Genomic DNA, 71,461 nt, shown 5'->3' on the forward strand with positions numbered 1-71,461 from the left:
TTGTCCTTCAATTTAGAAATGGAGACTAGGTGTTCACTACAAGCATCAACATTAAAATCTTTACACCTATTGCAAACCACAACATGTTCTACACAAGAGTTAGATCTATTTGCTACTTCTAGTTTAGCATTTAAATCATCATTAACACTTTTTAAACTAGAAATGGTCTCATGGCAAGTAGATAGTTCACAAGAAAGCATTTCATTCCTTTTAACTTCTAAAGCAAGAGATTTTTGTGCCTCTACAAATTTATCATGTTCTTCATACAAAAGATCCTCTTGCTTTTCTAACAATCTATTCTTATCATTCAAAGCATCAATCAATTCATTGATCTTGTCGATTTTAGTTCTATCTAAGCCCTTGAACAAACTAGCATAGTCTATTTCATCATCGCTAGATTCATCATCACTAGAAGAGGCATAAGTAATAGCATTTCGAGTACTTACCTTCTTCTCCTTTGCCATGAGGCAGGTGTGATGCTCGTTGGGGAAGAGAGTCGATTTGTTGAAGGCGGTGGTGGCGAGTCCTTCGTCGTCAGAGTCGGACGAAGAGCAATCCGAATCCCACTCCTTTCTAAGGTGTGCCTCGCCTTTAGCCTTCTTGTAAACCTTCTTGTTCTCTCTTTTCCCATTCTTTCCTTGTTCCTGGTCACTATCATTATCGGGACAGTTAGCAATAAAGTGACCAATCTTACCACACTTGAAGCAGGAGCGCTTTCCCTTCGTCTTGCTCTTTTTGGGATGCTCCTTGCGACCCTTTAGCGTTGTCTTGAAGCGCTTGATGATGAGGGCCATTTCTTCCTCATTGAGCCCCGCTGCCTAAACTTGTGCCACCTTGCTAGGTAGCGTCTCCTTGCTATTTGTTGCCTTGAGTGCAATGGCTTGAGGCTCATGAATTGGACCATTCAATGCCTCATCGACGTATCTTGCCTCCTTGATCATCATCCGCCCGCTTACGAACTTTCCAAGTATTTCTTCGGGTGACATCTTGGTGTACCTAGGATTTTCACGAATATTGTTTACAAGATGTGGATCAAGGACAGTGAAAGACCTTAGCATTAGGCGGACGATGTCGTGGTCCGTCCATCGCGTGCTTCCATAGCTCCTTATTTTGTTGACGAGGGTCTTGAGCCTGTTGTATGTTTGGGTTGGCTCCTCCCCCCTGATCATTGCGAACCTTCCTAGTTCACCTTCCACCAACTCCATCTTGGTGAGCATGGTGACATCGTTCCCCTCATGTGAGATCTTGAGGGTGTCCCAAATCTGCTTGGCGTTGTTCAAGCCGCTCACCTTATGGTACTCATCCCTGCACAATGAGGCTAACAACACAGTAGTAGCTTGTGCATTTTTATGAATATGTTCATTGATGAACATGGGACTATCCGTACTATCAAAGTGCATTCCATTTTCTACTATCTCCCATATACTTGGATGGAGGGAGAACAAGTGGCTACGCATTTTGTGACTCCAAAATCTGTAGTCCTCTCCATCAAAGTGAGGAGGTTTACCGAGGGGAATGGAAAGCAAATGAGCATTGGAATTTTGCGGAATACGAGAATAATCAAAGAAAAAGTTTGAATTAACCGTCTTCCTTTTCTCGTAGTCGTTGTCGTCGTGGTCCTTTTGGGAAGAAGAAGACTCGTCGTTGTCGTCGTAGTAGACGATCTTCCTGATACGCCTCTTCTTCTTCCCGTCCTTCTTCTTATGACTTGAGCCTGAGTCAGTGGGCTTGTCGTCTTTCGGCTCATTGATGAAGGACTCCTTCTCCTTGTCATTGATCACTATCCCCTTTCCCTTAGGATCCATCCCTTCGGGAGATTAGTCCCTTTCTTGAAGAGAACGGCTCTGATACCAATTGAGAGCACCTAGAGGGGGGTGAATAGGTGATCCTGTAAAAACTTGAGACTTAATGCCACAAAACTTGATTAGGAGTTAGCACAATAAAGCCAAGTGGCTAGAGAGGAGTTCTTGCAAAACACAATAACCACAAGGAGATCAACACAGAGAGGCACAGTGGTTTATCCCGTGGTTCGGCCAAGTCCAACACTTGCCTACTCCACGTTGTGGCGTCCCAACGGACGAGGGTTGCACTCAACCCCTCTCAAGCGGTCCAAAGACTCACTTGAATACCACGGTGTTTTGCTTTGTTTCACTATATCTCGCTTGCGAGGAATCTCCATAACTTGGAGCCTCTCGCCCTTACAATTTGATTAACACAAAGAATCACGGAAGTAAGGATGGGATGAGCAACACACACAAGACACAAAATCAGAGCAACAATACGCACATAAGTCACAACTTGAGCTCTCAACACAACTCAAAGAGTTCTCTACTCAAATGGAGCTCTAGTTGCTATCACAAAGAATCGAATGCGCGGAAATGAGGTCTTGGTGCTTAGGAATGCTCAAGGGATGCTTGGTATACTCCTCCATGCGCCTAGGGGTCCCTTTTATAGCCCCAAGGCAGCTAGGAGCCGTTGAGAGCATTCTAGGAAGGCAATTCTTGCCTTCTGTCGCCTGGCGCACCGGACAGTCCGGTGCACCACCGGACACTGTCCGGTGCGGATTTCTTTCCTGTTTTGGCGCAGCCGACCGTTGGAGATTTGGAGCCGTTGGCGCACTGGACACTGTCCAGTGCACACCGGACAGTCCAGTGCCCCCTTCAGACCGTTGGCCCGGCCACGCGTCACGCGCGGATTGCGCGGCCGACCGTTGGCTCGGCCGACCGTTGGCTCACCGGATAGTCCGGTGCACACCGGACAGTCCGGTGAATTTTAGCCGTACGCCGCCGACGAATTCCCGAGAGAGGCCTTTTCACCAGAGCCAGCCTGGCGCACCGGACACTGTCCGGTGCACCACCGGATAGTCCGGTGCTCCCAGACTGAACTGTCTTTGGCTGAACAAAGCCATCTCTTTTCCAAATTGATTTCTCCTGTTTCCAGTACTTAGACACAATACATTAGTCCTTAAAACAAAGTACTAAGACTTAGAAACATACCTTTATGTTGATTTTCACTTTGTCCATCATTTGGCATAGATTAACACATGACCACTTGTGTTGGCACTCAATCACCAAAATACTTAGAAATGGCCCAAGGGCACATTTCCCTTTCAGGCGCAACCTCTGTAGAGTGTAAAACTGACATATCAGCCATGCTCACGGTCAAGAGCGACTCAGGACTCTCGCATGATTAATTTATGGAACTAAACTAAACCTGTCATATGCATTGCATTGTGGGTGTTATTATTAATCTTGATCTCTTATTTATTTGGGTTGGTATCTACTTATACTTAGTAACTGCTAATAAAATTTTGACCAACTCTAAAAGCAATGCTCAGCTTTAACCATCTCCTTTGGTAAGCCTTACACTTCACATGAGCTCCCACCTTTGGTGAGTTCATGCGCATTATTCCCACAACTTGTTGAGCGATGAATGTATGTGAGGTCACCCTTGCTGTACTCACATCCCCTAGGTCATGAACAGGTACCACAGGATGAGGCGCATGAAGGATGTTGTGATGAGTTCGTGAGTGGTCTAGGCCGTCGTCTCCCAGTCACCTTTGGTTGATGGATCGTTGACTTCGTATGATGTAATTATTTAACTATTTTGTATAGAACTCTGTTATATATTAATGATATGACATTCGTTTCTGTACCATGAGTCATCATATGTGTGAGACTTGATCCCAGCACACATTTGATTATTCGCGCCCGGGTTTGGTGCCCCTAAAACTCGGGTGTGACAGAGGCAGAGGATGCTTTCATTATAGAGAGCAAGGCCACTGGACAATACATTGCCCGAATGAGATGACACAGCAACAGTTAGCTCCCAACACCGTAGCAAGACAAGGTTGACCCCAACAAGCAGTAGGCAATTGTGGTCGGGCATACCACCGTGGAAAGGTGAATCACTTGGAGGCTAAAGCAATTTAGGACACACCGAACGTGGTAGTAGGTATGTTCTTAGTTGAATCTTGTCCAGCAAGTGTGCTATTTGTTACTGGTGCAACACATTTATTTATCGCTACAAAATGGGTAGAAACATATAACCTTCCAACAAGACCCATGACAACCCCAATGCGAATTAATTCAGTTGGTGAGAAAGTCTAGATAGATAAGATATGTTTGAATGTAGGGGTGGAAATAAGAGGGATAGAGTTCCCCGCTAACTTAATAGTGATGGGTACGTATGAGCTAGATGTCATCCTTGGGATGAATTGGCTAAGGAAGTATCGAGCGAGTGTCAGTTGTGATAAGAGGACCATGAATTTGGTTTCCCCATCCGGTTAAGTAGTGACCAAATTAAGCATGCATGAGTCCGAAAAAGGAGATTCCACCAGATGACCATTGACAGCAAGGAGGCCAACCCATTTGAGGCCATTAAGGTCATGTTAGAGTTTCTGGATGTGTGCACTAAGGAGCTATCGGGCATGCCACCCAAGCGGAAGGTTGAGTTCGCTATAGAACTTGGCCCTAGTATAGCCCCCATTTCTTAAAGATCCTACCTAGTGTTTGGACTAAAATTAATGGAACTTAAGAAGCATATAGATGAGCTATTAGAGAAAGGTTACATCAGACCAAGTACCTCACCTTGGGCCACTTCAGTTCTGTCCATAGATAAGATGGATAGTACCAAGAGGATGTGCATAGATTACATAGCTTTGAATGAAGTTACCATCAAGATTAAGTACCCCCTCTCGAGAATAGAAGATATGTTCGACCAGCTTAGAGGAGCCAATGTGTTCTCAAAGATAGATCTCAGGTCAGGTTACCATAAGCTCAGGATCTGACCTTCAGACATACCGAAGGCGACATTCATCACCAAGTATGGGTTATATTAGTAGGCAGTGATATCCTTTGGTCTGATGAATGTGCCAGCTTTCTTCATGTACCTAATGAAAATGTGTTTCTAGATTATCTGGACAAGTTTGTGGTGGTGTTCATTGTTGATATTCTCATATATTCTCAAAGTGAGGAGGATATGTGGAACACTTGAAGATGGCATTGAAAAGGCTACGAGGGCACCAGTTATATGCTAAGTTGAGTAAATGTGAGTTTTGGATTCATGAAGTCATGTTCTTGGGTCACATCATAAACTGAGACGGGCTAGTTGTGGATCCAAATAAGGTAGCCGACATTCTAAACTAGAAAGTTTCAAAAGATGTTCATGAAATCAAGAGTTTAATCGGAATGGCAGGGTATTATTGATGTTTCATTGAAAGCTTTTCAAAGATTGTTAGACCGATGATAGCCTTGCTAGCAAAGAAGGTCGAGTTTAAGTGGACCCAAAAGTGCCAAGAGGCATTTGAAGAGCTAAAAGATAAGTTGACTACCACCCCACTTTTGATTCTGCTAGATGTTCACAAACCTTTCTCAGTGTACTGTGATGCTTCTTACACTGGATTGGGATGTGTGCTAATGCAAGAATGGAGATTTGTTGCATACTCATCTTAAGAGCTAAAGATCCATGAGAGGAATTATCCAACAGACAATCTAGAATTACAGCAGTGGTTCATGCTTTAAAGACATGGAGACATTACCCATATGGGCAGAAATGTGATGTCTACATAGGCCACAAGTGTCTTAAATACATATTCACCCAATCCGAGCTAAACATGAGGCAACGAAGATGGTTGGAATTGATCAAAGACTATGAGTTGGAGATACATTACCATCAGGGCAAAGCGAATGTGTTGCAGATGCTTTGAGTAGGAAGAGTCAAGTCAACATGAAGGCCGCTCACCCAATGCCATACGAGTTAGCCAAGGAGTTTGACAAGTTAAGAAGGCCATATGAGTTACCCAAAGCTTCATGAACATCATGCAAGGGAGGCGAGGACTTTCGAGAAGATGTAGATGACATAATATGGTTCAAGGATCAATTGTGTGTTCCTGACATCAAGTTCATTCAGGAGCTAATCCTCAAATATGTTCATGAGATAACCTACTCCATGCACCCTAGAAATGAGAAAAATGTACGAAGACCTAAAGAAGAGATTATAGTGGTATGGTATGAAAAGAGAGATCACAAAACACATTGCTATATGTGAGAGCACCTAGAGGGGGAGGTGAATAGGTGATCCTGTAAAAATCAAGTCTAAACAACACCAACTTGGTTTATAATAAATGTTAGTGAGATTAGAACCAAGGTGATATGAATAGAGAGAAAATAACTCTTCACTTGATTGTTCCTTTAGGATATGTATTGAACTTAGGAACAATAGCGCAAGTGATCAAGTGAGAACTCTATGGAAGAAAGCAATCACAATAGAAAGATGCATAAGAGACATGGTGATTTTATCCCGTGGTTCGACCAATGCCTACTCCACGTTGTGGTGACCTCCTTCGGTCAAGGATTGCAATCAATCCCTCTCAAGTGATCCAAAGATCAAACTTGAGTACCACGGCTTTCATCCGTTTCTCAAGTATTCCCTTTGTGAGGAATCTCCACAAGTTGGAGTCTCTCACCCTTACAAGATTGATCACAATAAAACCACAAGAGTAAGGGAGGGAATGAAACCACACACACGAGATAAACTTGCAGTGACTCAGACACACAAAATGAGAGAGAGAAGCACAAAGATAGCACATCCGAGTTATAGCTTAACACAAGTGCCCAAATCTCAATCTACGAAAGCAAACACGTGAATTCGATGTCTCGGCGTTGTTGGATGTTCAATGAGTGGTTGGTGTAGCGCTCCATGCACCTAGGGGTCCCTTTTATAGCCCCAATGCAGCTAGGATCCGTTTGAACTCCATTTGGAAGGCTCTGGTTGCCTTCTGTCCGTGGGCTCACCGGACAGTCCGGTGCACCACCGAACAGTGCACGATTCCCTTCCTTTTCTGGCGAAGACGACCGTTGCACCCACCCTCCCCCCCCCCCCCCCGTGGCACACCGGACAGTCCGGTGCGACCTTCTGACCGTTGGATGAGCCACATGTCACCCATTGATCGCGCGGTCGACCGTTGGCGGGCACGCGGCTGGCACACCGGACAGTCCGATACACACCGTACAGTCCGGTGAATTATAGTCGTGGAGCCCTCAGCATTTTTCCGAGAGCGGCCTGTTCGCTCGTGCGCCAGCCTAGGCACTGGACACTGACCGGTGCACACCTGACAGTCCGATGCACCACAGGCTGGTGCAAGTTTGGCTTGCCTTAGCTAAACTTCTCCAATTCGATTTCTCTCACTTTGAGAAGGTTCCTAGCACTTAGTAGAATAATGTTAGTACCAAAAACAATTTACTAAGTCTAGAATCGTACCTTGCTTTTGCATTTGCATCTTTTTAAGCCTTAGCTCAGATTTAGGCAAAACAAATATGTGTTGAGCATCTAATGACCAAAACATAATAAAAATGGCCCAATGTCACATTTCCCTTTCAATCTCCCCCATTTTGATGGTTTATGGCAACACATCAAAAACAACTCAAAATGTAACAACATTTTCAAATGCAAGCTAAAGAGTGCAACTTGATGTCAAATTTGAATACCAATTTATCTAACATATGATTTGACATATTTGGATCACTTTTGCCACCACTTGGTTTGATTTCATAAAACAAATTTATTTTCCTATCTCTATGTCAAAAACACTTGTTTTGAAAAATCAAAACATTTAGAAGATTAGATTTGATCAAGTACCAAAATTCCCCCTTTTTCCATAATCGAATTTCTCCCCCACAAGAGAGCGTTTTTTGTAATAAGAGGGTTTTGATCAAAAAATAAAGTATTCTTACACTACAAAATTTTTAAAAATACACAAGTGTTAGCTGATCCAGTTGCTTTGGCCTTAATTTCTCCCCTTTGGCATTAAGCACCAAAATAGAAGAACTTTTTGGCACTTTAACCCCATTGCCTTACACAAATCGCAAGTAAAACCAAAGGCAATGAGAAAACACGGATAGGGACTCTGGACAAGATACATTGTTACCGGAATGCGGTAGAAGCTTTTTCTTTGTCCAAGTCCACCTGTTCCCTTTCAATCCATCTTTGAGACTATCAAAATTACTCAAGCAAACACATTAGTCTTAGTGTTAGTGTTCCTTTTAAATAAATTGGTGGTGAATTATTTCACCATAATTATACCTATTGGGTTATATAATAATGTGAATTTCTCGTTTATGGGATGTCATAAATGAAAATAACTACATGAGCAAAGTAATAGAAAGGAATAAATACACATAAAATATATTTGCATCATGCTGGGATTTTTCTTTGTTTGTGAACTTAATTGGAAAGTTCAACCTTGGAGTTTTAGTTTGGTTGAATTTGAAATTTAAATTTGAAGAGTTAAATAGGAAAATAAAATCAAAAAAAGAGAACAAAACAAAACAACTGCTTGGGCTAGAATCCCTAAACCGGCCCATACCCACCTCCCGCTCGGTCCAGTGCTATTTTGGGGCGCCGACACGTGGGCCCCGCCCATCAGCCACTATCCCTTATGTGCGGACTCCTTTCCGGTCACTGCCTTGTCGGCCCTGATGGCAACCACTCCTCTACCAGCCGCTCCTGCGCTCATACACGCGAGTGCACTCACCGGTGCGCGGGCCCCACCCGAACGGTCTCTCATCCCGTGCACGGACTCGAGTTATGCTGCCTGCACGTGGCACCCAATCGTCAGCGTAGTCTTCTACCTCGTAACAGATCCCGCCTGAAGCTCAGATTTGCTGCCATAATCGCAACCAACCGGATCACTTGGATTCTTGGCCAATTGGGTTCTCCTACAGCTATATATGTCGAGCGCTCCTCTCAGCGTCTGCAATTAGGAGCCATGCCACAGCAAGAAGCTGGGTGCCGGGAGCACTCGTGTCAGAACCAGGAAAGAAGATCCAAGTCGCCATGAGGATTACGCGGATTCACCCTCGTCGGGGTCTCTCCGCTGGGTCTGGGAGCTTCAACTAGCTCCTTGGGAGGTGTTCGTGGACACACCGGGCGAGGTGGGTGTGCGGTGCGGCGGGAATTGCTCGCCGTGGTTTTGGCGATGCCGTGGGGCCCTGCATCGACGAGGTCTGGAGCTCCCCCGCCTTCACAGTCGGTGATAATATCCTTCTCTGACCCGCCATGGTTGTAGCATCGGGTAGTGGCTTTCGATTTGGGAATTAGGGCTCTGGCGCGCCGGTTGCATGCACTCCGGCGTGGTCACCTCCGCCTAGTGGGTGGCCTCGCCGTGGCTCGGCGGTGGGGTGGAAGAAGGCCCTCGGACCGTTGGATTTGCAAACGACGATCAGGATTAGATTGTGACCTCATTCAATCCGGGCCATCAACCTTAAGTGGACGGTTAGGATTAGCTTACAACATACCCCTTCATTCGGATTGATCTCATCCACCGGTTGTGTATCGAACAGCTAGTATGTGATTTGTGTAGCAATTCACCGCACTGAATCGTGCACGTTGATCTCTGGATCAACGGATTGCGAGACGTGGTCGAATTTGGACCATTGGATTAAGATCGGACAACCACAGTCGTGTACCGGTTCATAATAACGGCGATCTAATCGTGGCCTTTGGTTTTGATCAGACGGGCAGATCTGAGCGATACCCCTTCGGCCAGCGTATCTTGCAAAAGAAACCCTATGTTTTATAAAATCAACCCGCCGTCTAGGTTAATGTTAAAACCATTATAGTGTGGTCCTATAATTTACGCAGAACCCTCTGAACTCTTCTGAAATAGTGTGCCCAGTCCACAGTGCTTGAATTAAGTAAAATAATTCCGAGAAAATGATTTTTAGGGTAAAAATAAATCTAGAATCTTGATTAATTCATAAGTAATCAATTTTAACTCCAAATTGATCCATTCCAGTTGCATTAAATTCATAATAATATTGTTTATCTTATGGTAACCTCAGTTTTTTATGAAACTTAGATTAAAATTATTCACTTAATTTCTTTTATATTCAACACTTAAATCATCAGAAAATCATAACTCGCTAATCGTAACTCCAAATTTAGTGATTCTCGAACCTACGATCTCATTATGACGCATAGAATATTATTATGTAGTTTGTGCTTATGTTTGATGTGATTTTAATTTTTCCTATACCATGTTTGTTTGTATTGCTACGAACAGCAGTGAGGTCACGAGAATCTAAAGATCATCCTGTCACCTGGAATCTTGAGTCTCAGGCAAGTTGTGCCCTTGATTACTTATTTTTACCTAATAATGTTCGTTGTTAATCACTATGGCATGCTCAGGTTAATTTGATGGGACCTAATAGGTTTCCCTAGCATTGTTTATCCCCCACCTTGCAAACAGATGAACTATTGGGTAGATTTGCTATTGCTCTACCTGGTTTTGGGAAACTAATGTTTTATTATGATCATGTTCCAATTATGTCGTTGTTTAATTATTGTTCATGATAAGATCATATTGTTAATTGGAACATGGAGAACCATCCGGGAAAACAGTGCTACCACAAGGGTGGTATGGGACGCCCTTGGCTGACTAATTAGGAAAGCTAGTGGAGGACTACCTTACCAGAAAGGGGCAAGGGCATTAGGGGAGTGGTTGGTATAGGGAGGTTCTCAGGCTGATTTTGCTGCGATGGCTTTTCAGACGGGGGGTTCCTATGCTGCGCTCCCTAGAACTGTAGCGGGTTTTATGAAGCTAGTGGAACTTTGTAAATGCCTCGTAGTGGAACCCTGCCTCGCTTCCTTGGTAGAGGTGTATGGGGTCCAATCAACCCCATGGCAAATGGGTTACACGACTTGTGGGTAAAGATGTGCAACCTCTGCAGATTGTAAAACTAGTATATTAGCCGCGCTCACGGTCATGAGCAGCTCGAACCCTGACATGATTAACTTATGGAATTAAACTCAATTTGTCATTTGCATTGCAACGTGGGTGTTGTTATTAATCTTAATCTCTTACTTAATTAGGTTGGTATCTACTTATACCTAGTAATTGTTAATAAAATTTTGACCAACTTTAAAAGCAATGCTCAGCTTTAACCACCCTCTTTAGTAAGCCTTACACTTCACATGGGCTCCCACCTTTGGTGAGTTCATGCACATTATTCCCCATAACTTATTGAGTGATGAACGTATGTGAGCTCACCCTTACTGTACTCACATCCCCCAGGTCAAGGACAGGTACCCTAGGATGAGGAACATGAAGGATGGCGTGATGTGTTCGTGAGAGGTCTAGGTCGTCGTCTCCCAGTCAACTTTGGGTTGCTGGATTGTTGTCTTCGTATGATGTAATTATTTATTATTTTGTACAGAACTCCATTATATAGTAATGTTGTGACATTCGTTTTTGTACCATGAGTCATCATATGTGTAAGACTTGGTCCTAGCACACTTGGTGGTTATTTCACGCCCGGGTTTTGGTGCCCCAAGAACTCATGTGTGACAACTAATGAGACTGCTTGACCGCTATGCTGCATCGAGTAAGAAGTGAAATGAGGTTCTCATGATAACATTTGTTTCTTGCTATAAATGCTTGCCACCATGTGTGATTACAAGGATGCTCACCTAGATAAATCCTACTATACAACTTGGAATCTAAAATATGACTTCTATATAACTAGTGCTCGCTTTTGGCAAACCAAACCCCCCCAGCCAAAAAGCCTCATGGTCTGAGGTAGTGGAGTAGTTTCCAGACACTAGGTAAGTCTCGCTGAGTATTAGTATACTCAGCCTTGCTTGTGGCAAAAGTTTTCAGGTACTTCTATTGATGACATGATTGTTGATGTGGCTTGACTGAGTGGTCTACCACCTGAGGATGGTGGATTAAGCGCCGGTGGGCTTGGCCTTATCTCTAAGTATCTCATCTATGTTCTATATGAGGATTGTCACTAAGTTAGCAATGTATTGAAACTTATGGTTTTTAACCCTATTCCTCAAAAGTTATATTGCTTTCAAAACATATTTGTATCCACTTCCAAATTACTAATGGTAAATTACTGTAATATTATTTCCACTACAAAACTCTTGTATGTCATGTGTATTTACTTAATCTTGCGATATTGGTTGAGAGTTAATTTACCGAGGTCCTGCGGGATACTCAGCGGACTGCCGGGTTTATATGTGTTCAAGTACGTTAACAAATTGTGAGGCGGTTGTTTTTGTGATTAAGCTCTTATAAGTTGGGCGGTTCTGTCATACCTAGTATCAGAGGATGATTACATATAATATGGTCACATACGTACTTTCAAAACAAGGTTTCTAATTTGGAAAACCTATTTTCATCTGAACATCTTATCTAGTTTTGAAAAACATCGGATTTGGAAAACTATAATGCTAGCGATATCCTCTTCTATGCGCTAAACTAAGGACAATCAGGTGGCTTAATTAAATTACTAACTTGGGGGGATTCCTACGTACTTGTGTTTGTTTTATGCCATTCGTTTGAATAGTAATGTTTGGTTCACTTTGCCTCTACGCCAAGGTAAGAAAGGTAAGTGTAGGACAATGCAGACCGGGACAAGTCTACTGTCATCATGTGTGGGTGACCATACATGTTGTATAAGGATTGGTAGATTTACTTTTAGCAATGTGATGTTACATTCTTTCAATGTCGCGCCTACATGCAGGTAAGTAGGTAAAGTTACCACAATTGGCTACCCTGTGGTTAAGGTGTGGTAGCAGCGCCTGTGCTGGCCCTGCTGAATGGTGGCGCCAGCCTCCAAAGCGGTTTAATGACGCATGTGGACGACGCAGAAAACATCATGGTGACAGTGCGCGAACGACGCGTGGATCGGCATGGTGACAACGTGCAAACGATGCTCGAATCGGCGTGCTAACAGTACGCGAACGCGACAATGGTGTGTAGGCTACAACATGTGGCACGAACGTACACGCGGCGAAGACGTGCAATGCGTGGGAAGGTTTGGCCGGTGGCCGGACAGGCAACGCCACGGGAAGAGATGAGGGGCTGGGGGTAACCATGCTAGGGCTCGTCTAGGGGGTAGATGGCCATGGCTGGTTGCTTATCTCGGGGCAGCGTTTGGCTGGTGAAGGGCGCTTCGGGCGGAAGTAGGCACAGTGCGGCTGGGTGAGGTCGCCACACGCAGGGGTGGCTGGGGAGAGGCGAGGCAGGGTCGCTGGTGGCTTGGGCGATCGGTGAGGCGGTTGTGCGTGGGGAGGGGTGTGTCTCGGTGGAACTGGCAGGGACATGGGAGGGGCGGGTGATGCTCCTCTTAGCGTCATGGGCGTGAGGGCAGTTAGGGGAGGGGCCCCTGGCTGTAGAGCCAAGGCGGGGTGACGGCTAGGAGTGCTGGGCACGGCTAGGCTAGGCTTGGCCAACGCGTGACTGGCTGTGACTAGTTGGCCCTAGACGAGGCTAGCTGGGGCTGGGCAAGTGGCAGCCGGGGTTGGCTGGAACTAGGTCGTGGCCGGCTGGGACTAGGCCGGATAGCCGGGGCTAGCTGTGGGGCTTTCCTTTCTTTTATCTTGTTTTCTCTTATTCCTACTAGTTGAATTCAAACTCGAGTGAATTCATTGATCAAATGAATGCAAATCAAGCAAAAATAAAATAAGACTTCCAGCATGATGCAACATTTCGTAACCCCCATAAGATTTTACACTCCAGCCTTACACGCATACCTAAAATAACTATCTTTTCTCAAATAAGGAAGAAATAAATTAGGACAGAATGAAGAAAAAAGGGTAACACTTGAATTTTCATGGGTGTTTAGAATAGAATTTTATACCCCTAAATTCAGGGTGTTATATATAGATTCTATCTACTTTGCTCACTAGAATTGTGTAAGAGGATTCCATTGGAGTGCTAGGATAGACATAGAATTATTAGGGATAACATCTTTACTTACACCCATCCTAGTTGTAGTAGTGCCATGAAATAAACTTTTATAAGATATTCACCTTCTTCTACTGATCCTAGTAGTCGTTTCCAGCAGTATGAAAACCAAGTCAACAATCAATGATATAATGTCCAACCACCTTTGATGTGAAGAGATGGACACTAACCCTATGGTCAAGCCACCCCTGTTTGATTCCATTGGGTTTAACTATTGAAAGAGGAGGATGTGTGCATATATCTAGGCCAATGGGAGAAGAGATTTGGGTAGTTGTTTATGAGGAGTTCATTGTGCATGATATGAAGGATTCCACCCCATGGGACGAAGACTACCTCTAACTTGAATACCAAGCCATCAACATGATCTATAAGCTGAGTTTATCTTTTTGTCATAGTATAATTCAAGATTTGGCTCTCTAGGGTCACATTCACATGCTTGGTGTGACATCAAATTAATTATTTGAATGATGGTTGCTGAGTTGGATGGTCTATGGACACAGACGTGTATGCAAAATTTCATGCTAACCTACTTTTACTCCAGGTAATGGATCAAGACATGTTTTAATCATGATGTGTTCATGCCATATTAGTTGAAATCTATTACATATCAATGAAGTAAAGAGATTCAATCAATATAAGATTTCACGTTTATAACTGTGGTCATTTGACATTTTAACAAAATACATATGTATGTCAAAAGGTATATAGCAGTTTGCTACATCAAACAAATGAATGAAAATAGTGTTGTTACTTATTACATCGGTGTGTAAAAACAATGGCAATAGCCTCCTTCACTTAGTTATGGTTGTCCTCCCAAAACTGAGCTTGGAGCCAATCCACAACCTTCTTGTCCACCTGAAATGCCTTGGCAAGAACGTCGTCCGCGATTGGTGGTTTCGATCCAAATACAGCGTTAGAAATGGTAATGGCACCAGGGTTTTGGCTGTTGAGTGCGGCAATGGCAACCGCTGGCTTATCATGACTTGGATTGAACTGAAAGTGGATTAGACCTTGGGGGAACACGAAAACATCTCCCTTGTTGAGTAGCTTGCTAATGAATTTGTTGTCTGGGTTAGATGTGACAAAACCAACATAGAGTGATCCTTCAAGAACCGTTAAGATCTCAGTGGCACGGGGATGCGTATGTGGTGGGTTCTGTCCTTGAGGGGCATAGTCAATCCTAGCCATGGAGATGCCCAAGGTGTTTAGGCCGGCCAGCTTCATCACATTGATCAATGTGACATTTGACTTGACCTTGCTCATCGTCGTATCCCTTGGCTTGTCGAGGTCGGCTGCTAGGAAGAAGTCGTCGACCTTGACATCCTTAATATCCTTGCAGGGCAACCCATTCACACGTACTGCAGCATCAATGAAGTGGCATACAAGTGTTAGAAAGCTAATCAAACTGGTTTCATGTTCCTTCAGTACCAGTTATAAACTTCTGCAAATTGTTTTTTGCCTTGGTAGTATTGCAGCAGAATGTGTGGTACATACCAGGCGATTCTTTGTCTGCAACGCAGAAGTCCTGGAGAGGACTAGGATCCGTAGCCCAGGCGCCAGAAGAAGCGATCACGATGAGAATAACGCTGAGAAGATGAAAGCTACAAGACGCCATTTCTATCTTCCCAGAGTGGAATTTGATATTCAGTAGCAGAGAGGATGCTTGTATTGTGTATGAAACAACTATGGCGAGCTGGTGCGTTGTCCATGCGGGGGTACATGCATATATATATGTAGAGAGCAGTTGAGGTTCTGATGTGGTCAATGAGCCGGGCCGGCTTTCTCTACAGAAATTGTCTCAGGGTGTAGTGCCTGCCGTGAAAGCAACTGTTTTGATTTGGTCCACACGGATTTGATTAGATCAATATCTACTACCATGGTCCCAGGTAGATGACTGTGGTCTTCACGTCATGCATGATGATAAGACATTGTTGCTGACTGCTGGTTCTGTGATTGGTGAAGAAAATCTAGCTTGTTAGGGTTAACGGTTAGATGTGGGATTGTCGTACGTATGTTCTACAGGATGGATCGGATAGATACGAATAATAACTTTTTTTAATTCATTTCATACTGCCTTTTTTAATAGAGTAGCCTCCCGGGAGCTGATGTTCTCTTTAATTTCCAGCAAAAAAAAACAACAAAAAGCTAACCCCTGAATGTAGGGAAAAAATTCGTTGCATTCCCAATGCAAACACACTCCTTTGCAGTCCCCCACATCCACTTCTTATAGACCACATAAATAGAAGAAAAACAAATTAACAAAGATTTAAATTGCAAATTTTGATCTGTATTGTGGACCTACAGATGATGGATGTGAGGGACTGTAAAGGAGTGCGTTTGAATCCGGGATGTAGATAATTTTTCCCTGCAGATGGCTACGCGAAAAGGCCTCTACCCGAGTTGGTTAGAGGTGGTCTTAGTAGCGGTTCTTAGGTTCTGAGTTTGAATCACAATGGGAGCGAATTTCAGCTAAGCTTAAAAAGGGTCACTCGTTGGTTTCCTGGTTGTGTGCACACGAGATGGACTGACCTATAGTGGACGGGTCCTCGTGGAAGGGTTCAAATCATAAGCTAAGATCTTCTTCATTTTTAATAATATCGTGGGGACCGTCTTTCACCTATCGTCCGAGTTTTTTTTTGCAGGTAGCTACCATGTCAATCCAGCCATATTCCTCACCAAATATTTTTGGTGGTCGAATATACATAAGTAGAACCTCTTATTACCTTTTATTAAAACCCGTTGGAGTTTGAGCTTCTCCCCGCGCTTCACGGGCAGTCCGCCACAGCTCGAACGACGTGTGGCTTGAGTACGGCGTCGTCAGACAGGAACCAGCTTCCGGACCCGAGTTTTTTATGCAATCGAGTTGTGAGTGGTTCCTCCCTACCTCTCCCGTCGCACCTCGCCCTCTCCCTTGCCCTGCCCCAGATCTCGGCCTCCAGTCCTCGCTGCCGCCGCGACTTGCTCGCCCCGTCTCCCTCCGGCCCTGCCTCATCGCGGCCGTGGTGGCCAAGGAACACGAGCTCATTGGAAACACTCTTAAATAAAGCTTCAATGAACAAGACAGGAGCTCGACTTCGCCTAGCTCCGAACAAGCGGTTGACGAGGCGGAGGTCTCGCGTCCTACGTGCGTCGCGCCGTTGCCTGGCTCCGTCCTCGCCGTTCCTCTGTAGAAGCTGGCCGCTGACCCCCGCCCGCCTCCGCTTGGCCGTCTGGCCGCCCCCCGCGTGGTCACCTAGATGGCTGGCCGCGCCCCTAGATTTGGGTTCCTACCTTGTTAGGACTTCCATCTTCGTTCATTTTGCTGTGTGTCCGTCGGATAGATGACTAATGCATCCTCAAAGTTCTCCAAGGCGGAGCCTTGCATCTTTGTGTGTTTGATTTGGTTGAGCTGCAACCCGTGCTGCTGTCCTTTTCAGTATAAAAAAAGATTTAGATGTAGGTTGGCATTCGGATGAAAAATGGACCGTGAAAAAAAAGGAGGTCCATTCACCTTGTGTTCTGTCATTTGAGCACGGATCCTTTAGTGTATAGGAAAGCGTGATATTTCTGATAATCTTCTGCTTTTCAGAGAAAAGCTTTGAGTAATTGAGATGTATATTCCTCTATTGAAAGAAAAAGAGGGGTTTTCAAGCAATATGAAAGCTTGATGCTTTCGTTCTTCGTTTTATTTAAGATCACTTTCCTCCCTTGTTCTTATGAAATGTGCAACTCTTTAATCAGGGATGGCAACCGATAGTGAAGCCTCGAAGGCAGCTGAGGTTGTGGTTGACTGGCATAAACAGGACAGCAAGAGGATGCTCCATGCAGTTTACCGTGTTGGGGATCTGGACCGCACAATCAAGTATGCTGTTGTATTGTAAATGACATTTGCAACACCTGCAGCTATGATTATGCTTTTTTATGTGACATAATATGATTCTGGTAGGTACTACACAGAATGCTTTGGGATGAAACTGCTGAGGAAAAGGGATGTTCCTGATGAGAAGTACACCAACGCCTTCCTTGGCTTTGGGCCAGAGAACACCAACTTTGCAGTTGAATTGACCAACTTTGCGGAGGTCTCGCGTCCTACGTGCGTCGCGCCGTTGCCTGGCTCCGTCCTCGCCGTTCCTCTGTAGAAGCTGGCCGCTGACCCCCGCCGTGGTGGCCGTCGCGCCGTTTTTTATTAGATGAAGAATGAATCAACCCTTGTAGAAGCTAAAGATAGAAGATAACACTACTCTGTTTTTGAATGTCTGAAGTGTAATTTTGCAGCCTTGCAACTATAAAACAAACAATGTATGGCTAAATTATTGCAGTTGCACAGTGTGAAGATTTAAAATTGAAGTGCTATGAAGAGATGGATAAGAGGAAGAAACTTTATAATATTGTTCAAGAGACAAAAGGTATCTATTATCCTGTGTGCATCCAGTTCTTTGTGCTCACTCTTAACATTTACCTGAGAGAATGTATTTTGTATTCTCATTCTATTTGTCTTCTCAACTATTTCAGGAAATTATCAGGGTTTTTTGTCGATGCCGACCCTTAAGCAAAAATGAGGTGTCATCAGGCCTGAATGCAAATGGCGGAACAACTAAAAAGACATTTAAGTTTGATAGAGTATTCACGCCGAAGGATGATCAAGGTATATTAGTGATAACTTGATGTTTGAATGAAGCTGTAGTTTATTTTACAATTGCAATCCACTGTGTTAGACACAATAGTCTACAAATTCAGTTATTTGAGTTTAACATTATAAAAACAAGATTGCTAGCTGGGTACTTGTACATGTTTGGCTAAAAAACCTTATGATCATTATGCTGTCAGCTGTCACCGTGTCAGACACAATAGTCTACACATTCAATTATTTGAGTTTAACATTATAAGGAGAAGTTTGCTAGCTGATTATTTGTGCATGTTTTTCAAAAACAGCAAAAGTGCTAAACTATTATGTTCAAACAACTTACCTTATATGACTTCTGTTGTCTATTGAGGTGTGGGCGTCTCCGGCGGCCCGACTATACGAAGCGAGGGCGTATCGGGGCTAAGGACACGAAAGGCCAAGCGCAAAGGGCGTACGGCAGTAAGCCCGCCTGCACCGCACCAGACCGCCACCCGCGACGTGCCCATGTCATGACGCCACGGTGGCGGCACGCTGACCCATCGACGTCACCCTCTTCCTCGCTTCCGCTCGACAGCCTCCAGTTTCCTGGTCAGTCTTCGTGCCGCCTCTCTACCACACACCGTCTCTCAGGTATGTACTATATTGAGTAAATACATTTGTACTATAATAGGTTACTCAGACCTTATAATTTTAGAGAAGGAAGCTGGTGATGAGCTGATCAAATTTCTCTAGAGAAGCATTAAAACAAATGGTTCCAGTGACAGTGGGGAGCTTGAAGTATTCCATATGTCTGCTCTTAAATTGGGAATTACATCTTTTAGGGCAGCACTCACTGATAGAAGAGCCCTTAAGAAGATAATTCAGAACGGCCATTTTAAGATAAAAGATGTCGGTGAAATTGTACCACTTGTTAGAAACTGGGGTTTAAGATAAAATTGCAGCTAGATATGATTGTAGTGAGTGCTTTGAGGAAATCATGGAGGGCTAATTACAGTTACTTACAGGTACATCCTACCTGGAGCTTTAAAAATTGTGTTTCATCGCCCATTGATCAATATTATCCATCGGGTTATCAACGTCATCCGAGCCTGTCCAGTCAGGTTAACAGTGTGGCTAAGTCATATGAAAAAATATAACTCAAAAGATAACCCCAGTTTCTTGCAATATTACCTTCCTGTGTATGTTCTAGGTATAATACCTGACTTTGGTAATACATAGTTATTCTGTTTTAACTGAAATAGTTTGTCGATTTTTGCGTGGGAACAACAAATACATGATGGTACCCCTTCCATCCAAAAAATGCAAGGCCTCTATTTGACAAACAGTCGAACTCTTAGTAGAGGCGGTCCAGAGGTCGTTAGTGGATAGTCAAGAAGAGATTCACAGTTGATGTCGAACAAATAAAGGAATCCAATAAACTTACTGCAACATTGAGAAGGGAAAATCCTACATCAGCTACATGTATAATCGAATTATTTGTATAAACAAGATAGGTACAGGCAGAGCAATTCGGTAGAGAGAAGGGAGGGTGCATGCTTGCAGCCTCATTAGATTACTCAGTTACTATTTTAGGCTGTCTTATTGCGCCTTCATAGTTGGAAGTAGTATAGATTTTAATCTTCTCTGTATGAGCTTAATATACTTTTATTTAGCTTCTTGCAAGCTTGAATTTCCTGGTGCTCAAATGCCACCTGCCACTTTTGTAGTCTCTGCTCGGAACTGTGTTTTCTTACTCTAATTATACATATACGTTCATATAGAGATGGAATCACCACCCCTCACGGTTGAAGCGACCGCTTTTACCGAGAAAATGATGGACATGACTTTGGGTATGCTATTTGTCCATATATCTTTTTGTTTTGTGATGATAATTGATATTTCAGTGTTGATTTAACTCATGTATTGTTTTTGTGTTCATTGAGAGGATATAATCAAGATGTGAAAGAAAAAGAATCCTGGAGGCAAGAAACCCCCTAGGCGGCCGGTAAACTCTAAGGTCTATAACTCTGGATGTGTGGTGGTGTTGAAATTAGTTTTGTGTATAACTGTTCCAACTTCAAATAGCTTCGTTTTAGGTGCTATGTTTGGGAATAAATTTTCCAGTTAAAAGTACATGACGTCCACGATGGACTTTCTTGGTTTTCCAAGGCTCAGTTACTTGCTGCGATATATTCCTTTGGTGAAGTTTTGCCGTGCACCATGTGTGTATCTTCAAGATTAAACTAAATTTTGCATTATTCATCGGTTTTCTTAATTCTTGTAGTTGAATAGCTTTAACCTGAAACAATACACCAGTCGCTTTCGCTGTTGTTTACTTTGGTGGATAGTTTCTATTGGGAAGTGATTTGACACCAGCAAAGGCATTTACTTCTCTTTTTTATTTGTAGTCTGAAGGTTTAGGGTTTTCATGCTCTCGACTCTGATAGCTAACTCAGGTATGTACAACATTATCTTATTTTCCTATTATTAAATTATCTATAAAGCTGCTAGGAAATTACGCAACATTTATATTTCTATATAGAGTAGCTTCTTATGTCCTTAATTGTAATTAGTTATTTAATTTGATGATTACCATCTTGTAATATTTGTATAGGAACGAACCAATGGTAACAATTTTCTTCATTTAATGGTGGATTAAATGAAACTATCTTCGGTCTTTGGTACTTGCTCAACATCTACAATAAGTAGGTCAGTGGAACATATGTCCTGTCACCGTTAGATTGGGCGATCGAACCATGGTACATCAGTCACCTTCTTTAATGATTTTTTTGTTCTACTTACTAATCTGCTGCTTTACTCTTCCCTGGTGTTTGTACTGACCTTTTTAGGAAATCTTGCAGAACTGATATTCAATGTAAAATATTCAGTGTGATAGAAAAAAGAAGATTAGTCGAGTATGATCTTTATTTCAATCTGCCAATGCTCTTGGTAATTCCAGTTTGCCTAATAGTCAACTTGTTTTTTTGTAATGTTCGAGCATTCGCTGAAATTACTGATCGTATTCAAAATTGTTGCTAAATTGACGATTAACCCTTGTTTCCATGGATAGCGAGAGGTGTGACGTGGTATGTTTATAGCTATTGTGCAGTATACACCTTGCTTACAGGTTGCCACAACTCCGCCGGTTGGATCCACTAAACTTCCAATGTGTCCTGTTTGCATTGGTGTGCTTACAGTTTTGTATTTTTGTTTCTTAGGGCCCACGCCACCATGATGTCACATTTCAATTCATTTTGTGACCTCTGATGAAGAGATTTAAACACATCTGTTCTATCCTATCCATAGTTTTAACTTCAAATATTGTTCTATTTAATGCCACAACAACATATATCTTTACTATGTCATATTATATATGATTTTGTTGGCTTACAACCTCTCGATAGGGCGCCCGAATGGGCGCCTCATGTTCTAGTTATATTTATGACGTATCTTATATAATTTTCCCTCCGTAATCCATGCAGCGTGTCAATGGATGTTTGCAAAGACAACAGATGCCAATGCAGACTGGCTTCTTCCTAACAACAAACCTCAACAAGCCAAGAGAGACGACAATTGGCGACGTAGGAAAAAAGACGCATTAATCAATAACGTGTGGATTCCTGGCAGTGGCGTAGACAAGGGGCTCTAAGGTTTGTACAAACATATAAATACATATTAATTACTACTATTTTTTAAATAGTTAAGTATATAAAAACAGTGACTGATTCAATAAAGATTTGTTATTTCTTTTGTTAGTGGGTTTCATAAAAACACTTAGTGTATTAAGTTAAATTTAAACTGAATATAAATCAAACAGTCATATACTACACATAATCTATTAAATATTATTGAAGGCCCCTTTATACAAAAATCCTAGCTACTCCCGATTCCTGGTTCAACACTCACTACCGGAATCCGGCACTTTGCCGAGCGCATTTTATCGGGCACTCGGCAAAACATTCTTTACCGAGTACCACTCTCGGTGAAATAAGACTCCCGGCAAAAACCTCGTTTGCTGAGAGTGAGACACTCAACATAGAAAGACATTCGGCAAAGCTCCATTTGTCTAGTGTCAAACTCTCGGTGAAACGTGACGCTTGTCAAAGGGCCGTCAGCAGTCGTCTATAATTGACGGCCGTTAACTTTGCAGAGCGTCAGGCATTGATACTCGGCAAAATAGCTGGTTTGCCAAGTGTCACATTGCAAACACTCGGCAAATCTATATTTTGTCGAGTGTCTTTCTAGACACTCGCAAAGTATATTTTCATTTTTTCTTTTTCCCACCAATCATTTTGTGGTGTGTTCCTACACTATGTAGACCTACATGTTCGATTTTGGCACAATTATAAAAGTGTTTGCTATAACTATTAGATATTGTTCGTTTAATTGAATTTTCTCGGATAATTCATATTTGAACTACAAGTCACTCGAAAAATGGAAACGGTGAATGCAAAAATGTATTCATGTTATTTAGCACAAGTTACGGCCTATTTCAGGAACATATCGAAATTTTCGAACACCATGCTCACAAAACATGATCGTGAACTTGTGATCTAGTTGTTTTAAAATTATATAAAACACAAACAAAGTCAGAAAATCATGAAACTTGTCGACATGTCATGATATCATATGTGTAGAAACTTGTGATTCCAGCTTCGGTATAATTCACCGGACATGTCCGGTAAGCCAGCGGAGCAATGGCTACTTCGCGCCAACGGTCGTCTGCAACGCATTAAATGCGTGCCAGCGCGCGCAGAGGAGCAGAGCACGCGCGGGTGGCACACCGGACAGTCTACAGGACTTGTCCGGTGCACCACCGGACAGCCAGGCGGGCCCACTCGTCAGAGCTCCAACGGTCGGAACCCAACGGCCTGGTGACGTGGCTGGCGCACCGGACAGTGTCCGGTGGCGCACCGGACTGTCCGGTGCGCCATGCGACAGCAGCCTCCACCAAACGACTAGTTTGGTGGTTGGGGTTATAAATACCCCCAACCACCCCACATTCAAGTCATCCAAGTTTTTCACCTTCCAACCACTTACAAGAGCTAGGCATTCAATACAAGACACACCCAAGTGATCAAATCCTCTCCCAATTCCACAAAAGCTTTAGTGTTAAGTGAGAGTGATTTGTTGTGTTCTTTTGAGCTCTTGCGCTTGGATTGCTTTCTTCTTTCTCATTCTTTTCTTGTGATCAAAATTCAATTGTAACCGAGGCAAGAGACGCCAATTGTGTGGTGGTCCTTGCGGGGAAGTTTTGTTCCCGGTTGATTTGAGAAGAGAAAGCTCACTCGGTCCGAGGGACCGTTTGAGAGAGGGAAGGGGTTGAAAAAGACTCGGCCTTTGTGGCCTCCTCAACAGGGAGTAGGTTTTCGAGAACCGAACCTCGGTAAAACAAATCCTTGTGTCTCACTTCCTTATTCGCTTGCGATTTGTTTTTACGCCCTCTCTCGGACTCGATTATATTTCTAACGCTAACCTAGCTTGTAGTTGTGATTAATTTTGTAAATTTCAGTTTCGCCCTATTCACCCCCCCCTCTAGGCGACTTTCAATTGGTATCAGAGCCCGGTGCTTCATTAGAGCCTAACCGCTCGAAGTAATGTCGGGAGATCACGCCAAGAGGGAGATGGAGACCGGCGACAAGCCCATCGGCGACAAGCCCACTACAAGTCACGGGAAGGCTTCATCGGAAGAGTCCCGCAACAAAAAGAAAGGGAAGGAAAAGAAATCCTCTTCCCACAAGTTGCATCGGAGTGGCGACAAGAAAAAGAAGATGAGGAAGGTGGTCTACTACGAGACCGATACTTCATCACCTTCCACCTCCGGCTTCGACGCACCCTCCATAACTTCTAAGAGCCATGAGCGCAAGAAGTTTAGTAAGATCCCCTTACACTACCCTCGCATTTCTAGACATACTCCATTACTTTCCGTTCCATTAGGCAAACCGCCAACCTTTGACGGTGAAGATTATGCTAGGTGGAGTGATTTAATGAAATTTCATCTAACCTCACTCCACAAAAGTATATGGAATGTTGTTGAGTTTGGAGCACAGGTACCATCCGTAGGGGATGAGGATTATGATGAGGACGAAGTGGCCCAAATCGAGCACTTCAACTCCCAAGCCACAACTATACTCCTCACCTCTCTAAGTCAAGAGGAGTATAACAAAGTGCAAGGATTAAAGAGCGCCAAGGAAGTTTGGGACGTGCTCAAGACCGCACACGAGGGAGATGAGCTAACCAAGATCACCAAGCGGGAGACGATCGAGGGTGAGCTCGGTCGCTTCCGGCTTCGCAAAGGGGAAGAGCCACAAGACATGTACAACTGGCTCAAAACCTTGGTGAACCAAGTGCGCAACCTCGGGAGCAAAAAGTGGGATGACCACGAGATGGTTAAGGTTATTCTTAGATCACTTATTTTCCTTAATCCTACTCAAGTTCAATTAATTCATGGTAATCCTAGATATACACTAATGACTCCTGAGGAAGTAATCGGGAATTTTGTGAGCTTTGAGTATATGATCAAGGGCTCAAAGAAAATCAACGAGCTAGATGATCCCTCCACGTCCGAAGCACAACCGGTCGCATTCAAGGCGCCGGAGGAGAAGAAGGAGGAGTCTACACCAAGTAGACAACCAATCGACGCCTCAAAGCTCGACAACGAGGAAATGGCGCTCGTCATCAAGAGCTTCCGCCAAATCCTCAAGCAAAGGAGGGGGAAAGATTACAAGCCCCGCTCCAAGAAGGTTTGCTACAAGTGTGGTAAGCCCGGTCACTTTATAGCAAAATGTCCTATTTCTAGTGACAGTGACAGGGGCGACAACAAGAAGGGGAGAAAGGAGAAGAAGAAATACTACAAGAAGAAGGGTGGCGACGCCCACGTATGCCGCGAGTGGGACTCGGATGAGAGCTCCTCCGACTCCTCCTCCGACGAGGACGCCGCCAACATCGCCATCAACAAAGGCCTTCTCTTCCCCAACGTCGGCCACAAGTGCCTCATGGCAAAGGACGGCAAAAAGAAGAAGGTTAAATCTAAATCCTCCACTAGATATGAGTCCTCTAGCGATGATAATGCTAGTGATGAGGAAGATAATTTGCGTACCCTTTTTGTCAACCTAAACATGCAACAAAAAGAAAAATTAAATGAATTGATTAGTGCTATTCATGAAAAGGATGATCTCTTGGACTCTCAAGAGGACTTCCTTATTAAAGAAAACAAAAAGCATGTTAAGATAAAAAATGCTTATGCTCTAGAAGAAGAAAAGTGCGAAAAATTATCTAGTGAGCTAAGCACTTGCCATGAAACCATTGACAACCTTAGAAATGAAAATGCTAATTTGTTAGCTAAGGTTGATTCAAATATTTGTGATGTTTCAATTCCCAATCTTAGAAATGATAATGATAATTTGCTTGCTAAGATTGAAGAATTAAACATTACTCTTGCTAGCCTTAGGATTGAAAATGAGAAATTGCTTGCTAAGGCTAAAGAATTAGATGTTTGCAATACTTCCATTTCCGACCTTAGAAGTAAAAATGATATATTACATGCTAAGGTTATAGAATTAAAATCTTGCAAACCCTCTACATCTACCGTTGAACATACTTCTATTTGCACTAGATGTAGAGATGTTGATATTGATGCTATTCATGATCATATGGTATTAATTAAGCAACAAAATGATCATATAGCAAAATTAGATGCTAAAATTGTCGAGCATGAACTTGAAAATGAAAAATTTAAATTTGCTCGTAGTATGCTTTATAGTCGGAGACACCCTGACATTAAGGATGGCATTGGCTTCCAAAAGGGGGACAATGTCAAACTTAATGCCCCTCCTAAGAAATTGTCCAACTTTGTTAAGGGCAAGGCTCCCATGCCTCAGGATAACGAGGGTTACATTTTGTACCCTGCCGGTTATCCTGAGAGCAAAATTAGGAGAATTCATTCTAGGAAGTCTCACTCTGGCCCTAACCATGCATTTATGTATAAGGGTGAGACATCTAGTTCTAGGCAACCAACCTGTGCTAAGTTGCCTAAGAAGAAAACTCCTAGTGCATCAAATGATCATGACATTTCATTTAAAACTTTTGATGCATCATATGTCTTAACTAACAAATCCGGCAAAGTAGTTGCCAAATATGTTGGGGGCAAGCACAAGGGGTCAAAGACTTGTGTTTGGGTACCCAAAGTTCTTGTGTCTAATGCCAAAGGACCCAAAACCATTTGGGTACCTAAAGTCAAGAACTAAACTTGTTTTGTAGGTTTATGCATCCGGGGGCTCAAGTTGGATCATCGATAGCGGGTGCACAAACCACATGACAGGGGAGAAGAAGATGTTCTCCTCCTATGAGAAAAACCAGGATCCCCAAAGAGCGATCACATTCGGGGATGGAAATCAAGGTTTGGCCAAAGGATTGGGTAAAATTGCTATATCTCCTGACCATTCTATTTCAAATGTTTTTCTTGTAGATTCATTAGATTACAATTTGCTTTCCGTTTCTCAATTATGTCAAATGGGCTACAACTGTCTTTTTACTGATGTAGGTGTCACTGTCTTTAGAAGAAGTGATGATTCAGTAGCATTTAAGGGAGTGTTAGAGGGTCAGCTATACTTGGTAGATTTTGATAGAGCTGAACTTGACACTTGCTTAATTGCTAAGACTAACATGGGTTGGCTCTGGCACCGCCGACTAGCCCATGTTGGGATGAAGAATCTTCATAAGCTTCTAAAGGGAGAGCACATTTTAGGATTAATAAATGTTCATTTTGAGAAAGACAGGGTTTGTAGCGCATGCTAAGCAGGGAAGCAAGTTGGTGCTCATCATCCACACAAGAACATCATGACGACTGACAGGCCACTAGAACTCCTACACATGGATCTATTCGGCCCGATTGCTTACATAAGCATCGGCGGAAGTAAGTACTGTCTAGTTATTGTGGATGATTATTCTCGCTTCACTTGGGTATTCTTTTTGCAGGAAAAATCTCATACCCAAGAGACCTTAAAAGGATTCTTGAGACGGGCTCAAAATGAGTTCGGCTTAAGGATCAAGAAAATTAGAAGCGACAACGGGACGGAGTTCAAGAACTCACAAATAGAAGGCTTCCTTGAGGAGGAGGGCATCAAGCATGAGTTCTCTTCTCCCTACACGCCACAACAAAATGGTGTAGTGGAGAGGAAGAATCGAACTCTATTGGACATGGCAAGAACCATGCTTGATGAGTACAAGACTTCGGGTCGGTTTTGGGCCGAGGCGGTCAACACCGCTTGCTACGCCATCAACCGATTATATCTACACCGAATCCTCAAGAAGACATCATACGAACTCCTAACCGGTAAAAAGCCCAATATTTCATATTTTAGAGTCTTTGGTAGCAAATGTTTTATTCTCGTTAAAAGAGGTAGAAAATCTAAATTTGCTCCTAAGACTGTAGAAGGCTTTTTACTAGGATATGATTCAAACACAAGGGCATATAGAATCTTTAACAAGTCCTCGGGACTAGTTGAAGTTTCTTGTGACGTTGTGTTTGATGAGACTAACGGCTCTCAAGTAGAGCAAGTTGATCTTGATGAGATAGGTGATGAAGAGGCTTCGTGCATCGCGCTAAGGAACATGTCCATTGGGGATGTGTGTCCTAAGGAATCCGAAGAGCCTCCAAATGCACAAGATCAACCATCCTCCTCCACGCAAGCATCTCCACCAACTCAAAATGAGGATGAGGCTCAAGTTGATAAAGGAGAAGATCAAAGAGATGAGCCACCTCAAGATGACGGCAATGATCAAGGGGGAGATGCAAATGATCAAGACAAGGAGGATGAAGAACCAAGGCCGCCACACCCAAGAGTCCACCAAGCAATCCAACGAGATCACCCCGTCGACACCATCCTCGGCGACATCCATAAGGGGGGTAGAGGAAGCACTACAAGATTCAGATTGGGTGGTGGCGATGCAAGAGGAGCTCAACAACTTCACTAGGAATGAGGTATGGCATTTGGTTCCACGTCCTAATCAAAATGTTGTAGGAACCAAGTGGGTCTTCCGCAACAAGCAAGATGAGCATGGTGTGGTGACAAGGAACAAAGCTCGACTTGTGGCCAAGGGATACTCCCAAGTCGAAGGTTTGGATTTCGGTGAAACCTATGCACCCGTAGCTAGGCTTGAGTCAATTCGTATATTATTGGCCTATGCTACTTACCATGGCTTCAAGCTTTATCAAATGGACGTGAAGAGTGCCTTCCTCAATGGACCAATCAAGGAAGAGGTCTATGTTGAGCAACCTCCTGGCTTTGAAGATAGTGAGTACCCTAACCATGTTTATAAACTCTCTAAGGCGCTTTATGGGCTCAAGCAAGCCCTAAGAGCATGGTATGAATGCCTTAGAGATTTCCTTATCACTAATGGATTCAAAGTCGGAAAGGCCGATCCTACACTCTTTACCAAAACACTTGAAAATGATTTGTTTATATGCCAAATTTATGTTGATGATATTATATTTGGGTCTACTAACGAATCTACGTGTGAAGAGTTTAGTAGGATCATGACACAAAAATTCGAGATGTCTATGATGGGGGAGTTGAAATATTTCTTGGGATTTCAAGTAAAGCAACTCCAAGAGGGCACCTTCCTAAGCCAAACGAAGTATACTCAAGATATTCTAAGCAAGTTTGGGATGAAAGATGCCAAACCCATCAAAACACCCATGGGAACCAATGGGCATCTCGACCTCGACACAGAAGGTAAGTCCGTGGATCAAAAGGTATACCGGTCGATGATAGGTTCTTTACTCTATTTATGTGCATCTCGACCGGATATTATGCTTTCCGTATGCATGTGTGCAAGATTCCAAGCCGACCCTAAGGAAGCTCACCTTACGGCCGTAAAACGAATCTTGAGATATTTAGTTTATACTCCTAAGTTTGGGCTTTGGTATCCTAGGGGATCCACATTTGATTTGATTGGTTATTCGGATGCCGATTGGGCAGGGTGTAAAATTAATAGAAAGAGCACATCGGGGACTTGCGAGTTCTTGGGAAGATCCTTGGTGTCTTGGGCTTCAAAGAAGCAAAATTCTGTAGCTCTTTCTACTGCCGAAGCCGAGTACATTGCCGCAGGCCATTGTTGCGCGCAATTGCTTTGGATGAGGCAAACCCTTAGGGACTACGGTTACAAATTAACCAAAGTTCCTCTTCTATGTGATAATGAGAGTGCAATCCGCATGGCGGATAATCCCGTTGAGCATAGCCACACTAAACACATAGCCATTCGGTATCACATCTTAAGGGATCACCAACAAAAGGGAGACATCGAGATTGCATACATTAACACTAAAGATCAATTAGCCGATATCTTTACCAAGCCACTTAATGAACAAACTTTTAACAAACTTTGGCATGAGCTAAATATTCTTGATTCTAGGAACTTCTTTTGTTGATTTGCACACATCGCTCATATACCTTTGATCATGTCTCTTTTATATATGCTATGACTAATGTGTTTTTCAAGTCTATTTCAAACCAAGTCATAGGTGTATTGAAAGGGAATTGGAGTCTTTGGCGAAGACAAAGGCTTCCACTACGTCACTCATCCTTCGCCGTCGCTCCGAGCATCTCTCTGTCTTTTGGTATAATCTTCACTCATATGTCTTTTACCAAAGGGGGAGAAAGTTATTTCAAGGGCTCTAATGACTCCGTTTTTGGCGATTCATGCCAAAGGGGGAGAGAGTATTAGCCCAAAGCAAAAGGACCGCACCACCACCCTAATTTTAAAAACTAATGATTTTCAATTGGCAATTTCAAGTTGGTATCTTATTGTGTTCAAAGGGGGAGAAAGTAGTATTTCAAAATTGATATATCAAAACCCTCTTGAACACTAAGAGGAGGATTTCATTAAGGGGGAGTTTTGTTTAGTCAAAGGAAAAGCATTTGAAACAGGGGGAGAAAATTTCAAATCTTGAAAATGCTTCGCAAAATCTTATTCATTTACCTTTGACTATTTGCAAAAGAACATTGAAAAGGATTTACAAAAGAATTTGCAAAAACAAAACATGTGGTGCAAGCGTGGTCCAAAATGTCAAAAATCAAAGAAACAATCCATGCATATCTTATAAGTATTCATATTGGCTTAATTCCAAGTAACCTTTGCACTTACATTATGCAAACTAGTTCAATTATGCACTTCTTACTTGCTTTGGTTTGTGTTGGCATCAATCACCAAAAAGGGGGAGATTGAAAGGGAATTAGGCTTACACCTATTTTCCTAATTAATTTTGGTGGTTGAATTGCCCAACACAAATAATTGGACTGACTAGTTTGCTCTAGTCTATAAGTTATACAGGTGCCAAAGGTTCACACTTAGCCAATAAAAAGACCAAGAAATGGGTTCAAAAAGGAGAGGAAGGGATAACCGAAGGCAGCCCTGGTCTGGTGCACCGGACTGTCCGGTGTGCCACCGGACAGTGTCCGATGCACCACCGGACAGTGTCCGGTGCACCAGGGAACTCGACACCCAACTTCACACCTTCGGGAATTTTTAGAGGCGCTTCGCTATAATTCACCGGACATGTCCGGTGCTCCAGAGGAAAGCGACTCTGAACTCGCCAGCTTCGGATTCCAGCTCCGCTATAATTCACCGGACATGTCCGGTGCACACCGGACTATCCGGTGAGCCAGCGGAGCAATGGCTACTTCGCGCCAACGGTCGTCTGCAACACATTAAATGTGTGCCAGCGCGCGCAGAGGAGCAGAGCACGCGCGGGTGGCACACCGGACAGTCTACAGGACTTGTCCGGTGCACCACCGGACAGCCAGGCGGGCCCACTCGTCAGAGCTCCAACGGTCGGAACCCAACGGCCTGGTGACGTGGCTGGCGCACGAGACAGTGTCCGGTGGCGCACCGGACTGTCCGGTGCGCCATGCGACAGCAGCCTCCACCAAACGGCTAGTTTGGTGGTCGGGGTTATAAATACCCCCAACCACCCCACATTCAAGTCATCCAAGTTTTTCACCTTCCAACCACTTACAAGAGCTAGGCATTCAATACAAGACACACCCAAGTGATCAAATCCTCTCCCAATTCCACAAAAGCTTTAGTGTTAAGTGAGAGTGATTTGTTGTGTTCTTTTGAGCTCTTGCGCTTGGATTGCTTTCTTCTTTCTCATTCTTTTCTTGTGATCAAAACTCAATTGTAACCGAGGCAAGAGACACCAATTATGTGGTGGTCCTTGCAGGGAAGTTTTGTTCCCGGATGATTTGAGAAGAGAAAGCTCACTCGGTCCGAGGGACCGTTTGAGAGAGGGAAGGGGTTGAAAAAGACCCGGCCTTTGTGGCCTCCTCAACGGGGAGTAGGTTTTCGAGAACCGAACCTCGGTAAAACAAATCCTTGTGTCTCACTTCCTTATTCGCTTGCGATTTGTTTTTACGCCCTCTCTCGGACTCGATTATATTTCTAAAGCTAACCCGGCTTGTAGTTGTGATTAATTTTGTAAATTTCAGTTTCGCCCTATTCACCCCCCCTCCAGGTGACTTTCAGTAACCTATATGTCACCTGTTTCGGTTAGGCTCTTCTCACGTGCTTGATGCATGTGAGACGTACCTGTCTGGAATTATCCCTATTATGGACAACCTCAGAGTGGTTGATAGAACATGGTATTTATGACATGCCTTAGGATCCCAAGGAGATTTCGGTAGTATGACCATGTTGTTCTCCACTAAACCATCTTTGGCGTGTAGCTGGAGAACAAAAAGGTTATGCTGCTGAAATTTCCATCAAATCCTACAAGCTTGTCATAGATTTGTGTTCTGTCGGTCACTTGGGTGGGTTTGGGACCTATCCTTGCCTATAGATGTAGGACCGATACACCAGAGCAAGTTGAATGTTGTTTTTACGACTTGGCTCGTTTTAACATCCTCAGGCATGACTGAAGATCGTAAATGAATGTACAATGGCTGGAGTAAGAATGAACGACGTTCTGATGAGTGGGTAGCCAAGACCAAAGAGTTTGTGAACCATGCGTTCTCTATATCATTAACCGGTGTTGTCAAATGCCCTTGTAGGCGACACGAAAACATTATATTTCTTAATAAGGAAAGAGTTAGTCTAGACCTCTTACAATTTAGATTTATGCACGAATAGAGGTGAGGGAACATCATGGTGAAGTATTAGCCTATCTGAATGTAGAAGCGGAAGAGAATGATGATTGGGCAGAAGGTGATGTGGTGCATGAGATACTAGATTTGCTACATCTAGAGTTAAACCTTAGCCCTAAGAATCCTCCCACACCAGAGGTTTCAAGATTTTATAAGTTCCTAAAAGATTCCGGAGAGCTGTTGCATGAACACACAGATGTGAGTATACTCGCTTTTGTGACTCAGCTCATGGCCATCAAGTCCAAGTACTTTTTTCTCAAACAATTGTTACAATGAGATTTTAAAAATTTTCGGGGATGTGTTGACAAAGCCCCATAAATTGCCTAAATACATGTACCATTCAAAGACAACTACTAAATGTCTCGGTATGGATTATGAAAATATTGATGTGTGTAAAAATAATTGTACTCTTTTCATGAAGGAGCATGTGGAAGAGAAACAATGTCTTTAATGTGGACAACCAAGATTCGACGAAGTCATATATGACAAGGGTGACAAGGTGATGACAGATTTTGCACATAAGAAACTTCACTACTTGCCACTAACACCTTGAGTAAAACGGTTGTTTCTATTTAAAAAACTACCATGCAATGAGATGGCATAAAGATGGTGTCCATGAGAACGATGAGCTAATGGTGCACCCTTTAGATGGGGATGCTTGGAAGGCTTTTGACACGTTCGATCTAGACTTTGTCACTGAATCGAGAAATGTTTTAATTGTCCTCATGACCAATGGCTTCTCACCTTTTGGTCAAATGGCATAATCATACTCATGTTGGCTCATCTTTGCTATTTAATACAACCTTGCACCTTCTCTTGTATGAAGTATGCATTAATTTTCTTTGCTTGATCATACTAGGCCTGGACCATCTAGAAAGAGACTTAATGTCATATTACAACCCCAACCTTTTCAAAAGGCAGAAATTCAACCTTCGAGTCATGTATTTGTGGTTGGTGCATGACTTCCTAGCGTTTGGTACTTTTTCCAATTGGAGTACACATGGTAGATTGACATGTTCGTATTGCAGTTCAGATATAGATTGCTTTTGTCTTGCTCATGGTCAGAAGTTGGCTTACATCGATTGTCATCAACATTGGTTGCTTAGGAAACACCCCTTTAGGAGCAATAAGAAAAACTTCAAAAAGAACATCGTGGTCACGAAAGGACCGCCAAAACATCTAAATGCAGTAGAATTTTTTGCTTAGTTAAACAACCTTGTCCTAAATGAAAAAGGTAACAAGTACCAAGGATTCCGAGTGGAGCACAACTAGACACATAAATGTGATCTATGGGAGCTCCATTATATGTTGTCGTTGATTCTTATGCACAACATTGATGTCATGCACCAAGAAAGTAATGTTGTTGAAACCCTCATACACACCTGCATGTATTTTGAAAAAACAAAGAAAAATCCAAAAGCCTAAAGAGATCTAGCACAGATTTGTGACCGAGCAACCCAAGTGCATAATGACAAAGGAAAACTGTCACAGACCCTGTTCTGCCTTACCCCTAAGGACAAGATCGAGGTGATGACATGGATGAAAAAAACTAAACTTTCTTGATGGTTACGCTATGGGCTTGAAGCGAACTGTGAATTTGAAAATGGTAAAACTAACTAGGTTGATGAGCCATGACTTCCATTATACTAATGGAGAGGATTGTCCCTGTCATGTTTTGTGGTAACATGTCCGACGCCATGTGGCAAACAATAGCTGAGCTAAGCTATTTCTACAGGCACATCTATGCTACAGAAATCAGTAAAAATGTGATGGAGAAGCTACAGAAAGAAATACTTTTATTACTATTCAAGCTAGAAAAAAATATTTCCACTAGGATTCTCCAACGCGATTTAGCATCTACTTATTCACATTCCATATGAGGCAAAGGTTGGTAGCCAATATAAGTGAATGTATCACATTGAAAGAGCACTCAAATACCTACGAGCCATGGTTGGAAATAAGGCAAAAGTAGAAGGATGCATCGTCGAAGTTTTTTTTGTTAAAGGAGGTTTCATACTTCACGAGTTTGTATTTTGCAGAGGAACACAATGTTTATGCTCCTGTGATGTGATGCAATGTCGATTATGAACCTCCTATCAGTGATCTCAAATTTTCCAATGGAGAGGCACAACTGCTAGTAAGGGCGTGTTCTACCACCATTGCATGGACGAACGAATGGCTGCCTTGCTATACATGTTTTCAAATATGGAAGATATGGAGCCATATTTCACTTGAGTGTTTCTTTTGCCTCTTAAATTCTTTGGCATTGCTAGATAAGGACATTAATTATTTAATTTACGCACAATAAGTTTGATGTGGAAAACTAGACACATATCCATCAACCTATAAGCAAACATCCAGATATGATGCGACGACATAGGAGACAAAGAAGACCTAATTTTGTTGATTGGTTTCAGGGTCATGTAAACTCTTTATGTCCTTTAGTTTGATGTCATTTAACCTTTTTAGCGAGGTAGTATTTGTCATTTAACTTTGTATATTTTTTAGTGCACAAAGACCACAAACATACATGAGGACTTGAGATAGCTATCTTATGCGACGATGACTTGTAGAATCTTTGGTCGATACGATGTGAATGACTTTCATTTTCATTCTGTCCAATTTGAAGATTCTTGTGACTAGGGAAATCGATGCTCATGGGAGAGAAACTAATTATTATGGTGTCGTTCAAAACATTCTTGAGTTTAATTTTGTAGGAAGCAAAACTCTAAAAGTGGTATTCTTCATATGTGATTGGTTCGATACCTGTAATGGGATTAGACAAAATCAATATGGCATAACTGAACTCAAGCAAATGGAATGACTTCGAGGCCATGGAAATTTTATCCTTATACACCAATGCAAACAAGTGTAATATATGTCATACCCAAGCCCAATGTTAGAAGCATGATGGGTAGTTCACAAGGCGAACCGTAGGGACAATTGTGTACTCCTTGCATTGTTGGTTATCAATTTGAAGATGACCAGGTCGATAAAGTTTATTAAGAAGAAGAATTCCCAACCTCTTTTGCTGTTGATGAGGGTGTTGCACTCAACTCACTAGTCGGAGACAGTGGCGATATCACTATCACCGAGAAACAAAAACGACAGGCAAGGAAGAAAAGAGCCACATGGCAAGCTTTGGGTCGAAGAAGACACATTGGTCATGATGTTGATGAAGTTTGATGTGTAATACATATTTTACTTGTAGTCACTTTAAATTATTTATTTTTATTGACTATTTTTAATTTTCTTGACATAATATTTTTAATATTTTTTATTGAACAGGATGAGTAGTAAGAAAACCAGGCACACTATGAGGGGGTTCCTCAATGTGGCTAGCAGGATACTCCCTGGTGCAAGGGGTTACCTTTTCAAAGGGAGTTCATCTATCTAGAGCAGACAAGAGGCGTTGCTGAGACACGCCCGACCATAGCTACGTGATAGACATATCATGATACAAAGGAGTGCCGAGGTAAATGTTTATAATTGCTTTTATTTGTAATTCAATTGCATATAAATGTGTATTACTTGTTTTGGTTTCGTGTCCATAGGTAGAGGAGGAGGGAACGAATGCTACGGTGCAGGGCCATGAGGAGGATGTCACAGTCATAGATGCTGGAGTGCAGGGCCATGAGGCAGAGGTCGTGGAGGATGACGAGGACAAGGATGAGGCCATCAAGCCTCCAGCCTTTTGACGAAGGGGCACTCGAAAGGGCCACTTCGTCCCACCTCCGTCAGCACCTGCCTAGTAAGAAGCAAGGGTTCTAATTATCCCAGTTGGTGATAGGTATTCACATTTGGCCATTAATGTGTTGTTACTTATTTCTTTATTTTCTTGTACATTGTATATATGATATGCATTTCTTGTTTTTTGTCTTGTAACCAATGGGAGGACACGTCTTTCTATTGTAGAGGTCACCATAGATAGGTTAATCAAGTCTTAGGTTACCTCTGTCATATACATTATCCAAGAATTTTGACTGACTCAAAAGATGTGGTGGTTCCTCCACATGCTACATATGGAATAGCTCAGGGTGTTGTCAAGCATGACTTTTGGGTAAGAATATTGTTTGATACTAATGATTTATGAATTGTTTGATACTAACGTTATTTTCGATGTTGGATAGAGACACTATCATGTGGGACCAGAGGCTCAGGAGCATGTAGACCGAGTATTAGAAAAAACACAAAGAAGGTGTGCAAGGATGCATTTTCCAATGCTCGTCTACAGGTTGTGAACACATACATGAAGCGTTGAGGTCATTCTATCAACAACTTTCGATAGTATTCAGATGTCTACTTAAGTGTGGACTCATACATGGAGGTAAAAATATAATGTACCAGTTCATTCAAATGTGGATGTTATGTGTTATCAGTTAGATGCATGTAACTCTTCCATGGATGGAATACCGCTCGTAGGCTTATAGGGCTTTGTGTGAGGTATGGGCTCCGCTAGAGTGGATTGTGAATTCAAACAAGAATCGACACAAGTAGGAAAAACAGTAGGACGAGGACAAGGATGAGGTCGTAGCCAACCATAGCTATAGGGTTGATGGGCATATTCGGTTGGCAAAACGATTCTATTTTACTTAGAAAAGAAATCGGTTTAAACTCATACATATGTAGGAGGCTGAAACTAGGGTTGCTCCAAAGCCAATTGATGTTTATAAGTGAAGGCATAGGGGGGAAATAGTGAAAACCCCAATGAGCTATGCATTCATGCGGTCGCTGAGCGTCTGCTTAGTAGTTGGTAAGATTAATGTTTTCTTATCGTATTGCTATACATTACTGAGAGCATCTAGAGGGAGGGTGAATAGGTGATCCTGTAAAATCTTAAAACTTATAGCCACAAAACTTGGTTAAGTGTTAGCACAATGGAATCAAGTGGCTAAGGACCAAGCTCTTGTGAAACACAATAGTCACAAAGAAAACAAGCACAAGAGACACGATGATTTATCCCGTGGTTCGGCCAAGTATAACACTTGCCTACTCCATGTTGTGGCGTCCCAATGGACGAGGGTTGCACTCAACCCCTCTCAAGTGATCCAATGATCGACTTGAATACCACGATATCTTTCTTTCTTATACTCTTTCCCGTTTGCGAGGAATCTCCACAACTTGGAGCCTCTCGACCTTACAATTGATGATCACAAAGAAGCACGAAAGTAAGGGTGGGAAGAGCAACACACACAAGACTCAAAGCACGAGCACAATCACGCACACAAAGCCACAACTTGAGCTCACAACACAACTCGAGGAGTTCTCAACTCAAATGGTGCTCAAGTCACTATATCAAAGAATCGAATGCACGAGAATGGAGTCTTGGTGCTTAGAGATGATCAAAGAATGCTTGGGTTTCTCCTCCATGCGCCTAGGGGTCCCTTTTATAGCCCCAAGGCAGCTAGGAGCCGTTGGAGGAATTCTGGGAAGGCAATTCTTGCCTTCTGTCGGGTGGCGCACCGGACAGTCCGGTGCACCACCGGACATCCACTGTTCATGGTCCGGTGCGGATCTCCTTCCTAAAACAGCACAGCCGACCGTTGCAGAATTATAGTCGTTGGCGCACCGGACACTATCCTGTGCACACCAGACAGTCTGGTGGCCCCTGCTGACCGTTGGAGCGGGCCACACGTCGCCCGTGGATTAGGCGGCCGACCGTTGCGCTGGCGGCCGTTGGCTCACCGGACAGTCTGGTACACCACCGGACAGTCTGGTGAATTATAGTCGTATGCCGCCGACGAATTCCTAAGAGTGGCCAGTTCGCCAGAGCCCAGCCTGGCGCACCGGACACTGTCCGGTGTGCCAGACCGAGCTAAGTCTTGGCTGCTTCAGCCAATTCCTTTTCTCTTTCTCTTTTCTCTGATTCTAGCACTTAGACAAACTTCATTAGTATACAAAAACCAATGTACTAAGTCTAGAATCATACCTTCATGTCGATTTACACTTCATCAATCATTTGGCATATAATTACTCACTTAAAATATGTTGGGCACTTAATCACCAAAACATACTAGAAATGGCCCAAGGGCACATTTCCCTTTCAATCTCCCCCTTTTTGGTGATTTATGCCAACACATCAAAAAACAACAAATAGAAGTGCAACATCAATGCAATTGAGAACAAAAATAGTCTTTGACAAGATTTGACATATTTGGATCGTCCTTCGCCACCACTTGGTCTGTTTTTGCAAATCAAATTCATTTTCCTATCTCTAAGTTAAACACACATGATTAGACCTAAGGAGAGATAATCCAAGAGTAAAAATGATTAAGAGCCAAAAACTCCCCATTTTTCCCATAATCATACATTCTCCCCACAAGAGACCAAATTTTGATAGTAAGAGTTATTTTGACGAATCAAAAGTTATACTCTACTCTTTTTCAAAAATTTCACAAGTGGTAGCCGATCCATTTGCTTTGGCCTTATTTTCTCCCCCTTTGGCATTAAGCACCAAAACGGGATCAATCTTGGCCCAAAAACCCCATTGCCTCACCAAAATTGTCAATTACGAGTAAAAAGGCAATAAGAGCATGGAGATGAACTTGGAGTAAATTATCCTCTCATCGGAGTGCAGTGAAAGTCTTGCATGGTCCAAGTTCACCTTTCCCTTTCAATCCACCTTTGAGACTAGATTGAGTAAACTCAAGCACATGGTTAGTTTCAAAGGGTCAAGTTGTAGCACATCTCCCCCTAAATATGTGCATCACTCACACATGGACTTTTGAGGTCCGGGGATTGCTTGCACAACTTGATCACCATAAGTAAGCAATAATATGCATGAAGGAACATGATTAAAGACATAAAAAACATGTATGCTATAGATCAATCCAAGTTACGCGAATCTAAGACATTTAGCGCACTACGCAGCCTGCAAAAGGTCTTCTCATCTAAAGGCTTGGTAAAGATATCGGCTAGCTGGTTCTCGGTGCTAACATAAAACACTTCGATATCTCCCTTTTGCTGGTGGTCTCTCAAAAAATGATGCCGGATGTCTATGTGCTTAGTGCGGCTGTGTTCAACAGGATTATCCGCCATGCGGATTGCACTCTCATTATCACATAGGAGTGGGACTTTGCTCAGATGTAGCCAAAGTCCCGGAGGGTTTGCCTCATCCAAAGTAGTTGTGCGCAACACTGTCCTGCGGCAACATACTCGGCCTCAGCGGTGGATAGGGCAACGAAAGTTTGTTTCTTTGAACCAGGGACCTTCCTAGGAATTGGCACGTCCCTGATGTACTCTTCCTATCAACCTTGCATCCAGCATAATCGGAGTCTGAATATCCAATCAAGTCAAAGGTTGACCCCTTTGGATACCAGATCCCGAAGCAAGGCGTAGCAACTAAATATATAAGTATTCGCTTAACGGCCACAAGGTGACACTCCCTTGGGTCGGATTGAAATCTAGCACACATGCATACGCTTAGCATAATATCTGGTCTACTAGCATATAAATAAAGCAAAGAACCTATCATAGACCGGTATGCCTTTTGATCAACGGACATACCTCCTTTGTTGAGGTCAACATGTCCGTCGATTCCCATGGGTGTCTTTGCGGGCTTGGCATCCTTCATCCTAAACCACTTGAGCAAGTCTTGCGTGTACTTCATTTGAGAGATGAATGTGCCGTCCTTGAGTTGCTTCACTTGGAACCCAAGGAAGTAGTTCAACTCGCCCATCATCGACATCTCAAATTTCTGAGTCATCACCCTGCTAAACTCTTCACAAGACTTTTGGTTAGTAGAACCAAATATTATGTCATCGACATAAATTTGGCACACAAATAAGTCACCATCACAAGTCTTAGTGAATAGAGTTGGATCGGCTTTCCCAACCTTGAAAGCATTAGCAATTAGAAAATCTCTAAGGCATTCATACCATGCTCTTGGGGCTTGCTTAAGTCCATAGAGTGCATTAGAGAGCTTACACACGTGGTCGGGGTACCGTTCATCCTCAAAGCCAGGGGGTTGCTCTACGTACACCTCCTCCTTGATTGGCCTGTTGAGGAAAGCGCTCTTCACATCCATTTGGAACAACCTGAAGGAATGGTGAGCGGCATAGGCTAACAAAATGCGAATAGACTCTAACCTAGCCACAGGAGCAAAAGTCTCCTTAAAGTCCAAACATGCGACTTGGGCATAACCTTTTGCCAGAAGTCGAGCCTTGTTCCTTGTCACCACCCCGTGCTCGTCCTGTTTGTTGCGGAACACCCACTTGGTTCCCACAACGTTTTGCTTGGGACGTGGCACCAGGGTCCAAACTTCATTTCGCTTGAAGTTGTTGAGCTCTTCCTGCATGGCCAACACCCAGTCCGGATCTAGCAAGGCCTCTTCTACCCTGAAAGGCTCAATAGAAGAGACAAACGAGTAATGCTCACAAAAATTAGCCAATCTAGAGCGAGTAGTTACTCCCTTGCTTATATCACCCAAAATCTGGTCGACGGGATGATTCCTTTGAATCGTCGCTCGGATTTGAGTGGGAGGGGCCCGTGATGCTTCTTCTTCCACCACTTGGTCTTCTTGTGCTCCCCCTTGATCACATGCCTCTTCCTGATGAACTTGTTCATATTCTTGAGTTGGGGGTGCACCATCGTTGAGGAAGATTGTTGATCTTGCTCCTGTTGCTCCTGTGGTCGCACATCTCCAATTGCCATGGTGCGGATTGCGTCCGTCGGAACATCATCTTCATCTATATCATCAAGATCAACTTGCTCTCTTGGAGAGCCATTAGTCTCATCAATTACAACGTCGCTAGAGACTTCAACTAAACCCGATGATTTGTTGAAGACTCTATACGCCTTTGTATTTGAGTCATAACCTAGTAAAAACCCTTCTACAGCTTTGGGAGCAAATTTAGAATTTCTACCTTTCTTCACTAGAAATAACATTTACTCCCAAATACACGAAAGTATGACACATTGGGTTTGTTACCAGTTAGAAGTTCATACAAGGTCTTCTTGAGGAGGCGATGAAGGTAGACCCGGTTTTTGGTGTGGCAAGCTGTGTTCACAACTTCCGACCAAAACCGCTCGGGTGCTTGAATTCTCCAAGCATCATCCTTGCCATGTCTATAAGCGTCCTGTTCTTCCTTTCTACCACACCATTTTGCTATGGTGTGTAGGGAGCGGAGAACTCATGCTTGATTCCTTCCTCCTCAAGGTACTCCTCCACTTGAAGATTCTTGAACTCGGACCCGTTGTCGCTTCTAATCTTTTTCACCTTGAGCTCAAATTCGTTTTGAGCCCGCCTTAGGAAGCGCTTGAGGGTCCCTTGGGTTTCTGATTTATCCTGCAAAAAGAATACCCAAGTGAAGCGGGAAAAATCATCAACAATAACAAGACCATACTTACTTCCCCCGATGCTGAGGTAGGCGACAGGTCCGAAGAGGTCCATGTGAAGTAGCTCCAGAGGTCTTGATGTGGTCATCACATTCTTGTTGTGATGAGTACTTCCCACCTGTTTACCTGCTTGACAAGCTGCACAAGTTCTATCTTTTTCAAAAGTTACATTGGTTAGTCCTAACACATGTTCTCCCTTTAGAAGTTTATGAAGGTTCTTCATCCCAACATGTGCTAGACGGTGATGCCACAGCCAGCCCATGCTAGTCTTAGCGATTAAGCATGCATCTAGACCGGCCTCCTCCTTCGAAAAATCAACTAAATAGAGTTTGCCGTCTAGTACACCCTTAAAAGCTAATGAACCATCACTCCTTCTAAAGACAGACACATCTACATTGGTAAATAAGCAATTGTAACCCATATTACATAGTTGACTAACGAACAACAAGTTATACCCGAGCGATTCAACTAAGAACACATTAGATATGGAATGCTCGGAAGAAATAGCTATCTTTCCTAGACCTTTAACCTTGCCTTGGTTCCCATCTCCAAAGATGATCGAATCTTGGGAATCTTTGTTCTTGACGTAGGAAGTGAACATCTTCTTCTTCCCCGTCATGTGGTTTGTGCATCCGCTGTCGATAATCCCGCTTGAGCCTCCGGATGCATAAACCTGCAAGGAAAATTAGGCTTAGGTCTTAGGTACCCAACTCTTGTTGGGTCCTACAAGGTTAGTTACAATATCCTTTGGGACCCAAATGCAAGTCTTATCTCCCTTGCATTTGGCCCCCAACTTCCTAGCAACCACTTTCTTATTTTTACATGAAAGTACAAAATTAGTGTTGCAGGCATGAAAAACAGTAGCAGATTCATTAGGCATTTTCTTAGGCACATGATGAACAACATTTCCCTTCCTAGGCCTACTTCTACCATGCACAAAAGTAGAACTTGAAGCAATCATAGCATGTGAATCATAAGCACCATAACTCCTAGTATAATGAGTATTCCTAGAAACTTTTCTATCATAAATGAACGCATGATTCCTTTGAATACAACTAGCCATGGGAGCCTTCCCTTTTTCCTTGTTGAAAATGGGAGCCCTTTGGCTTGTTAAGTTCTTGGCTTCCTTCTTAAAGCCAAGCCCATCCTTAATTGAGGGGTGTCTACCAACAGTGTAGGCATCCCTAGCAAATTTTAATTTATCAAAGTCATTTTTGCAAGTCTTAAGTTGGACATTAAGACTTGCCACTTCATCATTTAATTTTGAAATAGAAGTAAGGTGCTCAACACATGCATCAATATTGAAATCCTTACATCTATCACAAATCACAACGTGCTCTACACAAGGACTAGATTTATTAACTACTTCTAGCTTAGCATTTAAATCATCATTCAAAATCTTCAAGCTAGAAATAGATTCATTGCAAATAGATAACTCAGAAGATAGTAATTCATTCCTTTTAATCTCTAAGGCAAGAGACTTTTGAACACTAACAAATTTGTCATGTTCCTCATACAAGATGTCCTCTTGCCTCTCTAGCAGTCTATCTTTTTCATTCAATGCATCAATCAACTCATTAATCTTTTCTACTTTAGCTCTATCTAATCCTTTGAACAAGCTAGTGTAATCTACTTCATCATCACTAGAGTCCTCATCACTAGAAGTAGAGTACTTAGGAGTTTCTCGAGCGTTTACCTTCTTCTCCTTTGCCATTAGGCAAGTATGGCGCTCGTTGGGGAAGAGCGATGATTTGTTGAAGGCTGAGGCGGCGAGTCCTTCGTCTTCGGAGTCGGACGAAGAACAATCCGAGTCCCACTCTTTGCCAAGGTGCGCCTCGCCCTTCGCCTTCTTGTAGGCCTTCTTTTTCTCCCTCTTTCCATGTCTTTCATCTCCTAGGTCATTTTCATTATCGGGACATTGAGCAATAAAATGACCTGTCTTACCGCACTTGAAGCAGTAACACTTTCCTTTTGCCTTGTTCTTGTTTGAGTACTCCTTGCGTAAGCGCTTGATAATGAGGGCCATTTCATCCTCGTTTAGCCCGGCCGCCTCAACTTGAGCCACCTTGCTAGGTAGCGCCTCCCTGCTACTTGTTGCTTTGAGAACAATGGTTTGAGGCTCGTAGATGGGCATTGGACCATTCAATGCCTCATCAACGTATCTTGCTTCTTTGATCATCATACGCCCGCTTACAAACCTTCCGAGTATTTCCTCGGGCGTCATCTTGGTGTACCTAGGATTCTCACGGATTGAGTTCACAAGATGAGGATCAAGTACAGTGAAGGACCTGTGCATAAGTCGGACGATGTCGTGGTCCATCCATCTTGTGCTTCCATAGCTCCTGATCTTGTTGACCAGGGTCTTGAGCCTGTTGTACGTTTGGGTTGGCTCCTCCCCCCTGATCATTGCAAACCTTCCCAGTTCGCCTTCCACCAACTCCATCTTGGTGATCATGGTGGCGTCATTCCCCTCATGAGAAATCTTGAGAGTGTCCCAAATTTTCTTGGCGTTATCCAAGCCGCTCACCTTGTGGTACTCGTCCCTGCACAAGGATGCTAGCAAAACAGTGGTAGCTTGTGCATTTTTATGGATTTTCTCATTAATGAAGACGGGGTTGTCAGTGCTATCAAAAAGCATTCCGTTTTCAACGATCTCCCAAATACTTAAATGGAGAGAGAATAGGTGACTACGCATTTTGTGACTCCAAAATGAGTAGTCTTCTCCATCAAAGTGCGAAGGTTTCCCAAGTGGAATTGAAAGTAAATGAGCATTGGAGTTAAACAAAATACGAGAATAATCAAAAGAAAAGTTTGAGTTAACCGATTTCTTTTTCTCGTCGTCGTCGTCTCTTTGGGAAGAAGAAGACTCGTCGCTGTCGTAGTAGACTATCTTCTTGATGTGCCTCTTCTTCTTCCCGTCCTTCTTCTTATGACTTGAGCCAGAGTCAGTGGGCTTGTCGTCCCTTGGCTCATTGAGGAAGGACTCCTTCTCCTTGTCATTGACCACCATCCCCTTTCCCTTAGGATCCATCCCTTCGAGCGATTAGTCCCTTTCGTGAAGAGAACGGCTCTGATACCAATTGAGAGCACCTAGAGGGGGGTGAATGGGTGATCCTGTAAAAACTTAAAACTTATAGCCACAAAACTTGGTTAAGTGTTAGCACAATGGAATCAAGTGGCTAAGGACCAAGCTCTTGTGAAACACAATAGTCACAAAGAAAACAAGCACAAGAGACACGGTGATTTATCCCGTGGTTCGGCCAAGTATAACACTTGCCTACTCCACGTTGTGGCGTCCCAATGGACGAGGGTTGCACTCAACCCCTCTCAAGTGATCCAATGATCGACTTGAATACCACGATATCTTTCTTTCTTATACTCTTTCCCGTTTGCGAGGAATCTCCACAACTTGGAGCCTTTCGCCCTTACAATTGATGATCACAAAGAAGCACGGAAGTAAGGGTGGGAAGAGCAACACACACAAGACTCAAAGCACGAGCACAATCACGCACACAAAGCCACAACTTGAGCTCACAACACAACTCGAGGAGTTCTCTACTCAAATGGTGCTCAAGTCACTATCTCAAAGAATCGAATGCGCGAGAATGGAGTCTTGGTGCTTAGATATGATCAAAGAATGCTTGGGTTTCTCCTCCATGCGCCTAGGGGTCCCTTTTATAGCCCCAAGGCAGCTAGGAGCCGTTGGAGGCAATCTGGGAAGGCAATTCTTGCCTTCTGTCGGGTGGCGCACCGGACAGTTCGGTGCACCACCGGACATCCACTATTCATGGTCCAGTGCGGATCTCCTTCCTAAAACAGCACAGCCGACCGTTGTAGAACTGTAGCCGTTGGCGCACCGGACACTGTCCGGTGCACACTGGACAGTCCGGTGCCCCCTGCCGATCGTTGGAGCGGGCCACGCGTCGCCCGCAGATTAGGCGGCTGACCATTGCGCTGACGGCCGTTGGCTCACCGGACAGTCTGGTGCACCACCGGACAGTCCGGTGAATTATAGCCGTACGCCACCGACGAATTCCCGAGAGTGGCCAGTTCGCTAGAGCCCAGCCTGGCGCACCGGACACTGTCCGGTGCACCACCGGACAGTCCGGTGTGCCAGACCGAGCTGAGTCTTGGCTGCTTCAGCCAATTCTTTCTCTCTTTCTCTTTTCTCTGATTCTAGCACTTAGACAAACTTCATTAGTATACAAAAACCAATATACTAAGTCTAGAATCATACCTTCATGTCGATTTGCACTTCATCAATCATTTGGCATATAATTACTCACTTAAAATGTGTTGGGCACTTAATCACCAAAACATACTAGAAATGGCCCAAGGGCACATTTCCCTTTCAATTACATCTTTGATGAACCTTCATATTGTATTGCAGGACACTTACAAGCAGTAGATGGTTAGGAAGCATGGTGAAGAACATGATTGGCGAGGAGCGCCTACCATCGATGTTGAAGTTGTGCATTCTATTGGAAGAAAGACCCATTGACGATATGAACTTGTAATAATTTGGTCAATAGGATTGAAATTTTGATCGAATAACTGCTTTTCTTGTTTTTCAAGGTATTATAAGTTTACCGGTGTGATCGATTACATGGAGTTGTGCTCTCATGGGGGCTCTTTGTCATAGGCCGAGTTGTGGTAGCAGCCATAATCGGCGCTCGAGCATGGAGCACCCGACAAGGGATCGCGAAGAAAGGCTTCGTGAAGAGATCAGGAACGAGCAACTAGCTTTCATCTGACAACAAGAGTACATGGCTACTTAAACCTCACAAACGCAACAAGCACTTTCGTTGAGTGTGTAATTTATTCTCAACACGGTCGTATATTTGTCCTATAACTAATATACCATATTTACAACATATACATAGTTTCTAGAGCAGGCACAACATCAACCTTTCATTTTCCCCCGATTTCGGTCGTCGATGCCTCAGTGGGAAATGCATGCTCCAACACCTCCTCCATCTCAGGTGCATCGATAAGTATCTAAATATACTTCAATTTGTTAAGAACTAGAACTTGGTATGAACCAGCTCTGGTGCGTCGTTGAAGTTCAATTTAGTTTAGATTTGTCGTTTCTAACTAACCATTTGAATCTTGACTTAACTTGCTTTGAATCTTATAATTTGGTTATTCTTGATTTTGTAGGGATCGGGGGTTATGGCCCACAACATGTATATACTTCGCCATCGGTGATGACAGCACCCGGAGCATTTGGACAAGAGGAAGATTCTACAGAGGATGTAAGTTTGAGAAATAATTCATTTGAATAGTGGTGAACTTAACATTCTATCTATTAATGTATTATTTGTTTTCTAAACTCCAAACCAAATAGATGACTTCATAAACAACTTCTTTGCTTCTAGATGTAGTGGCCACATATGTGATGTAATATATTTGGCAGGCTCGAGACATGGATATATGTTGATATGACTTTTGTGGTGAATTTGGTTGATGTAATGTATTTGTGATGTATTTCTGATGTACTGTGATGGATTGTGATGAATTTGTGGTGGATTGTGATATATTTGTGATGAAGGGTGTTGTTGCGATATTTGTGTTATGGTGAATGTGATATGTGTTGTTGAATCTGGTGTTAATACCATTTTTTCATATTTTTTCCCTAAAAATGACTATTTTTGGCGACCACAGTAAAACCGCCAAAAATAAACCATAACTATTTTCACCGTCGAAAATTTAATCTGTCTACTTTCGGCGGTTGGGGTGGCCACAGAAAATTAACGCTTATTTTTTACTATTTTTTTGTGGCTAGAAACTGCCGAAAATAGGGCATATGTAACCAAATATAGCTAATTTTCGGCGGCATATGCCTTATTTTCGACAGTTTCTGGCCGCCGATAATGGAGCTCGGTACTATAGTGTTATGCCTGTTACATGATAGATGCATTAAGATTGAGCACAATGACAAATTCAAAAACAAGTAAATGTTTGGGACCTGTTTGAACAATTAACCATTCAAATAAGATCTACCTATATGATATATGGAAACCGTAGCAACGTACGAGCAACTAACTAGTGTCACATAATAATTCACAAACAGTGTAGTGATCCGACGGTGATTCTATAAGATAGCGTTTGGTTCTCCAATTTATTGTTGTTTAGATTGATTCCACGTAGATCTACAGAGTGGTTCTAAAAGCACAAAATTATGCTTTGATGTTGAACCATTTGGCTCCTCAAAATCTCACGGATGGAGCTGCTTCCGGGATGGAGTCGTTCGATCTATCCCAATTGACTCCGGAACCAAACGCTACATAATTGTTACTGTCGTGTCATATGTTTAAACCGACAGGGACACTGTGACGGTTCATTCGTTAACGTGACAGTGTCATACTCACGAAGATGCTTACCTGTTGATTAAACTCGATAGTAATATTTCTATTATCATTGTCGTGACATCAACTCGGTAATTATATAAATACTAATAGCATTGCACGTGCGACACACACGTGTGAAGAAAACTTAGATGATAAACTCGCCACACCAGTTCTTACCATATCACAAACAATTTCATGTAATTTTGGTAAGACACCGAAGAAAGCACTAATGACTACACATAACTTGATAAAGAGTCATCTTGTTGCATGCATGCATAGGGGCGAAGCAACTTCACTGTCCAGTAGTTATGTAACCGTGCGTTGCCACGTGAGTGAAAAATTAGTATAAAACATAGATACGACAAAAAATTGCCAAACATGGCCTTATAAATATGACAGTTTAGGTGTACACTCACACAATCAACACCAGTTGTGCTATTTTCTTTCGGCAGGGAGTCTAAAGGGACTCAGGTTCTGAAACGCGTGCTGAAACTCGAACAAGAATGTAATAATGAACTAAAATAAGAATCTACTAATACAACTCATCACGGTGAACAAGAATGGCCACACAGTCCTAGCTAAGCCATCTAAGCAATAATCACAAAAAGATTGAACATCAATTATCAGCAGGAATGTCCAAGTTGTTATCTTCGCGTTCTGTAGTTGTTTCCTTCTGTAGTTATTTCCCTTACATCAGACACTTCATAAGTGTGGGGATTATCCCACTGCCCCCGACCGTAGGGATATCGACTCCCTCATCATACAACTCAACAATGTTCACTGTGACCGGTATTGGATCTGTATCACTTAAGCAAGCTTCTTCAACATTGACATCTTCCATGCGCTTCAGAGTAGTAGAGCAGAGCTCTGACCTCTATTCACAAACATGTATTGTGTTAGTCTCTAGCCTGAAAAAACATATAATCACCCATCAAGCTGGCTCTACAAGAATATAGTTTTGAGAAACTTTCGACGGGATGAATCAAATTAAATTTTGGACTTCAAACCTTTCTATTTGAGATTGTAGAGCATCCACAAGGCCTAGGAGATCCTCCTTTCCTTTGATGGCAGACTCAAGTCGTCTCATGGCTTCTTTTATGCCAATGTCAGCATCTGCTACTGAGACCCTAGCTTTCTCTTCAGCTCTGAATCTAAGCTTCTTGAAGAGCAAATCTCTCTCTGTAAGCAAATGATCTCTCTTCGACAAAGCTTTGATTTCTCCTCTGATTCTCTTAACTGAAACAAAAAAATAACTTCAAATATTTTCATTGACATGAACCATGCTCATGGTGATCTAAATCTAATACATAGCTCTGTAACAACTAATAAACATTAGAAGATATGTGCAACGTATGCAATTGTTACCCTAAGCAAAGATGCTTCAACTTGTTTCTCATGGTCTTGTTTCAGAAGTTCAAGTTGTAACATAAAAATCTTCTCTCTTCATCTATTGAATGTGCTATAGAAGTAGTAGTTTCCACTGCTTCTGCAGTATCCTATGATTTATCCACAATTTCATTGATGGTAATGGTAGAATCATGTGCACGAGTATCCTACGCTAACTGGTGGAGTTCGTCATCTTTAACTCGAGGTGTCTCCTGTTGGTCACAGATGCATTGACATTGCCACAAAAATAGAAATAGAAATAAGAAAAGAATTTCAGTACCCAACGGTCAAAATATAACATAATATAATTTCAGAAGTATCACTCTCGAAAACAGGCCACAAAGTTATCTATCATACGAGAAGTGAATGATTTGTTAAAGATGATAAGTTTATTGTCAACATTTGGATCATGGGATTACAAATCAATTTTCAGTCAGTCACTTTGATTTTTTTGAGATATTTTTACCAAGTAAACTTTGTATAACAGCTGGATGATGAAAGAGAATATGTATCTTCTCTTAGTCGCAACAAATTCAATATGCTAGGAAATTGGCTAGTACTGAGCAAACCATTTGTTGGTTTCTAGAACAGTCTCATGAGCATCAACAATTCTAGCATTCCATCAGTTACTGAAGCTTAATTTATGTACTCTTTATGTACGAGTAGTATACAGAAGAACATACCATCGTTACTGTGACTGTGAGATCATCTAACTAACCTTTGGCAGATCCAAGCAGCAACAACAACATCATGGTAGGAGAGGATAATCTGTGAATCAATAAGAAACACATTTGAAGTAGTAGTAAGCAATTTAGAGAGAGAAAAGAAGATACATGGTATATTAGACACTAACTGACCAATTGGCCATCTTGATGAGCCCCTCTAGTGTGGAGTCGTTTTTTACGTTGAGGCGATGGAATGAGATGCGGCAGGCAACGAGGTGGGATCTTAGGACTGAATATACAAACACCCACTCTGATAAAAAGAACTTAAGTGCTTCCCGTCAACTCATGCTACATTGATATCCTTGTAAACTCTCTTGTATTCACTATTAACTTTCTGTCTGCTCTGTAACTGAAAAGAAACATTTCAGTTTATGCCTTCTACTAAAAAGAAATCGCTAGTATATTTCTATGGTACTAAACAGATGTAACTGCTATTATCAGCTGAAACATTTTCAGTTTCTTTTGTATCTTCTCTGCACGGTACCAGGACGGAGTTAGAGTAGAGCTCCCTAAACTTCTCCCCCAGGGAAATATAATTTGATTGCCCACGGCGAGCAAGAAATCTCCCACGACAAATAAATCCCATAGGAAAAAACCATCGAAGCAGAGTAAGGATTCTTTATCGCAACTCTAGGTCTAGTCGGATCGCCACCCCACTCTTATGAGCATTCAAGTCGCCATTGAAGAATGCGGTGACCCCGACGGCCAGGAGGAGTAGCGAGACGACAAGGATGGCCTTGACGAAGGTGTAGACTCTGGAGCACCACCATGGGGCTCTCGCCGGTGACACCCACAATGCTAGCCTCGTCGTCAGTCTACCCCATGGCCATCATGCGCCTAGCCACGCCGCATAGCGCGACGGCGGCGAAGCCAAGCAAGGAGAGGCACCCGGTGCCACGGTAGGCAGTCTCGAGACATCTCGAGGACGGGTCCAAGCATCGCACGAGCAGGGCGGAGGGGGGGGGGTTGGCAGTTGTCTCGGTGGGGGAGGACGACAGCAGTCTCGGGTTGGGGACGACACACAGAGAGCGGGGTGGAGGGGACGAGACGCACAAGCAGCGGAGGAGGCGGACGATGCGTGGGATGCCGAGGCTGGCGGGCGTGGGAAGAGGCATCGAGGGGGTTGCATCGCGCGTGGGGCGGCGGTCATCGTGGCCGGGGATGAATGGGGGCGGGGCATGGAAGCGCCCCTGTGGGAGGGGCGTGGTGATTGGGGTGGGGCACGCGGGGAGAGGATGGGGCGCGGCTCCGCTGTAATCGCAGGCTTCATGAGACAGGGGCGGAGGCACGGTGGGCGTCGTCGATGCTAGGAGGCGCCGTGGTTGGAAGGGGCGTGGTTCTAGAGGCGGTACACACGGGAAGAGGATGGTGGCAGAACACCGCTACAATCGTGCGATTTGGGAGACGAGGCGCGGCGCGAGAATCTAGGCGGCGGAGGCGCGCGCTAGACCGGGGCAAGGGCATTGGTGATGATGTGGACGCCCACAGTATCTCCTTATAGAGTAGTAGAGATTTGTGATAATTCGTTTGCCCGTGCACTCACGGCTACTTTAATATAATCAGGGAGCTCCGAGTTCAAATGTGTTGCAAGTCGAAGCTCTGACTAAAAAATGAAATTGGATTACGATATTATATGTACAAAAATAAACAATACAATCAACAAAAAACGATCTATCATGGGACACGAGGGAAAATATACCTTCAAACCCTCGAAGCAGTAGGAGTGTCCCGACATGAAGAAAAGTGAGGCAAGAGTCTGCCCCATCTACCAAACAATCAGTGCACATACAAACCATCACCAGAATATATACACACTCACATAACTTAAAAATAAATTTATAACAATAGTAATATGTGACTCACGCAAATGCTGGTCAACGTAGACCCTATACAGGCAACAATCAAATGGTTGCAAAGATCGGCCTCCAAAAGGTGTACACGGTGAGGATCGTTTGGACGGCGCTCAGCGTGAAGAAAAGCAAACCGTCCGCTGTGTATGCATGCACCATGGCCGTCGTGCCTCAAGAATACATTTCTTCTCTTCCTCTGTCAAAGCAGCTAGCATACTTCTCTCTACGACGTTTATTAACAACATCTACATGCATATACGAGACTCGGTGTGTAGCAGCGTTAATACCAATTTCGTCTCCACTATTCAGACATTTAAAAAAAACAAAATACCTCTCTCTGTGTTTGAGTCATAGTTGCACTCTGCCGACACCGGTATGAATGGCGATACAACATCCTAGCTAGCTAGTTTGATTTTCGTCTGTATTGGCCACGGGATCATGGGCCTCCCTTTGTAGGGTGTCGTCGCTTCCAGCATCAGCAGCAGCCTGTTCACGCTTACTACGGCTCTGTCCTTGGCATTGAGCTGCTTGCTAATTTAGGGGATGTTATGAATCTACAAAACCAAATGATTCAACATGTAATAAACATACGCAAACCTTGTGTATTAGTAATCTCCCATAGGACTGCTTGATCTGATTGCATTCAATTCGTCTAGAACCTGAATTTTACATCTCATCGTGTTCGTTGAGCACGTTTCACATCCTGTCCGGCGTCCAGTTGCAGTTGCATCCAGTATGTGTGGCCTGTCCGGCGCCCCGTCGAAGGAGCACACGACCAGGGCGGCCAACGGACCGTGCCTCCAGCGGTGATGCTGCCGCGCCGTCGTGGCGTCCGTCGGCTGCTGTGCCGCCTCGGGCGCGCTGGCGTTGGCGGAGACGACGACCCGGCTACGATGCGTACGTCGAGGTTGCCCGACGTCCTCGCCCAGCAGCAGACGCGATCTGACTTCGTCCGGGGTCACCCGCCGCCCTCACTCAGGGTCGCCCTCGCCCAACAGGTCAAAGAGTGGCGTGGAGGCGTTGTCCTCGCCCAGCAGCAAACGGAGCAGTGAACTTGGCGGCGGCGTCGCCCAACAAGTTCCGGCGTCGTCCTTGCTAAGCAGCACATTAGACAGACCTCCTCGCCCAGCAGCAGCCACGTCCACGTACATGGCGTTTTCCTTTCTACCTATCGTCGCTCAGCAGAAGCCGCGGTCGGGAGTGCCGATCGGCAAGGCAGCAGTCACGGCATGCATGGCATTCGTTTCCTTACATAGGGCGCTTTTCTTTCCTTGCATGCATGGTGCTGGGCGCTTTCCTTTCCATAGTCCTGAACGTGCCATGCTGGCCCGCCAAGAGCCCGTCGTGCTTCGGGCTTCAAAATGTCGGGCCGGATCTTAATTATCGTGTATATGGACTAAAATAGAGGCCCAGCACGACACTAAAGCCCGTCGTGCTTCATCCGGGTCGTGCTTTTTTAGGCCCGACACGAAATTAAAAATAAATAGCAGTCCATATTACATTAAAAGTCCACAGTCCATATTAACAGCAATGAACACAAACAAGAGCAACTTGTTATTAACAGAAACTCTCAAACAACATAAACAACAATGAACACAAACAAGTTTTGAGGGAAAATTCATTTTATTCCTCAATCTGCCTCGTTAAAAACCTTACACCCCAGTGTGGGGCTCCCTCCGTAAGGAAAAGAGTACAGATCGGTAAAAGTTTTAATGTCCATACTCCACAGTCCATATTACATTAACAGTCCACAATAACAGAATGAACTAGATAAAAGAAGTAACACTAATCATGGCTGAAATCAGCAAAAGCTTGCTCAATCTCAGGATCTTCAAGTTGATGTTGCTTTCTATCTTCTGCTCTTTTCCAATCCTTAAGGCAGGTGATGGCCTCCACTGTCTCAGGTGCAAGAGAGGATCTCCTTTCTTCAATAATTCTACCCGCTGTGCTGAATGTGGCCTCAGAAGAAACAGTCGAAACAGGAACAAGAAGAATATCTCTAGCAAAATGAGATAATACTCGGAAACTGTACTTGTGTTCCCTCCACCATTCAAGTAATTTTACCTTATCACCCTTCAAGGTGCGATCAGTGGCTGCAAAGTTAGTAGACAGATAATGATTCATTTCAGCATTAGGATTCCACCTTTGATTTACTGTTGAGTTAGCAAATTCTTTTCCCTTCGATCTCTTCCATAAGTGGGCTGTCAAAGAACTATCTGATTGTTCTATGTCAGTTTCATCCATTGTTCCTATGTAACATCACTTTCACCATATTTGTTATAGTAAAAGCCAAAAACACGAAATAATTCATCTTTCACATGATTAAAAGCATCTGAATAGTCCATATCTAGCAAGTCACCAATTCCTTCTAAAGCAGATTGTAACCCATCAAGTTTTTTTCTAGGATCCAAAATAGTTGCAAAGCAATATATATGGGATATGTTATCAAAGTATTTTAGAAATTTTAATTCCATTGGAGCAACAACAGTGCAAAGAAGGGAATCAGATCTGTGCTTAGCAAATGACTCAGCAATTAACCAAATGTAATCAATGACTAAGCAGGATGTAGGATAGTAAACACCTGATAAAACATTTGTGGCTACATAAAAGGGCATCAAGAACTCTCTAAAATGTTTCACCATATACCAATCAGCTTCAGCTGGCACCAAATCAATATCAAGAGCATTAGCATTCACAAAGACAGTTATAATCTTTTCATAACCTTCTAGTTTCTTAAGCATAAGGTAGGTCGAATTCCATCTTATCTTCTTATCAAGGCCAAATTTCCTTGATTTCAAATTATTTGCCTTGCAATACTCACCAAATTTTTTAATCATTTGAGGAGTACTAGTTATGAAACGAACAGCAGCACAAACATTATCCAAATACTTACTAACAACTGTTATGCCATCTTGAACAACCAGATTGATAATGTGGCACACACACCTTTGGTGGACAACATAACCATCTATGTATGACTGCAGACGAGGGGTAAGAGATTCTATCGCATTTGTATTTGAGGAAGCATTATCAAGAGTAATAGACACAATCTTATTCCTTATGTTAAAATCATTAGCCACCTCAAGAATATGATTAGCAATTGCAATACCGGTATGTGAATCATACATCACTCTAAAACCTATAACACGCTTATGAAGACTGAAAGTCGCCTGGAGGGGGGGTGAATAGGGCGAATCTGAAATTTATAAACTTAAGCACAACTACAAGTCGGGTTAGTGTTAGAAATATGAACGAGTCTGAGAGAGAGGGAGAAAAACAAATCACAAGCAAATAAGGAGTGAGACACAAGGATTTGTTTTACCGAGGTTCGATTCTTGCAAACCTACTCCCCGTTGAGGTGGTCACAAAGACCGGGTCTCTTTCAACCCTTTCCCTCTCTCAAACGGTCACTTAGACCGAGTGAGCTTCTCTTCTCAATCAAACGGAACACAAAGTCCCCGCAAGGACCACCACACAATTGGTGTCTCTTGCCTCGGTTATAATTGAGTTGATCACAAGAAAGAATGAGAAAAAGAAGCAATCCAAGCGCAAGAGCTCAAATAAACACAAGTCACTCTCTCACTAGTCACTATTTGATTTGGAATGAACTATGGACTTGGGACAGGATTTGATCTCTTTGGTGTGTCTTGTATTGAAAGCTATAGCTCTTGTAAGGTGTAGGAAGTTGGAAAACTTGGATGCCATGAATGGTGGGGTGGTTGGGGTATTTATAGCCCCAACCACCAAAAGTGGCCGTTGGGAGGCTGTCTGTCGCATGGCGCACCGGACAGACCGGTGCGCCACCGGACAGTGTCCGGTGCACCAGCCACGTCAGCCGGCCGTTGGGTTCTGACCGTTGGAGCTCTGACTGGTGGGGCCTCTGGGCTGTCCGGTGGTGCACCGGATAGGTCCTGTAGACTGTCCGGTGCGCCTTCTGCGCGTGCTCTGTCTTTTGCGCGCGCAGGCGCGCATTAAATGTGTTGCAGTCGACCGTTGCGTGCGAAGTAGCCGTTGCTCCGCTGGCACACCGGACAGTCCGGTGCTTCATCGGACAGTCCGGTGAATTATAGCGGAGCGGCCTCCCATTTTCCCGAAGGTAGCGAGTTCAGCGTCGAGTTCCCTCGTGCACCGGACACTGTCCGGTGGTGCACCGGACACTGTCTGGTGGCACACCGGACAGTCCAGTGCGCTAGACCAGGGTGCCTTTTGGGATGTCTTTAGCTCTCTTTATTTGAACCCATCTTTGGTCTTTTATTGGCTTGTTGTGAACCTTTGGCACCTATAAAACTTATAGACTAGAGCAAACTAGTTAGTCCAATTATTTGTGTTGGGAAATTCAACCACCAAAATCAATTTAAGAAAAGGTGTAAGCCTATTTCCCTTTCAATCTCCCCCTTTTTGGTGATTGATGCCAACACAAACCAAAGCAAATATAGAAGTGCATAATTGAACTAGTTTGCATAATGTAAGTGCAAAGGTTACTTAGAATTGAACCAATATAAATTTTTATAAGATATGCATGGATTGTTTCTTTAGTTTTAACATTTTGGACCACGCTTGCACCATAGTTTTGTTTTTGCAAATTCTTTTGTAAATTCTTTTCAAAGTCCTTTTGCAGATAGTCAAAGGTAAATGAATAAGATTTTGTGAAGCATTTTCAAGATTTGAATTTTCTCCCTCTGTTTCAAATGCTTTTCCTTTGACTAGACAAAACTCCCCCTCAATCAAATCCTCCTCTTAGTGTTCAAGAGGGTTTTAGATATTAGTTTTTGAAGAGGGTGTTCCAATTTTAAATTCTATCAAAAATTAAGATACCAATTGAAAAATTCATCATTTCAAAATCTTTTCTTAACTCAAATTTTGAAAATTGGTGGTGGTGCGGTCCTTTTGCTTTGGGCTAATACTTTCTCCCCCTTTGGCATGAATCGCCAAAAACGGATATTTGAGGGAAATATAAGCCCTTGTAACTACTTTCTCCCCCTTTGGCGAACAAAATATGAGTGAAGATTATACCAAAGTTGGAGAGTTGTGTGGAGCGACGGCGAAGGGTGAGTAATTTGATGGAGTGGAGTGGAAGCCTTGTCTTCGCCGAAGACTCCAATTCTCTTTCAATCTATGACTTGGTTTGAAATACACTTGAAAACACATTAGTCATAGCATATAAAAGAGACATGATAAAAGGTATATTAATGAGCTATGTATGCAAGACATCAAAAGAAATTCCGAGAATCAAGAATATTTAACTCATGCCTAAGTATGTTAAATGTTTGTTCATCTAGTGGCTTGGTAAAGATATCGGCTAATTGTTCTTTGGTGTTAATATATGCAATCTCGATATCCCCCTTTTGTTGGTGATCCCTTAGAAAATGATACCGAATGGCTATGTGTTTAGTGCGGCTATGCTCAACGGGATTATCCGCCATGCGGATTGCACTCTCATTATCACATAGAAGAGAAACTTTGGTTAATTTGTAACCATGGTCCCGAAGGGTTTGCCTCATCCAAAGTAATTGCGCGCAACAATGGCCTGCGGCAATATACTCGGCCTCGGCGGTAGAAAGAGCGACGGAATTTTGCTTCTTTGAAGCCCAAGACACCAGAGACCTTCCCAAGAACTGGCAAGTCCCCGATGTGCTCTTTCTATTAATTTTACACCCCGCCCAATCGGCATCCGAATAACCAATCAAATCAAATGTGGATCCCCTAGGGTACCAAAGGCCAAACTTAGGAGTATAAACTAAATATCTCAAGATTCGTTTTACAGCCCTAAGGTAAGCTTCCTTAGGATCGGCTTGGAATCTTGCACACATGCATACGGAAAGCATTATATCTGGTCGTGAAGCACATAAATAGAGTAAAGAACCTATCATCGACCGGTATACCTTTTGATCTACGGATTTACCTCCCGTGTCGAGGTCGAGATGCCCATTGGTTCCCATGGGTGTCTTGATGGGTTTGGCATCCTTCATCCCAAACTTGTTTAGAATGTCTTGAATATACTTCGTTTGGCTAATGAAGGTGCCCTCTTGGAGTTGCTTCACTTGAAATCCCAAGAAGTACTTCAACTCCCCCATCATCGACATCTCGAATTTCTGTGTCATGATCCTACTAAATTCTTCACATGTAGATTCGTTAGTAGACCCAAATATAATATCATCAACATAAATTTGGCATACAAACAAATCATTTTCAAGAGTTTTAGTAAATAAAGTAGGATCGGCCTTTCCAACTTTGAAGCCATTAGTGATAAGAAAATCTATTAGGCATTCATACCATGCTCTTGGGGCTTGCTTGAGCCCATAAAGCGCCTTAGAGAGTTTATATACGTGATTAGGATACTCACTATCTTCAAAGCCGGGAGGTTACTCAACATAGACCTCCTCCTTGATTGGTCCATTGAGGAAGGCACTCTTCACGTCCATTTGGTAAAGCTTGAAGCCATGGTAAGTAGCATAGGCAAGTAAAATGCGAATTGATTCTAGCCTAGCTACGGGTGCATAGGTTTCACCGAAATCCAAACCTTCGACTTGTGAATATCCCTTGACCACAAGTCGGGCTTTGTTCCTTGTCACCACACCATGCTCATCTTGCTTGTTGCGGAAAACCCACTTGGTTCCTACAACATTTTTGTTAGGACGTGGAACTAAATGCCATACCTCATTCCTAGTGAAGTTGCTGAGCTCCTCTTGCATCGCCACCACCCAATCCGAATCTTATAGTGCTTCCTCTACCCTGTGTGGCTCAATAGAAGAAAGAAAAGAGTAATGTTCACAAAAATGAGCAACACGAGATCGAGTAGTGTCGGCGTTTCGAGACAGGGGGGTCCCAAAGCCGACGAGTGAGTGTGTTGCGTGCCCCAGCCCAGATGGGTCGAGCGCGTGGGCGAGCGCGAAGGGGGGAGAGGCGAGGTGGCCGGAGTCGAGCGTGAGAGAGGTGGAAGTCCCGCGGCCTTCGTGTTCGTCCCGCGCCCAGGTCAGGTGCGCTTGCAGTAGGGGGGTTACAAGCGTCCACGCGGGTGAGGGAAGCGAGCGGCCCCAAGAGAGCGCATGTCCCGTCCTCGGTCCCGCGCGGCCAACCTTCTTTAAGAAGGCCCTGGTCCTCCCTTTTATAGTCGTAAGGAGAGGATCCAGGTGTACAATGGGGGGTGTAGCAGAGTGCTACGTGTCTAGCGGAGAGAGAGCTAGCGCCTTAGGTACATGCCAATGTGGCAGCCGGAGAGGTCTTGGCACCTTGCTGGCGTGATGTCGTGGCTGTCGGAGGTGCGACGGAGCCTGGCGGAGGGACAGCTGTTGGAGCGGTCGAGTCCTTGCTGACGTCGCCCTGCTTCCGTAAGAGAGCTGGGGGCCGCCATCGTCACAGAGCTTGTGGGGCGCCATCATTGCCCATTCGGCGGAGCTGGCCGGATGGGACGCCGGTCTTGTTCTCCATGACCCGAGTCGATTCGGGGCAGGACGATGATGACGCTTCCTGTTGACGTGGCGGGTCTGTGCCCTAGGCGGGGTGACGTGGGGGCTCCTCCGAAGCCGAGGTTGAGTCTGTCTTCTGTTGCTGAGGCCGAGTCCGAGCCATGGGGTCGGGCGAGGCGGAGGCCGTTTGGCCGAGGCCAGGGCGGAGTCCGAGCCCTGGGGTCGGGCGAGGCGGAGTTTCGTCGTCTTCCGGGTCTTAGCCCGAGTCCGAGCCCTGGGGTCGGGTGGAGCGGAGTTCGCCGTCTTCCGGGTCTTAGCCCGAGTCCGAGCCCTGGGGTCGGGCGGAGCGGAGTTCGCCGTCTTCCGGGTCTTAGCCCGAGTCCGAGCCCTGGGGTCGGGTGAAGCGGAGTTCGCCGTGGCGCCTTTGGCAAGGCCTGACTGTCTGTCTGACTCACCCTTTGCGTTAAATGCTCCTGCAACTCGGTCAGTCGGTGTGGCGATTTAGTCAGGGTCGCTTCTGAGCGAAGCCAAGGCCTCGGGCGAGCCGGTGATGTGTCCGCCATAAAAAGGGGGGCCTCGGGCGAGACGGAAGTCTCTCGAGGTCGGCTGCCCTTGGCCGAGGCTAGGCTCGGGTGAAGCGCGATCGAGTCACTCGTGTGGACTGATCCCTGACTTAATCGTACCCATCAGGCCTTTGCAGCTTTTTGCTGATGGGGGTTACCAGCTGAGAATTAGGCGTCTTGAGGGTACCCCTAATTATGGTCCCCGACAGTAGCCCCCGAGCCTCGAAGGGAGTGTTAGCACTCGCTTGGAGGCTTTCGTCGCACTTTTTTGCAAGGGGACCAGCCTTTCTCGGTTGCATTTTTGTTCCGGTGGGTGCGCGCGAGCGCACCCGCCGGGTGTAGCCCCTGAGGCCTCGGAGGAGTGGTTACACTCCTTCGAGGTCTTAATACCTTGCGTAATGTTTCGGCTGGTCTGGTCGTTCCCTCATGCGAACTGGCCGTAGCCCGGGTGCACGGTCGGGGCCCAAGCTCTCGGGCTGGTATGTTGACGCTGTCAACGGTTTGGCCGGAGCCGGTTTTTGCGAGAGCAGCCCCCGAGCCTCTGCACAGGGCGAGAGGACGATCAGGGACAGACTCGACTTTTTACATACGCCCCTACGTCACCTTTCCGCAAGGAGGAGGGGGGAGTGCGCCATGTTACCCTCGATGGGCACCGAACATGGTGTCTCCGGTGAGCTGCAAGCGGGTAATCCGAGTGGACGTCCGTGCCCCGTTCGTTGGGGGTCGGCTAGGGGCCCACAGGCACGCCCAAAAGTACCTGCGGGTGATTTGCCGGACCCGGTCCCCTGGCGACGGGGTCCGAGGGCTCGATGCCTCCCTCCGATGGGATTCCGTTACAAGATCGTTCCCGCTGGTCTCGGAAATGTCCTAGGGTACCTCGGGAGCGCAGCCCGAGCCTCGGTTATGTATCGAACGTACCCCTGGTCATCCCTCGCTCGGTGTCTGAGGCGACTGTGAACCCTTCGGCGGCCAGCCTTCGAACCCCTGATCAGTAATGGGCGCGGAGCCCGAGTAGCCTGAGGCGGCCATGGAGCCCTTCGGGGGGCTGGCCTTCGAACCCCTGACCAGTAGTGGGTGTCGGGCCCACGCGATCTGAGGCGACTGTTGAACCCTTCGGGGGGCCAGTCTTCGAACCCCTGATCAGTAGGGGGGGCTCGGAGCCCGGTTCCTTCGCGGAAAAGGATCCTTTTCGGGGTATTCCCCTTTCCCGGTCCCTGTTGCAAGAGATAGAGAAAGAGGAAAAAGGAAAAGGAAACGAAATCGAACGACGTGGCGTACCTCTTTTTGACGCGGTTATTACGGCGAAGGTGAAGCGTCGCGCGCTTCTCCCGCCAGAGGCGCCGCGTGTCCCGCCGCGGAGTTAATGCGACGGGGCGAGTGGTTGGCGGGGTGGCTGTTACGTGTGCGCGAGCCGCTTGAGGAACGGGTCACGGGCGCACCGTCTTCACGCCGTGGGAGGAGGCCCTCTCGCTGCCCCAGGATGAGACGTGAGCCTGGCTGACGACGTGACTGCTGCGCCCGCCCGCCTGCCACCGCCATTACTGCTGGCCCACTTTCGGTCGCTTTGACCAACGCGCCAGGCTAGCGCTGCTGGGTCGCCTCGAGTTGCGGCATAGGCTCCGCAACCGAAGAGGCGTGACAGTGGCGCAAGTGGCGGTGCGGTTGCTTGCATGCAGCAACTGGCGCGCCGGTTGCTTGACGCGTGGGCCTGGGCTTCTAAGCTGGCGTGTCAGAAGTCGGAGAGGCGCGTCCACCTGGCGCGGTTGCATGCCGTCTGCATGGCTGCCCGCCCCTTCCGCCCGTTGGTCTGGGCAAAAGTGGGGGGTCGCTTGTAACCGCTGGACAGTCGTGCGCACCACGCGCGGCGGTTTGGCTTCTTCTGCCCTGAGCTGGCTTGCATGACATGCGGGACCCAGCCCCCGAGTCGCAGGGGGCCTTGGAGCGTGTTGGAGAAGACTCAGCCCGCGGCGTCTGGGGGCGCACGTAGGGAGAGTTGCCTTTAAAAGGAGGGAGACTCCTTTCAGAAGGCAACCACGTCTTCTTCCTCCCTTATGCGTCGTGTCTTTCTAGCTTAGTTAAAGAGACCCCTCGGCCGCCCTTCGATGAGCCGAGGTCAGGGGTAGCGATATCAGTATGAACAGAGGCGGAGTTGGCCCAAGAATGGGAACCTGGTTGGCCGGAGCCTAGTCGTGTTGTCCGTCAGCGGAGCCGACGCCAAAGTCGATCCGCCGAGGCCTCTGGTCGGGCTGGCGCCCTTGGAAGTCGGTTGGCCGAGGCCCCAGGGGTAACCGGCCGAGCCGCCTGCTCGGGCCGGATTCCCGGAGGGGTCCCTGGACCGCGCCGCCGTCCGAGGCTGGGTCGGACGTAGCTGAAGACGCCGTCGATGCCGAGGGTGCTACGGCTCCCTTCAGCGTGAAGACCCGAGCCTGCAGGATCAGATCGTCTTGTGGCGTGTGCCTTCTGCGGCCGCCGAGGCCAGAAAACACACCCTCGCCGCGCTTGCGAAGCTGCGTCTTTTTTCCTCTTGTTTCGAGCATCTAGACTCCGTCGGTAACAGGGATGTTTGTGTGAGCGAGAGTTACTTCTCGCGGAAGGGACGAGTGAGGTATCCGTATCCCAGAGGCGTGGGAATCCCTCGGCTCGGTCGGCCTTGCCGCTTACACGTACTTTCACCCGTCCATGAGGCCCTGTCCCCGACTTAGTCGAGAAAGCTTGAAGGACTGCTTCGGGAGGAGAGCTTCCGAGCGTGAAGACTTGTTCGGTCCACGGGGTCACTTTATCCGAGCGCGAGTTACTTATCGCAGAAGGTGATGAGTGAGGTATCCGTATCCCGGAGGCGTAGGAGTCCCTCGGCTCGGTCAGCCTTGGCTGCTTACGTGTACTCCGTCGTTTCCAGGATCCGCTTTCCGAAGTAGTCAAAAAGCACGAGAGTAATCCTGCTAGAAAGAGATCCTTTTTCGAGGAAAAATTCGACGCAGAGAGGGTCTCCCCCCTTTTAGCCCCCGAGGGAGGGTCGGGCTTTGCCGAGGCTAGGCCGACCCTTCCTTGATGACTAAACTTTGCGCAGGTGCGTGGTATATGAACAACTCGGAAACATCTTAAGGGTAGAAGCGACGTAGCTATTTGATGTTCCAGGCGTTGCCGTAGATCTCGCCTTGATTGTTGGCCAGCTTGTATGTTCCGGGCTTCAGAACTTTGGCGATGACGAATGGCCCTTCCCAGGGGGGCGTGAGCTTGTGCCTCCCTCGGGCGTCTTGCCGCAGCCGAAGCACCAGATCGCCCACCTGGAGGTCTCGGGACCGGACCCCTCGGGCGTGGTAGCGTCGCAGGGACCGCTGGTACCGCGCCGAGTGTAGTAAGGCCCTGTCCCGAGCCTCCTCCAGCTGGTCCAGCGATTCTTCTCGGCTAGCTTGGTTGTTTTGATCGGTGTAGGCCCTCATCCTCGGGGAGCCGTATTCCAGGTCAGTGGGCAAGATAGCTTCAGCCCCGTAGACCAGGAAAAACGGCGTGAAACCCGTGGCGCGACTCGGCGTCGTCCTTAGGCTCCAGACCACCGAGGGGAGTTCCTTCATCCACCACTTGCCGAACTTGTTGAGGTCGTTGTAGATCCGAGGCTTGAGCCCTTGTAGAATCATGCCGTTGGCACGCTCTACTTGCCCATTCGACATGGGATGAGCCACGGCGGCCCAGTCCACCCGGATATGGTGATCCTCGCAAAAATCCAAGAATTTTTTGCCGGTGAACTGGGTGCCGTTGTCGGTGATGATGGAGTTCGGGACCCCGAAGCGATGGATGATGTTGGTGAAGAACGCCACCGCCTGCTCGGACCTGATGCTGTTCAGAGGTCGGACCTCGATCCACTTGGAGAATTTGTCGATGGCGACCAGCAGGTGCGTGTAGCCCCCGGGCACCTTCTGCAAGGGACCGACGAGGTCCAAACCCCATACGGCGAAGGGCCAGGTGATGGGTATCGTCTGCAGAGCCTGAGCGGGCAGGTGGGTCTGCTTCGCATAGAATTGGCACCCTTCGCAGGTGCGGACGATTCTAGTGGCGTCAGCCACCGCCGTTGGCCAGTAGAAGCCTTGCCGGAAAGCATTCCCGACAAGGGCTCGGGGCGCCGCGCGGTGGCCACAAGCCCCCGAGTGTATTTCTTGCAGCAGTTCCCGACCTTCGGCGATGGAGATGCATCGCTGGAGGATGCCCGAGGGGCTGCGATGGTAGAGCTCCTCTTCGTTGCCCAGCAAGACGAAAGACTTGGCGCGTCGCGCTACCCGCCGAGCCTCGACTTGGTCTGGGGGTAGCCCTCCTCGACGGAGATATTGCAGGTACGGGGCCTGCCAATCTCGATCAGGCATGGCCCCGCTCTGTTCTTCCTCGACGTCCAGTGCCTCGCCCTCGGGGGCCGAGGGTACCTCGGGCTCGGGCACGTCGTCGATCTTGACAGAGGGTCGATGCAGATCCCGGGAGAAGACGTCCGGGGGGACCGTCGTTCGCCCCGAGGCTATTTTAGCCAGCTCGTCTGCGGTTTCGTTGTAGCGCCGAGCGATGTGGTTGAGCTCGAGCCCGAAGAACTTGTCTTCCAGGCGCCGAACCTCGTCGCAGTAGGCCTCCATCTTCGGGTCGCGGCAGTGGGAGTTCTTCATGACTTGGTCGATGATGAGCTGCGAATCACCACGGGCGTCGAGGCGTCTGACCCCTAGCTCGATGGCGATCCGCAACCCGTTGACCAGAGCTTCGTACTCGGCCACATTGTTGGACGCCGGGAAATGGAGGCGCAGCACGTAGCGCAGGTGCTTTCCAAGGGGCGAGATGAAGAGCAGGCCCGCGCCGGCTCCTGTCTTCATCAGCGACCCGTCGAAAAACATGGTCCAGAGCTCCGGTTGGATCGGGGCCGTCGACAACTGGGTGTCAACCCATTCGGCCACGAAGTCCGCCAACACCTGGGACTTGATGGCCTTCCGAGGGGCGAACGAGATCGTTTCGCCCATGATTTCCACCGCCCACTTTGCGATCCTGCCCGAGGCCTCTCGGCACTGGATGATCTCCCCCAGGGGGAAGGATGACACCATAGTTACCGGATGAGACTCGAAGTAGTGTTGCAGCTTCCGCCTTGTCAGGATCACAGCATATAGCAGCTTTTGAACTTGTGGGTAGCGGATCTTGGTCTCGGACAGCACTTCGCTGACGAAGTAGACCGGCCTCTGAACGGGCAATGCATGCCCTTCCTCTTGCCTCTCGACCACAATCGCGGCGCTAACCACCTGAGTGGTCGCGGCGACGTAGACCAAGAGGGCTTCTCCATCCGCCGGGGGCACCAAGACAGGCGCCTTCGTAAGGAGCGCCTTCAGGTTGCCGAGGGCTTCCTCGGCCTCAGGGGTCCAAGCGAAACAGTCGGCCTTCCTTAAGAGGCGGTACAGAGGCAGACCTCTTTCGCCGAGGCGTGAGATGAAGCGGCTCAGGGCCGCGAGGCACCCCATGACCCTCTATACGCCTTTTAAATCCTTGATGGGCCCCATGCTGGTGATGGCCGCGATCTTCTCCGGGTTGGCTTCAATGCCTCGCTCAGAGACGATGAACCCTAGGAGCATGCCTCGGGGCACCCCGAAGACACACTTCTCAGGGTTGAGCTTGACTCCTTTCGCCTTGAGACATCGGAATGTCACTTCAAGGTCGGAGAGGAGGTCGGAAGCCTTCCTTGTCTTGACTACGATGTCATCGACGTAGGCCTCGACTGTGCGACCGATGTGTTCGCCGAACACATGGTTCATGCACCGCTGGTACGTCGCGCCCGCATTCCTCAAACCGAACGGCATGGTGACATAGCAGTACATGCCGAACGGCGTGATGAAAGAAGTCGCGAGCTGGTCGGACTCTTTCATCCGGATCTGGTGATACCCTGAGTAGGCATCGAGGAAGGACAGGGTTTCGCACCCAGCGGTGGAATCCACGATTTGATCGATGCGGGGCAGAGGGTAGGGAACCTTCGAACATGCTTTGTTGAGACCAGTGTAGTCTACACACATCTGCCACTTCCCCCCTTTCTTCCTCACAAGCACAGGGTTGGCGAGCCATTCGGGATGGAATACCTCTTTGATGAACCCTGCTGCCATTAGCTTGTGGATCTCTTCGCCAATCACTCTGCGCTTCTCCTCGTCGAATCGGCGCAGAGACTGCCTGACGGGTCGGGCTCCGGCCCGAATATCCAGCGAGTGCTCGGCGACATCCCTCGGTATGCCGGGCATGTCTGAGGGACTCCACGCGAAGACGTCGGCGTTTGCGCGAAGAAAGTCGACGAGCACTGCATCCTATTTGGGGTCGAGCCCGGAACCGATCCGGACCTGCTTGGTGGTGTCGCCACTGGGGTCAAGAGGGACGGCCTTAACCGTCTCTGCTGGCTCGAAGTTGCCGGCGTGGCGCTTCACGTCTGGCACCTCCTTGGAGAGGTTCTCCAGGTCGGCGATGAGGGCCTCGGACTCGGCGAGGGCCTCGGCGTACTCCACGCACTCCACGTCGCATTCGAACGCGTGTTTGTACGTGGGGCCGACGGTGATGACCCCGTTGGGGCCCGGCATCTTGAGCTTCAGGTAGGTGTAGTTGGGGACGGCCATGAACTTCGTGTAACATGGCCTCCCTAGTACGGCGTGGTAGGTTCCTCGGAACCCGACCACCTCGAACGTCAGGGTCTCCCTTCGGAAGTTGGAGGGCGACCCGAAGCAGACGGGGAGGTCGAGTCGCCCGAGGGGCTGGACGCGCTTCCCAGGGATGATCCCGTGGAAGGGCGCAGCGCCTGCTCGGACGGAGGACAGATCGATGCGCAGGAGCTTGAGGGTCTCGGCGTAGATGATGTTGAGGCAGCTGCCCCCATCCATCAGGACCTTGGTGAGCCTGACATCGCCGACAACGGGGTCGACGACGAGCGGGTATTTCCCCGGGCTCGGCACATGGTCGGGGTGGTCGGCCTGGTCGAAGGTGATGGGCTTGTCGGACCAGTCTAGGTAGACTGGCGCCGCCACCTTCACCGAGCAGACCTCCCGGCGCTCTTGCTTGCGATGCCGAGCCGAGGCATTCGCCGCATACCCTCCATAGATCATGAAGCAGTCGCGGACCTCGGGGAACTCTCCTGCTTGGTGATCTTCGTTCTTGTCGTCGTCGCGGGCCCTGCCACCCTCGGCGGGTGGCCCGGCCCTGTGGAAGTGACGCCGAAGCATAATGCACTCCTCGAGGGTGTGCTTGACGGGCCCCTGATGGTAGGGGCACGGCTCCTTGAGCATCTGGTCGAAGAGGTTCGCACCTCCAGGGGGCTTCCGAGGGTTCTTGTGCTCGGCGGCGGCGACAAGGTCCGCGTCAGCAGCGTCGCGTTTCGATTGTGACTTCCTCTTGCCTTTCTTCTTGGCGCCGCGCGGAGCCGACGCCTCGGGAGCCTCTTCCGATGGGCGGCCCTGGGGCTGCTTGTCCTTTCGGAAGATAGCCTCGACCGCCTCCTGGCCAGAGGCGAACTTGGTGGCGATGTCCATCAGCTCGCTCGCCCTGGTGGGGTTCTTGCGACCCAGCTTGCTCACCAGGTCGCGGCAAGTGGTGCCGGCGAGGAACGCGCCGATGACATCCGAGTCGGTGATGTTGGGCAGCTCGGTGCGCTGCTTCGAGAATCGCCGGATGTAGTCCCGGAGCGACTCCCCCGGCTGTTGCCGGCAGCTTCGAAGGTCCCAGGAATTCCCGGGGCGCACGTACGTGCCCTGGAAATTCCCGGCGAAGGCTTGGACCAAGTCGTCCCAGTTGGAGATCTGCCCCGGAGGCAGGTGCTCCAACCAGGCGCGAGCAGTGTCGGAGAGGAACAGGGGGAGGTTACGGATGATGAGGTTGTCGTCGTCCGTTCCACCTAGTTGGCAGGCAAGGCGGTAGTCCGCGAGCCACAGTTCCGGTCTCGTTTCCCCCGAGTACTTCGTGATAGTAGTCGGGGGTCGGAACCGGGTCGGGAATGGCGCCCGTCGGATGGCCCGACTGAAGGCCTGCGGACCGGGTGGTTCGGGCGAGGGACTCCGATCCTCCCCGCTGTCGTAGCACCCCCCACGCCTGGGGTGGTAGCCTCGGCGCACCCTTTCGTCGAGGTGGGCTCGACGGTCGCGTCGATGGTGCTCGTTGCCGAGGTGGCCCGGGGCCGCAGGCGCGGTGTTGCGCGTGCGCCCGGTGTAGACCGAGGCTTCCCGCATGAATCGGGAAGTCGCGGCATGAGGTTCCGAGGGATATCCTTGCCTTCGGGAGGCTGTGCTCTCGGCCCCTCGGGCCGCAGCGCCTTCCAGGAGATCCTTGAGCTCTCCCTAGATTCGCCGACCCTCGGTGGTTGATGGCTCCGGCATCGCGCGGAGGAGCATCGCTGCGGCTGCCAGGTTCTGACCAACCCCGCTGGATGCAGGCGGCGGCCTGACCCTGACATCGTTGGCGACGTGGTGCTGGAGACCTTGGGGCAGGTGACGTATTTCTCCGACCAGGGGTTGGTCCGCCCATACCTGCCCGACGTCCCGACGGATCGGCTCAAGCACTCCTGTTCCCTCGTCGAGCCTGGCCTGCGCCTCACGGACTTGCTCGAGTTGTGGGTCGTAACCCCCCGCCGGAGCGGGGACCACAGCCAGCTCCCGTGGGATGTCGGCGCGAGGCACCGGCCTAGGAAGATCACCGTCCTCCGGCATGCCGAGACGGTTGCCCTCGGAGGGATCCCCTAGCTCGATGTGGAAACATTCGCGGCTTGGGCCGCAGCTCTCGTCGCCAAGGCTGCGGCTTCCGTCGGAACCGTCGGATAGGCAGTAGTCACATGCGGTCATGAAGTCCCGCATGGCACTGGGGTTGCCAAGTCCGGAGAAATCCCAACAGACGATGGGGTCGTCATCTTCCTCGGACCCAGAGGGCCCGTAGGTTGAGACGTCCGTCAGCCGGTCCCAAGGCGACCGTATACGAAACCCCAGTGGGGTTGCATTCGCCTCAATGAGAGCGCCCGCCAAAACGAGGTCGTTTGGCGGGTTGAGGCCGAGTCGAAATGACGCAAGATGGGAGTTAGCCGGTACCTTTTGGTCGACGAGGAGCGTCGTGGTCACGTCGGGGACTGGTTGCACCGTCATCTCAGGTACGAGGGCGACGTCCTGCAGGCTTTCCGCGAGCGCGCCTGCGTCGTCTTCTTGCTCGGGGTCAGCGTGTCGCGGGGGGACGGCGCTTGCCTTCGTTTTGAACGCGAGGTCGACGTCCGGCGTGCCTTCCGTCGGGGCGTCGGGGGTGTCGATTCGCTCGACGGCCAACGAAGCGTGTCCTCCCGCTTGGCCTTGATGGCCCCGCCTCCTCCTCCTTTGGCGGGGGAGAGAACGGGGCGAGCTCGAATGTTGCTCTTCCACCACGCGGGGAAGATGTCGTCGATTCCGCCGCCGGCGAGCGGGTTGTCGGCCGCCATTGTCGTTGTCGCGCGGCGGTGGAAGAAGTATCATGTCATAGCTGCCGTCGAAGGACATGAACTCAAGAGTCCCGAAACGAAGCACCGTCCCGGGCCGGAGAGGTTGCTGGAGACTGCCCATCTGGAGCTTGATGGGGAGCTGTGCGTCAGCACGTAGCAGGCCCCTACCTGGCGTGCCAACTGTCGGCGTTTCGAGACAGGGGGGTCCCAAAGCCGACGAGTGAGTGTGCTGCGTGCCCCAGCCCAGATGGGTCGAGCGCATGGGCGAGCGCGAAGGGGGGAGAGGCGAGGTGGCCGGAGTCGAGCGTGAGAGAGGTGGAAGTCCCGCGGCCTTCGTGTTCGTCCCGCACCCAGGTCAGGTGCGCTTGCAGTAGGGGGGTTACAAGCGTCCACGCGGGTGAGGGAAGCGAGCGGCCCCAAGAGAGCGCCTGTCCCGTCCTCGGTCCCGCGCGGCCAACCTTCTTTAAGAAGGCCCTGGTCCTCCCTTTTATAGTCGTAAGGAGAGGATCCAGGTGTACAATGGGGGGTGTAGCAGAGTGCTACGTGTCTAGCGGAGAGAGAGCTAGCGCCCTAGGTACATGCCAATGTGGCAGCCGGAGAGGTCTTGGCACCTTGCTGGCGTGATGTCGTGGCTGTCGGAGGTGCGACGGAGCCTGGCGGAGGGACAACTGTTGGAGCGGTCGAGTCCTTGCTGACGTCGCCCTGCTTCCGTAAGAGAGCAGGGGGCCGCCATCGTCACAGAGCTTGTGGGGCGCCATCATTGCCCATTCGGCGGAGCTGGCCGGATGGGACGCCGGTCTTGTTCTCCGTGACCCGAGTCGATTCGGGGCAGGACGATGATGACGCTTCCTGTTGACGTGGCGGGTCTGTGCCCTAGGCGGGGTGACGTGGGGGCTCCTCCGAAGCCGAGGTTGAGTCTGTCTTCTGTTGCTGAGGCCGAGTCCGAGCCATGGGGTCGGGCGAGGCGGAGGCCGTTTGGCCGAGGCCAGGGCGGAGTCCGAGCCCTGGGGTCGGGCGAGGCGGAGTTTCGTCGTCTTCCGGGTCTTAGCCCGAGTCCGAGCCCTGGGGTCGGGCGGAGCGGAGTTCGCCGTCTTCCGGGTCTTAGCCCGAGTCCGAGCCCTGGGGTCGGGCGGAGCGGAGTTCGCCGTCTTCCGGGTCTTAGCCCGAGTCCGAGCCCTGGGGTCGGGTGGAGCGGAGTTCGCCGTGGCGCCTTTGGCAAGGCCTGACTGTCTGTCTGACTCACCCTTTGCGTTAAATGCTCCTGCAACTCGGTCAGTCGGTGTGGCGATTTAGTCAGGGTCGCTTCTGAGCGAAGCCAAGGCCTCGGGCGAGCCGGTGATGTGTCCGCCATAAAAAGGGGGGCCTCGGGCGAGACGGAAGTCTCTCGAGGTCGGCTGCCCTTGGCCGAGGCTAGGCTCGGGTGAAGCGCGATCGAGTCACTCGTGTGGACTGATCCCTGACTTAATCGTACCCATCAGGCCTTTGCAGCTTTATGCTGATGGGGGTTACCAGCTGAGAATTAGGCGTCTTGAGGGTACCCCTAATTATGGTCCCCGACAAGTAGTTACCCCCTTTTGAATATCGCCGAAGATGGTGTTCACGGGGTGATCTCGTTGGATTGCTTGGTGGACTCTTGGGTGTGGCGGTTTTGGAACTTGTTCATCTTCCTCATCTTGATCATGGGCATCTCCCCCTTGATCATTGCTCTCCTCTTGAGGTGGCTCAACTTCTTGATCTTCTCCTTCATCATTTTGAGCCTCATCTTGAGTTGGTGGAGATGCTTGCATGGAGGAAGATGATTGATCTTGTGCTTGTGGAGGCTCTTCGTATTCCTTAGGACATACATCCCCAATGGACATGTTCCTTAGCGCGACGCACGGAGCCTCTTCATCATCTAGCTCATCAAGATCAACTTGCTCTACTTGAGAGC

General features: G+C 46.6%; 2 protein-coding genes, 1 long non-coding RNA gene and 1 pseudogene across 18 annotated transcripts in view; 2 read left to right on the forward strand and 2 right to left on the reverse strand.

Moving 5' to 3' along the window:
• The window catches only part of LOC103641116 (uncharacterized), an 11,299-nt gene extending 7,649 nt beyond the window's left edge, over positions 1-3,650 (forward strand). The window contains exon 2 of the long non-coding RNA XR_560099.4: positions 3,484-3,650. This is a non-coding gene — a long non-coding RNA (uncharacterized lncRNA). The remainder of the gene's footprint in view (positions 1-3,483) is intronic.
• A 10,663-nt stretch (positions 3,651-14,313) lies between these two features.
• LOC103641117 (putative germin-like protein 12-4) lies at positions 14,314-15,481 on the reverse strand. The gene is made up of 2 exons (XM_008664486.4): positions 15,251-15,481; positions 14,314-15,114 (listed from the first exon to the last, which is right to left on the reverse strand). The coding sequence occupies exons 1-2, from the start codon at positions 15,369-15,371 to the stop codon at positions 14,552-14,554; spliced, it is 684 nt and encodes a 227-aa protein (XP_008662708.1). The 5' UTR covers positions 15,372-15,481; the 3' UTR covers positions 14,314-14,551.
• A 1,117-nt stretch (positions 15,482-16,598) lies between these two features.
• Positions 16,599-36,482, forward strand: LOC103641118 (lactoylglutathione lyase). Of its 16 annotated transcripts, none has more exons than XR_004853159.1 (10): positions 16,599-17,597; positions 17,682-18,141; positions 18,248-18,380; positions 18,730-20,188; positions 20,282-20,355; positions 20,747-20,794; positions 20,953-21,287; positions 21,821-21,988; positions 35,771-35,957; positions 36,037-36,482. XR_004853159.1 is itself a non-coding variant. In XM_020546296.3 (3 exons), the coding sequence occupies exons 1-3, from the start codon at positions 16,808-16,810 to the stop codon at positions 17,872-17,874; spliced, it is 387 nt and encodes a 128-aa protein (XP_020401885.1). In that variant the 5' UTR covers positions 16,613-16,807; the 3' UTR covers positions 17,875-18,142. The 16 variants fall into 16 exon arrangements, 1 of the variants encoding a protein (XP_020401885.1); XR_004853160.1 differs by lacking the exons at positions 35,771-35,957; positions 36,037-36,482 and having other exon boundaries at positions 18,730-18,989; positions 20,120-20,188; positions 20,953-21,097; positions 21,200-21,287; positions 21,821-22,089; XR_004853161.1 differs by lacking the exons at positions 35,771-35,957; positions 36,037-36,482 and having other exon boundaries at positions 16,628-17,597; positions 18,730-18,947; positions 20,120-20,188; ... (1 more) ...; positions 21,200-21,287; positions 21,821-22,089.
• A 12,302-nt stretch (positions 36,483-48,784) lies between these two features.
• LOC109943354 (uncharacterized) lies at positions 48,785-51,394 on the reverse strand (annotated as a pseudogene).
• Between the last annotated feature and the right edge of the window lie 20,067 nt (positions 51,395-71,461).

This window comes from Zea mays, chromosome 10 (genome assembly GCF_902167145.1).
Source record: "Zea mays cultivar B73 chromosome 10, Zm-B73-REFERENCE-NAM-5.0, whole genome shotgun sequence".
NCBI lineage: Eukaryota > Viridiplantae > Streptophyta > Magnoliopsida > Poales > Poaceae > Zea > Zea mays.

Coding starts and splice junctions, on each gene's coding strand:
- LOC103641117 (XM_008664486.4), bottom strand. CDS start 15,371: ATGGCGTCTTGTAGCTTTCATCTTCTCAGCGTTATTCTCATCGTGATC. Junction 15,115..15,250: donor TGCAGACAAAGAATCGCCTG/GTATGTACCACA, acceptor TTGATGCTGCAG/TACGTGTGAATGGGTTGCCC.
- LOC103641118 (XM_020546296.3), top strand. CDS start 16,808: ATGAACAAGACAGGAGCTCGACTTCGCCTAGCTCCGAACAAGCGGTTG. Junction 16,881..17,476: donor GCGGAGGTCTCGCGTCCTAC/GTGCGTCGCGCC, acceptor CTCTTTAATCAG/GGATGGCAACCGATAGTGAA. Junction 17,598..17,681: donor GATCTGGACCGCACAATCAA/GTATGCTGTTGT, acceptor TGATTCTGGTAG/GTACTACACAGAATGCTTTG.